The sequence below is a fragment of the Gossypium hirsutum genome, chromosome A01 (assembly GCF_007990345.1).
Source record: "Gossypium hirsutum isolate 1008001.06 chromosome A01, Gossypium_hirsutum_v2.1, whole genome shotgun sequence".
NCBI lineage: Eukaryota > Viridiplantae > Streptophyta > Magnoliopsida > Malvales > Malvaceae > Gossypium > Gossypium hirsutum.
The window spans coordinates 74,808,797-74,880,885 of record NC_053424.1 but is presented as its reverse complement, the minus strand read 5'-3'; the positions used below and the strand labels follow the sequence as shown (position 1 = coordinate 74,880,885).

Genomic DNA, 72,089 nt, shown 5'->3' with positions numbered 1-72,089 from the left:
TGCCAAGCCATGTGCCACACACGATCAAGACACACACCCGTGTGTCTACCGGTGTGGACAAAATAAAGTCATTTCCTAGTTTTATTTCTCCCCCAAATTTGCCAATAACCTACAGGAACACTTGCACATATATATATACCAACCAATTCGAAGCATGAAACCAAGTCAAGTCCAATATCTAACATGATATATTATCACATGCATTCATGTGTTTCTCCAAACTTACCTTTGTAATATTTATACTTTCCATATATAATTTAATTAAATCACACCAAGCACACATGTATTAACTATGTTATAACCTCATATATATATTTTCACTAAACATACTTTCATTAGCCATTCCAATAGCTAGATTACAGACAAACATTATATGCCAACATTGGCCTAATTAGCCTATACATGCCATTCTACTAAAGTAAGACTTCTATTTATACCAAAACGAGCTGGAGGATAGTGTGATAATACTCTGACCGGTCTCCAACTGTTACAAGCTTCCAAGCACTATAAAACAGAAGAAAATAAACTTAGTAAGCATTTAATACTTAATAAGTTCATATAATAGGAATTTAACTTACCATATATTTACATTTAAGATAAGCATACAAAAATGCATCCAAGCAATTTGGCTTATAGCCTAAAACAAAACTTCACCATTCATGTTAGTCAAGTAATTCACATAATATCAAGAACATGGATGAGCTCATCATTTAATGACTTTCATATACATTTTCTTTCCATATCATTTTTCTGTATTACATGTACATTTTAATGATAAATCATTTCAAGTTCAGTTTAGCCAAGTCAGAACTTTACCCGTTGAATTTATTTGAAATATTGATAGATACACTCATGTAGTACAATTTAGTGTACAAAACTAAAATCCATCAATTCATATCCAGGAGTACCCAATTAGGGCACATAATCAAGAAGCACACTCTCGAGCTTTGTAATGGGAAGCTCACACAAAGCCATTTCGGGAAACTTATCCGGGCTATATAACGGGAAGCTCATAAGAGCCATAATCAGGAAGTGCACAAAAAAACCATATTAGGAAGCTTACAAAGATCCATGTAATGGGAAGCTCCTGATAGCCAATATCAGAAAGTTCAAGAGAGCACTATCGGGAAGCTCACAAAGAGCCAATTTAATGGGAAACTCATGAGGAGCCTATAATCAGGATGCTCATAAGAGTTAAGGTGTGTCCACAATAAATGTAGGATCACAACCTATCGAGATGCTAGGAGGAACTATTATTGGGAAGCTTGCAAGAACCCTATATGGGAAGCTCGAGATGGCAATAATGGGACACTTGTAAGAGTTGTGGTGTGTCCGCAACATATGCTGGACAACAACCGATACGGGAAATCCTGTATCCATCGACTTTCATTTATTGAAACGAGATTTGACATTTATCGAGTATTATAGGATATTAAATCAATTTCATACACATAACAATTATACAATTCACATATACAACATTTAATTCAAACATATAAATGCACATAATTTAGTTACACGAACTTACCTTAATACTTGTTCGTATACAAAATCTACTAATCCGAAACTTTTTACTTTCCTTGATCCAACTCAGTATTTGGTCTTTCAGGATCTATATAAATGATTTTAATCATCAATTTTATATAATTCATAGTCAATTGGATTCAATTTACATCTTAGGTAAAATTACTATTTTGCCTCTATACTTTTCATAAAGGACGATTTCGTTCCTAGGCTTGGAAAATGAAATTCATGCAATTTAATCCTTATTCTAAACTTAACCAAAATTTTCATATAACACGTATAGTACATGTATTTCACAAAATTCAGATTTTTTTTATAACTTTTACATCTTTACAATTTAGTCCCTAAATCATAATTTCCTCAAAATTCACTTTGTAAAAGTTGTTTATCTATTAACAACCTTTTATTTTCTACCATAAATTTCAAAATTTTAGCATATTCATCCATGGAAAAATTTCTATAATATGATAACTTTTCAAATTAAACCCCAAAATAGATAGATTAAGCAATTCCGATCTCAAAAATATAAAAATTACTAAAAACAAGACAAGAATACTTACCCAATTAAGCCAAGAAAGCTTGTTTTCTCTTTCATAGGGTTTCCATGTATATTTGGGGAAGAAGATGATATAAAATGATAATGTTTCTATTTAATTATTTATCATCCATTAATTTTTTTCATTTTAAAATTTAGTCCTTACCTTTTTCTAATTTTCCATGGATGATTCATCAAAAATATCTACTAACTTTTCTTTAATGGTCTAATTACCATATAAGGACCTCAATTTTGAATTCCATAGCTATGTGGTACTTATAGCTACTAGAACTCAAAATTTTCATTTTATGCAATTTGGTCCTTTCCATAATTAAACACATAATCGGTAAAATTTTCTTATCAGAATTTTCATATGACATTCTTATCATAATGTACATCATGCATTAATATTAAAATAAATTTTATTTTCGACTCGAATTTGTGGTCCTGAAACCAATGTTCCGATTTCACTGAAAATGGGTTGTTACAATAACATCCCGTAAATATTTAATAAAAAATTTACGAGCTCGGTTTATAGAAATGAGGTCCCGATACCTCCTTTTCTAAATCCACTTGACTTTAGGGATATATACCACTTGAACCTAATTATTCATTCAAATAACATAAATTATCAAATAAAAATTTATTATAATACTATATTTGATTTGTAAACATTAAACAAAAATATTTACAGAGTCGCTCATCGGATTTGTGGTCCCGAAACTACTATTTTTAACATCACTAAAAAACAGGTTGTTACAATACTATTTTTTATTAATTTTTTTATAACCATGCATAAAGTAGTTCATAATTTGCTAACATTAATACTTAACATAAAAAAATTTGATTAAATACAACTATTAAAATGCACCATATCCTCAATTTACATTTCACTGACTTTTATACCTTTATTACCACTTACCTCAATATTCAATTGCCCAAATGTAGACACCATAGAACATGATAGGGTGTGAAAAATTGTCACTACTCACACTAGAGTGCCACTTATCTTCGCACAATCGTGCGAACATCATTAAGCATTGTAGTGCCACGTACGTGTTTAATTACTTTCCTAATGGCATGTCAGTTATATTCGACTAGTTCTCATTTTGTCTACTTGGGCACTTAATATAGAAAATTTCACTATAATTCGTACAACAATTAAAAATAAATCAAAATTTACTCTTTTTCCAATTTAGTCTTTTTTTCCATGTACAATCAACTATCATAAATTTTCTCTCCATATTTACTTCTTCATTATCAAGCTTCATGCTTAAATTTTACTATTCATTTCACTTATTTAAAATTTTCTCTTTATTTTATTTTACAATTTAATCATTATTTATTTAATATATCACACACAAATATTGTCCATTCACCACATAAATACACTTTACTTTGCATTTAATGTTTCAATTTCTAATGTACCCTATAGATATCACTAGATTAAGTTATCAAAATTTCATGTAGGATTTAAATTATTCTAAGAAAAATTCTTAATATAGTTATAACAAAATACTTGGATGAAAATTTCTTCTTCTTCCTTACTCCTTTGCAACTTTTTTGCCTTTATCCACCATTTTTTCTTCACCTTTCTTCTCTTTCTCTTCTATAACATAATACACACATAACATGTAATATCCAAACAACAATCTCATACTATTTTCCATGCATTAGAATGAAATAAATATGAAATATTTAAGAATCTCATCATCTTACCTTAAACTCTTACTCAAACCCTTAACTTTTCTTTTCTCTTCAAGATGTGCTCTTGCTAGTTTTACCAAAACTTAGCTTGCCATGAAGTTTCTCTAATAGTTTTGTTAAAATTTGTGAAGGAAATTTTGGGGTTTTAAAGCTTGTAAATAGTTGAAAATGGTGGAGGGACTAAAATGAAGGAAATGAAAACTTGGAGAAAATGGGGAGAGGGTGGCCTGGGAGAGAAGCCTTAAGGAGATGATGATTCAATGGTTTTCCTCAAGTTTTTTCATCTTTCTATGCTAATAACTATCTATTTAATTATCTATTTTATTTACAAAAATTTAACTCATCATCATTACCATATATCATTTGGAAAATCTATTCTTTTAACCCTCCTTGTAGCACTGTTCGCCCGATCCGATCGTCAGGTCTGAGCTACAGGATGTCACATCCATTGTTGAAGAAACTACCATCAAATATTCAACAAACAAATCATTCAAACGTCCAATTATAACATAAAAACATTTACATCATGATACACAATCTTTTCGAGTCTCAATCGAGCTTACGAAGGCTCTTTTGTTAGCTCAAGCATGAAATAGGATCAATTTGCAAAGTAAGCAAACAGCGAATCCATGGGTATTTGAACCCGAATATCCAGGAAAAAGCCGAATATTTGATGGAAGAACGGGAGGCAGAAAGCTAAAACGAGGAAAAGGGCATCTAGGAAAGAAATGCAAAGACGAAATCAAGAAGGAAACACCATGGAATTGGTGTGTGTTGGTGGTGAAGTAAAACAGGGTTTATTGCAGCAGCAGCAGCAGCAGAAACAGGAAGAGAAGACAAGTTTGAGGACTCTCTTGAGGACTTGGCCACGTAAAGGAATCCAACGAGGCGCTACGCCAGTTGCCACAGCAGCAGCACGTAGGGGATATCCAGGAAGCCCCGCAGTTGTAGGTCTGTAAGTGAACGCATCCATTGATTGGAAGTGGGCAGCGAGAATATGCCGGGGAGGATCATTGGCTTTTGGATTTTCAGTTTGGCACACAACCAATTATAAAAGCGTGAGCAAACCGAGTAAAGCAGCGTGTAAAGGCCCAAGGGGCCTAGTCCTCTCACTCTTACAATTCAATTCCTTTCCAATTTTCCAAGCTGCCAAATACACGCTTACTACACAGCTGGGTTGGTTCAATGTAAACCTATTAATATGTCATCTATATATTTCCAAACCGTTTCTTCTTAAAGCTCTTACCCTTCAAATTTTCCCTCTACAATCCCCAAGACATGGTCATTTCTTCCTTTTATATAGGCATAATAACTTTTTTTGTCCTCAAAATTTATAAAAACAATCATTTTAACCCCAATTAATTTTTCTGTCGCTTTTTATATCAATGATCTAATAGTACATTGTTAAGTATCAGAGTTTAAAGCCCCATTTATATCAATGGCACCTTCAATGCGTTAAATTTTCAAAGTGTAAAATTTTCCAACATAAACCTAGCCATATATTGGTGTGATTGGCACACCACCAATGAGATGACCACCAAATTTTGATAGGAGTTCCAAGGACCAATGGACAGATAGGAAGCTCCAAAATAAAGGTATCTTCTTATCCTCTCAATTCTTTACTTATTATTATTATTATTTATTTTTTTAAGTATAAATATAAATATATTTTTATTTAATATAAATAACATAATCCTAATATATTATTATCTAATATAATATAAATAATTTTTTAGTATAAATAAATTTTTATAATTTTTATTTATAATTTAACATAAAATATATTTTGTTATTTAATTTATAAAATATTTTAATATTTAATTATATATACATTTTAATTTAACGTCCTTAATACTAATTTTTTATTCTCATCTCATTGCAACTAAAGCCTCCTCCTTTTGTAATCATATGTAGTAGGCAATATTGTAACATCCCTTTACCCGTATCCAACACCGGGACAGGGTTCGAGGCATTACCAGACTTAAACATTCACAAACATGCAAAACCGGGCCACAAAATTTTGCCCAAAATTAAAAATTTTCAAATACATGTATATTGTCCCTTAAACGGACTTTCGAGGCCTAAAACATACATCGGAGTGGTTCGAGACTAAACCGAGAACTTTAGTAAGTTTTGGGAAACTTATAAAAATTTTCATGAAATAGGGTCACACGCCCGTTTGTCTCCAACACGCCTGTGTCCTCAGGCCATGTAACTCTCTGTTTATGACGTCAGCAAAAAAATTGAACCACTCGGTCAGATCACACGCTCGTATGCTAGGCCGTGTCCTCCACACGGTTGAAAACCTATGGCCGTGTCTTTACCCATGTGGCTAGCACTTAGGCTATTTTCGAAGCCTTTTTATTACCATTAATACCTCACATACTTAAATACATTATAGACACATATAATGTAGCATCAAGTAAATGATTAAACATCCTCCATTAAGACTCAATTGTAATATTTATATATCATCCTGTAACAAAGCATTACTCATGAGTATAACATACGTACCTGTACGTATCTGTAGCATATCGAATAACTTTACCTTCATTACCATGCCCATCTTGGGACTTTCATCGCATCATTCATTACAATACCCGTTGAACACTTGAAATACTATTGGATACTCAGAAACTTGCACATAAGTGCCACATAAACATACGTAGCCAAAGCTACCTTGTAACATGTAACACATCCATAATGAACTCGGACCTCTCAACGAGCTCGGATGTTACATGAATCGCATCCATTATTAACTTGGACCACTCAACGAGCTCGGATGCTCGCATCCATAATGAACTCAGACCTCTCAACGAGCTCGGATGCCACATATCTCACAAACCTGGACCACTCAACGAGTTCAGATTTCTTAATTCCTAGTGACATGTCACTTGCATCCTAAACTATTCCTAAGGTTCAAAAGGGATTTTCCTCATTGCACATAGCATCTTTATCGTACTTGTTCATATTGTCGTAGATAACCACCATAATATCATTCATGCTTACAAATTCACCATTCTCATATTCATGAAATAATCATGGCATTGTTCATAATAACATCTAGGTATTTGTCACATAATACAATCATCATACCAACTATATAAATATTCACCACATAGTGTTAACACATCAATTTAAGGTCAAGCATAAACAATAATATTATAGCATTATTATTGACATACGAACTTACCTAAAAGAGAGCACGGCTATTTATTCCAATTTAGTCCATAATCTCATTCATTTCCAATCTATGCCCGAATCTCATTTTCCTTGATCTATAATATCACATTTAGCTTACTAATTAGTCACATTATTCATATGGTCCAAAAATCATACTTTTATAAATTTTCATTTTGACCCCTAAACTTTTACATATTTACACTTTTGCCCCAATGCTCGTAAAATGATTCTCATTCAATTTCTTTGTACTTTAAGCCTAGTCGAACCATTTTCATAACTATAGAAGCCGCTAATTTCCACTCAATCACACTTTTATGATAAATTTTGTAACTTTTACAAAACAGTCCTTTTTTGATAATTTCACTGAAAATCACTTAGTAAAAGTCGTTTATTACACACCGAGCATTCATATTCTACCATTAAACATCAAAATGCATGCATGACATCCATGGGTAAATTTTTAAATACAAACCCTTGCTTAAAATAATGGTGGAAATAGTTAAATCGAGTTACCAGGACTTCAAAAATGTAAAGAACATTAAAAACAGGACTTGAGAGTACTTACTATTGAGCTTGGAAATGACAAAAATCCTAGCCATGGAGTCTCCAAGCGTATTCAGCCATGAGGAAGAAGGATGAGCAAATTTTTGTTTTGTTTTTCCTTTTTAATTCATTTAATTACTAAATGACTAAAATACCCTTAATGCCTTTCTTTGAAATTTTACCTAACCATGTCCATTTTTGTCCAAATTTTTAGAACTTGGACAAATTTCTCTTTAAGGACCTCTAATTAATAATTCAATTCAATTCATGCTTGAAGCTTCTAGAACTCAAGTTTTACAATTTATTCAATTTAGTCCTTAAAGTCCAATCGAGCACCTTAGACATAAAATTTCTTCATGAAATTTTTACACAATCATATAAACATGTCATAGGCCTTATAATAATCATAAAATAATTATTAATAATTAGATTTGTGGTCTCAAAACCACTGTTCCGACTAGGCCCTAATTCGGGATGTTACAAATATCCCATACGCAAACAGCTCCATGTATAACTTTCCACCTTAGGTACCACATTTCCCTGTCCTAATACGGCCTTGGTCGAACAATGAGAATTCCTCATCAATCTATCATGGGACTCTATCATACTAATGCAAAGAACAAATTCAGCACCCACTACTTAACTTATACTAATTGTAATAATACTCTTTCGTATATTCTCTTTATCTAATCCTTTATTAACATTCATCCATCCAACCCAACAACAAAGGAGTGCCTAAATACTTTTCATTCTCAATGTTCCATTTAACTCCAAGGCTATTCAAGAGTTCCCCTCTTGTTGTATATATCTGATATCTCCCATACTAGAGCTAAAGGAAATCCTCCATTTTGTTTTTACATCATCTACTATACACCTATTTTACAGGCCAAGCTACCCAACCAAATCTAAATATCCACCTCAAATTTAGTCCCGTTTAAAATATAGGACAAGTTCGGGCTCAAACATTCGAGGCCCAAGCTTGGATTTTCCCAATATTTTATGTTATTTTTATTTATTATGTAATTCATAACACATAAAAAATAAATTTATAGTAATATATAATACTATAATGTAAACATTAGAAAAATGTTAAGTTGTTTATATATAAAATTTTAATAAATAAAAAATATATAAAATTATTAAATAATATAAATATTTTTTTTAAATTTTAAAAAATAACATGGATGTGACTAAAATGGATTTGAGTTAACCATTTACAAATATGGATGGGCTTGAGCAAACTTTTTAGCCCATATTTTAGGCCAAGTAGAACTTGAGTAAATATAAAATATGTTAATATCATACTTAAATTGCATTCAGACTGGACTAGGCTTGCCCGGGAATACCTCTAGCCAAGTAAGGCAAGTGCTTTGATTTTAGTATTTTTTATAACATGCATGGTAGAGAAAAACCCTAAAGTCCTAACTTTTAGTCATGTACTGTGACTTTTTTTGGGAAACCAACCTCATATTTTAGATAGCTCTCATTCATAGGGTTCCAAAGAAACATGTTTCACTTAATTTGGTAATTGAGTGGATTTAAAGTTATGTTTATTCTTGCTTTATGGGTTTTATTGTTATGAACATCTTAACTCTAGTGGTATGAGCTGCACAAAAGAGTTTATGACTAAGGTATATTTTAATCTCTCTTGTTTATTAGAGGTTATTCGGTCCAACAACACTGGATCATTGCTTGAAAAGGACTTAAAACTCATCTTCACTAATCCTAGTTAAATTGTAATCACTCTAGTAAACTGTATTTTTATCAGGATAATTATTGTAAGTACTAAAGAATAAAGATGTTTAGAGTTTAAATCTCTTAGAACTCTCTTGTTGTAGATGAGAACTAATCTCAGCTATTGATGTAATTCAATCTGTATTGTTGGATTTGGGGAAGCTCAACTATAAATAGAGCCCTCTCATTTCATATGTAATCATTTCATTCTTTGAATTAAAAATACTTTTGAGAGCATTTACTTGGTGTGCTATTCTTTTATTGTGGTTTTCTGTTCATTCATGGCTTCTTTCTCTTTTCAAGTTGCTTTTGCTTTATTTTCAGTGCCTTAGAGAATTTTTGAAAGAACTCTCACTTTTTGAAAGTTTGGTTGATTTAGGCGGATTTAAAGTAAAGAAATTGTTGGAAAATATGTAAGTTTTGGAAACTTTGAGGCATATTCTCGATTGGTAAAGGTTGAGAGTTGAATCATAAAATTATGGTTTTATATTCTACTCCATAAGACATTTACAATGGTATATCATATGCTCAAAATGGTTAAGTGATGAATGAAAATTTATGCTCAAAGTAAGCCACTTATGAATATTTATTGAGGAAAAGAAAAGCTTAGATCTCACACTAGTTAAATAAGGTTCCTCATAAGAAAAGGGACAAGACACCATATAAGTTATGGAAAGGTAGAAAACCTTCCTACAACTACTTGAAAGTGTGGGGGTGTCTTGCAAAGGTAATGGCTCCGTTACCAAAGAAAACGAAAATAGGTCCTAAACGTAGATTGTATTTTTATTGGCTATGAAGATCATAGCAATGCATATAGGTTTCTTCTGTATGAATCAAAGAATCCTGACATTCACAAGAATACTATATTAGAATCAAGGAATGCTTCATTCTTTGAAAATATCTTCCTTTGTAAAGCTAGAGAAGTTGATTCAAGTTCAACGAAACGAACTTTAGAGACTATAAATGAAAATAGTTAAGACTAGTTAAAACTGAGATAGAGCCAATGAGGAGTAAATGAGAAAGGGTAGAAAAAACTTTTGGATCGGATTTTCTAACTTTTATTCTAGAGGCTAAACCTCAAATGTATAATGATGCTATACGGTCATCCGAAAGCACCTCATGCAAAGATGCTATTAAAAGTGAAATTGATTCCATCATGCAAAATCATACATGGGAATTAGTGGATCTTCTTACGGGAATTAAACCATTAAATTCTAAATGGATTTTCAAACGGAAAATGAAAGCTGATGGAACAATTGATAAGTACAAGGCCAGATTGGTTATAAAAGGTTATAGACAAAAGGAAGGCCTTGACTACTTTGATACTTTCTCTCCAGTATTCAACATAACTTCTATAAGGATGATACTTGCAATTATCGCCTTATGGAATCTAGAAGTACATCAAATGGATGTTAAAAAATCTTTCCTAAATGAAGATCTTGATGAAGAAATTTACATGGAACAACTAGAGGGTCATGTAGTTCCAGGACAAGAAAGGAAAGTTTGTAAATTTCTGAAGTCTTCATACGGACTTAATCAAGCACAAAAACAATGGCATGAAAAGTTCGATAATGTCATGATAACAAATGGCTTCAAGATTAATGAGTGTGAAAAATGAGTGTATGTTAAAACTACTAATATGGGACATATAATCCTATACTTATATGTTGATGACACACTCATTATTGGAAGTAACAATGAAATGGTAAAACGTACCAAAGACATGTTAAATTCAAGATTTGACATGAAAGATATTGGACGCTGATGTGATTTTGGGTATCCAAATTAAGAGGTATCTAAAGGTCTCATATTGACTCAGTCAAGCTATGTGGACAAGATTCTTGGGAAATTTAGCAAGGATGATCTTGGTATAGCCAAAACTCCAATAGATACGAGCCAACATCTGTCGTATAAAAATTTTGTAAAGAAATTTTACTGATTACATGTTTAATTTGATAAAGGACTAAATTGCACAAAGTGCAAAACTTGAGTTCTAATAGCTAAGGGGATTAAATAGCTATAGAAATTTAAAGTGGAGGTCTTTATATGGTAAATAGGCCATTTAAAAAGTGCTTAGTGGTTAAGGATGATGATTTATCCATGGAAAATAAAATAAAGAAAAAGATGAAATTGGAAATTGACAAAAATAAAAGATGATAATTAATTAAATAATGAAAATATCATCTTTTTCATCATCTTTCTCAAATTTATTTCCATGGAAACCCTAGCTAAGAAAAAGTGAGCTCAAGCAAGCTTATTTTGATCTATTAGGTATGTTTTCTTGTCCCATTTTTAATGATTTTTATATTTTTAAGATCGTAATAGCTTAATTTAGCTACCTTGAGGACTAACTTGTAAATTTATTAAAGTAATAGGGTTTTTCCATGGATAAGCATGTTGAAATTTTGAAATTTATTGTAGAAAAGGAAAGGTTGTTGATAAATAAACAACTTTTGTAAAGTGAATTTTGATGAAATTATGATTTTAGGACTAAATTGTAAAGTTGTAAAATTCATGGAAAATTCTAAATTTTTATGAAATACATAGGCTGTAAGTATATGAGAAATTTGGCTAGGCTTGGAATAATGATTAATTGCATGAATTTCATTTTTCAAGCCTAGGGACGAAATCATCATTAATTAAAAGTTTAAGGGCAAAATGGTAATTTTGCATAAGATGTGAATTGAATTGAAATGAGGATGAATTAATGTTAAATTCATTCATATAGATTTAGATAGACCAAATTTGGAGTTAGAATGAGAAAAAGAGAAAATGTCGGATTAGTAGATTTTACGTACACGAACATTTGTCGAGGTAAGTTCGTGTAACTAAATTGTGTATAATTATATGCTTGAATTGAATGTTGTGTATGTGAATTGTATAAATTCCAAATACATAAAATTGATTACATATATGACAGAGCACGATAAATGTTAAATCTCGTTTGAATAATGAAATTCGATGGATACAGGATTTCCTAAATTGGTTGTAGTCCTGCATATGTTGTGGACATACTACAGCTCCTACGAGCATTCCGTTATAAGCCCTCTCAAGCTTCCTATTACATGGTTCCTGCGACCATCCTGATCGGTAGTGATCCTGCATGTGTTGCAGACTACAGTAGCTCTTTGTGAGCATCCTGTTTTATGATCGGTTGTGATCCTATATATGTTGCAAACACAAACGCAGTTCTTTGTGAGCATTCTGATATGGCTCTCTTGAACTTCCTAACATATGGCTATCCGGAGCTCCCGTTACATGGCTTTTTATAAGCTTCTCGATAGGCTCTTCGTGAACTTCCTGATTAAAAGTTCTTTGTGAACTTCTTGATTATAGCTCTTATGAGCTTCCTATTATATAGCCCGGATAAGCTTCCTGATAGGCTCTTTGTGAGCTTCCTAATTAATGGCTCTTTGTGAGTTTCCTGTTATATGACTCGAGAGAGTGCTTCTTGTTATGTACTCTAACGAGTACCCTTGAATATGAATTAACGGATTATAGTTTGTACACTTTAAGTGTACTACATGTGTATCTATCGATATTTCAAATAAATTTAACGGGAAAAATCCGAACATGAGAAAATATAAGCATGAAATGAATTGTTATTTGTATCTGCCTGAAATACATGAAAATGATGATACATGATATATGGAAGTATAAGATGATGATATATGAACATGGAATTTGTTGGATGAATATGTTCATATATGATTGTAGATTTGTACACCTCGAGTGTACTTCCCAGGTTTCCATTGATATTTCAATTAATTTAATGAGCAAAAATCCTGATATGAAATAATCTAAACTTGAGACGAAATATTATAAAAATGTACTTGAAATACATGGGTATGATTTGTATATGTTATATGAATTCATGATGTGGAAAGTATATGTATATGGGAATTTGGTTATTATTGAATCCATATATGTTTCTTGATGTTTATATGAGATAGTATGACTTAGAAACGAACTATTACCCGTATGTACATGAAGTACATGGAAATGATATTACCTGATTAATGATGCATGAATTGGTTGTTACTGGAATGTGGAACTTGCTTGATGACTTTGTTCATTCATGATTAAGGACTATTATATGTGATTACTTGACTAACATGATGAGGATATGTGTTTAGGGCTTGTGACCAAATTGGTTGATAATGCATTGCATGTTTATTTTGAACATAAATATACGATAAGTTATTTACCATGTTATACAAACTTACCAAGCATTTCATGCTTAGTCTGTTTTATTTTTCCTGTGTCTTAGTAATTCAGAAGCTCGTTGGATTAGAAGCTAGGCGGAGATCACTCACACTATCCATTAGCCCATCTTGTTATATATGATAAATTAATTATAGTTATAATTGCATGTATAGGTTAATTAGTTAATGTTGGCATGTAAATGTTTGGGTTATAACTAGCCATTGGAATGGCTTGTGATGAACATGTTTTGAAATGTATAAATGAGCCTATAACATGTTTGGTGTGTGCTTAAATGGTTTAATAATAGAAATCATGTTGGCATATTTATGATTAATTCTAGCATATTTGGTAAAATATGCATATAGGTGAATTTGATAAGTTAAGTAAGTTTTGTATGTTTGGTTACATGATGGTAAAATGTTATTTGAGGTGCTTAAGAGCACATTGGTTGTATGTGATGTTATATCATGCATGAGACTCAGTTTTGACTTGAATTAATTGTTTTTAAAATGTCTTGTGAATATGTTAAAGTATTGGTGTAAGAGGAAGACAAATTGGTTGAGAAATGTGGCTTGGTAAATAGCCTCTTTTTGTCCACACGGGCAGAGACACGGGCGTGTGTCTCAGCCGTGTGTGACACACGGCCTAGCACATGGGCGTGTGATCTGGCCGTGTGTCCCCTACATCTTTACAATGTCAAAATAGAATGCTCAGAATTGATCACATGGCTTGACACATGAGCGTATGGCTTGGCCGTGTGACCCCTACGCCTACATACGGTCTAGCACATGGGCTTGTGACTTGACCGTGTGACCCAAGTCAGAGAGTTTCAAAGCTTGAGACACGGGTGTGTCATTGGCCATGTGAGCCATACGGCCTGCCACAGAGGCGTGTGACCCCTACACCTAAGAAAAGTTTTGAGATCTTACAAAAAATTCTCTAAGTACCCAGTTTAGTCCTAACTCATTTCTAATGCATGTTTTGGACCTCGAGGGTTCATATATAGGAATTTATATATTATTTCTGACCTGAATACTGTATAAAAGAAATATCTGTTTACTTAATCTGTATATTCTGGTAATGCTTCGTAACCCTGTTTCGGCGACAGATACGAGTTAGGGGTGTTACAATACCAAAGGCACAAGTGGATATGTTTTTACATTGGGAGGAGGAGTCGTGTCATGAAAATCTTCAAGACAAACGATTATAACTAGATCCACAATGGAATCTGAGTTTGTAGCTCTAAATAAATCTAGAGAAGAAGCAGAATTGCTTCAAAAATTCTTGGAGGATATTCCTAATTGGCGAAAGCTTATGCCTACAGTATGCATATATTGTGATAACCAAGCAACAATTGGTAGAGCACAGAATGCAATGTATAATGGTAAGTAGAGACATATGTGTCGTCTACACAATATTGCTAGACAACTAATCTCAAACGGAGTTATTTCTATTGATTTTGTAAAATCAAAAGATAACATTGTGGATCTGCTAACTAAAGGTTTAAATCGAGATCAGATTGATAAAACATCGAATGGAATGAGACTAAATGTAACACCCCTAACCCATATTCGTTACCGGAATAGGGTTACGAAGTGTTACCAGACTTTATAGATTTATTTATGAACATTTTATACTCTTTAATATACATATCATAACTTATTCATATAACACTCATATGGTCCCTTATATAGGCCCTCAAAGCCCAAAATAGGCGTTAGAAATAAACCGGGACTCAACAGGAGACTTCAAGAATTTTTCGCAAAATGTCAAAAATTTTCTTAGAAATAAGGGACACACGCCTGTGTGGCCAAACCGTGTGGCTCACACTACCAAGAGACACGCCTTTGCCTTAGGCCGTGTGAGCATTTGATGTGAGACACACGGTCGTGTCCCGACCCATGTTCTTACCTGTGTAACTCTCTGAATTGTGTCACACGAAAAACTACACGCTCGTGTGCAAAGTGCAAGGGTCACACGGCCAAGCCGCACGCCCGTGTGCAAAAACCTGAGCATTCTGTTTTGAAATTTCAAGGTGCAGAGGACACATGGCCAGACCACATGTCCATGTGCCAGACCATGTGTCACACACAGCTGCGACACACGCCCATGTCTCAACCCGTGTGGACGAAAATAGGTCATTTGAAGGCCACATTTCTCACCCTTTATGTTATCAGCCTGCATACAACACTCTCATATACCAATATATCCCAAATCAAGCAACCAATACAAGTTAACAATCATGGTTTAAACATAATATATCATCACAAAACTCATTTTCATAAACTTACCAAAACAACTTCATTCTTTGATTAACTAAAATCTACTACTAACTACAAGCATACAAATATATATATGTATCATTCACAATCATATTTCAAGTTTAACTCTTTTCTACTAAACCTATACATGCCATAGAAACCATATTATGTATAACAAAGTCTACCAGAGCAATCTGGATAGTGTGGCTCGATATGTTGATTCGATCCTTCAATATCACATTAATCTACAAGAAACATTAAACAACACGAGTAAACTTAATAAAGCTTAGTAAGTTCATTGGTTTTAAAGTTAAAATCTTACCGAACATACTATAACAAATCATAAAACATGCAATTCACTAACACTTCCTGCCAATCACAATTTCAAATGATAAATTCACTTGATTGAGCTCAATATAAATAACTACTTAAATTCTATCACTTTATTCCATATGACAGTTACCAATCATTGTCAAATTACAGAACATCTTATAAAATTGAGTACATCGTTTTCTTGATGCCATAGTCCAATTATGGTCTTACACATATATTGCCATGGCCTTGCCATAGTCTTACACTCGTAATGCCATAACCCAGTTATGGTCTTATCATTAGAATGCTATAGCCCAGCTATGGTCTTACACATATACATATACTGTCATGGTCCAACCATGGTCTTACGTTCACGGTGCCATAACCTAGTTATGGTTTTTCACTGAAATGTCATAGCCCAGCTATGGTCTTACATTTAAATATTTTCATGGTCCAACCATGGTTTTATCCGTCAATTCATCTTGTGTCACGAAAAGATCATACTCAATCCTGCGTTCCACTTAATTTGAACTTTCAATTCAATTTTCATATATTTACAATAATCATAATACAATAACAAAAATATGAAATAATACATTATATCATTCCTAAATTAACAATTAATCATGAAATTTCAACCATATAAATTTACCTAGGGTAGTTTGTAGAAGTTGTAGAAAATTCAGGGACTAATCTATTAATTTTTCTTTTCCAGGTTTATCTTTGGGTTCTTGATCTATAATATAAAATTTTTCATTCATCAAATTCAATTCTAAATCACTTAACAATTTATGCCCTTCAATTTTTGAAATTACACATTTTACCCCAACTTTTACAATTTTTACAATTTAGTCCCTGATCAATTAACCCACCAATTGAGCTAATTTTTCTCAATTAACAATTTATCTAATTATTTTAGGCTACAATACAGCATTTGATATTCATAATTTCAACACCAAACCCTAATTCTAAACTTTTTGACAATTAGGTCCTAAAATCAATTTCTATTGAAATTACTTGATAAAATCATCATACAATAAAATTAAAACTTCAAATCCATGTTAATTCATCATAAATTTCAAGCACTTATCCATATAACTTTCACAATCACTCATGAAATCAAAAACTAATGAAATAGACAATTTGACCTAATTGTAAAATTCTCAAAAACATAAAAATTACAAGAAACAATCAAGAATTAAACTTACATGAAGTAAAACTATGAAAAACCAGCTTCTTGGAGACCTCCTATGGTGTTTTTGGATGAAGAATTATGAAGAAATGTCTAGATTTCTTTTAAGTCACATTTTTATCTAATTAAATTTTATTTTATTTCCCATTTTGCCCCTTAATCATTCAATTTCTTTGTTTTTTTTTCTTACACCGTTTCAGTCATCCACTTTGGGCTAATTTGCCCTTTAAGTCCTTCTTTATTTATCACTTTAGCTATTTAATCATTTTAGCAAATTTTGTATATTTTTTCAATTTAGTCCTTTTTAAATAATTAACTATCAAAACGTTAAAATTTTCTAACGATATTTTAATACCAACTCAATGACACTTCGTAAATATTTATAAAAATATTTATGGCTCGATTTATAAAATCGAGTTCTCGATTCCTCGTTTTCAACCTAATTTACCTAATAATTTCTTTTAAATCACAAATGTACTAATTCAAAAGTTTCCTAAAGTCATACTTGACTCATAAATAATAATTAAATATTAAAATTTTTAAACTCACTCATCGGATTTAGTGGTCTCGAACCACTGTTTTCGATACCACTAAAAATTGGGTTGTTACACTAAAGCTTATGGAAATTAAATGCACTATGTGATGGAAAACCCAACCTAGTTGACTGGATATCCCAAGATCTAGGTTCAAAGGGACAACCTAATTGCATAGACCTTGTGAAGTCACTGTGGGGGTTCTTATCCCAAGTCTATTCCTATGATATAAACTGTGATTTAAAGTGAGATAGGTTAAGCAAAGCTTTTAATGACCATTGTGTGTTTTAGGGAGCTGAGCAACATAAGTTACCTATGTGAGGGTGAAGTGGGGCCGCTTCAAGGAAACTATTGGGCACTGCAGCAAAACTGGCTTTTAGCGGCGTTTTTTAAGGCCTTTAAGCACCGCTAAAACTATTTGCGGCGTTCTTACAAGCCTCGCAAAAACGCTACTATAGATAACACCGCTAAAGTTTGCGGCATTTATTTGAAAATATGCCGCTAAAGAACATGACCTTTAGCGGCGCTTTTCCCACAAACGCCGCTAAAGCTCATGAAATTTAAAAAAATAAAATATTATAAATGTCATGAAAAATATAAAAAAAAATCATTATCAAAATATTGAGAAGAATAATATCCATGATATAAATATAAAAATTTTCTATTAAAATTTTAACTTGTAAACTAAATACAAAAATTAATGAATTTAAATTTAGAATTTAAAATAATAAATTAATAACACAATTAAAATCCAAAAGTTAGAACTCAAGTTATCTTAAATATTAAAATAAAAATAAAAATTTAGAATCAAAACTAAAAAAAAATAAAAATTAGATTAAATATAAAGATATCAATAAAATAAGATATTATAATGAAGTTACTTAAATGAAATAAAGACTTAAACCATAACCATGTAAAATATAATATTTGAATATCCATTCCCATGTGAAATGTAACACCCTTAACCCGTATCCGTTACCGAATTAGGGTTATAAGGTATTACTAATTATACTATTATTCGTACAAACGTTTATTATAAAATTTCAATTAAAGGTTCAGATTACATATAAGCTTATAATTCATTTCATTAACAAATCTTAAAAGAAATTTAAGATATACAACACAACACAAATAATGTATAACCTAAAATGTATGTACAAATTAAACAATTATTAAGTACACAAATCATGGAACACATATTTGGCTTCTTTATTGATCATTAGACTTGTTATATATATATATATATATATCACGTATATGCACAAGTTTTGCACTAAATAAAACAAATGTCATTACCTTCCTTTTTATCTATTTAAGTGGCATTACTATTTAAATTATTATTATGTTCATAGATAATACATTAAAGCAATCTAATTCACTCTTTAAATATATACGAACATGAAAGTAGTTGTAACTGTACATAACCGAATAAACTACAAGGAAAATTATAATATCAATTTAATAAATCCTCATCACATAAGGGACGCAACATATATATTACAAAGCTCAAACACATGTTACCATTTAGAAAAAAAAAATCATTTATGCATCATTGATGCTATATGACATAGCCGTACCCACTATCAATACATATTCATATACGTGTAACTAAAGCTCATTTGTCCAAAATCTTAATGCCACACTTAACTTATGCTCACATGTCAAATAATTAACCAAAACAATTTTAAAATGTATTTAGCACTTGTTACCTTTCATCACCGAATGATAATATTTAATTCTAGTCTCACTAAGCATTATATCTATGCACATACGAGCCTAAGCCAAAGCATAAAAAGCAAGTTCACATATGTATATGTCATCTTACACAATCACATCCAATCCAACCTATCATGCTTATGATCGAAACTACTCTGTCACTTACTAAATCATAAACCAACCTTGATATACAATCACATAGCACCACTCATAACTCTTTATAGCATACGACATCATGACCCAACATCAATTTAAAACATAACTAAACTAAAACCAAATTCAAACAAAGTAGTTAAGCCATTTTCGCATGGCTTTTAATATATAACCAAAATTAAACATTTCAAAAGTAAACTCCAGCCTATACATGCCATAAATTCGAAAGTTCACTTCAATGATACCGAAGACTGTCAATAGTGTGATAAGCTCCTCTGACGATTCCCGAGCTCGTAACATGAATCCATAATCTATAAAACAAAACAAACATACACATACAGAGTAAGCTTTTATAACTTAATAAGTCATAAGAAAATAAACTATTCAATGACGTAATTCATACATTTAACTATACCAAATTATACTATCATAGTCAAATTAAGCTTCAATCTTACGATTTAACACTTATTTTATACTATCACATATACTTATTTATGGCCGAATACATATATATATATACAAAATATCTTTTTGGTACATATGGATTACCTTAGCCGAATAATCATATAGTTAAATTAATAAATTATCATTAAGATTTTCAAAGCCAAAAGGTTATTATATAGCCAAGTATATCTCTACTAATAAACACGAGCTCATAATCCAAGATATAACTTTATGTATGTACTCTAAATATATGGCCGAATACACAAGATTATAAATACACATGTTCAAGAATCATTTAACAACTATTATATTTCTTGTTCACAAAGCCGAATGCACATCTTTTGATCATATACAATCTTCATTTACATCACACACAATTCATAACACATATCAATAACTTACTTACCTTATTCCAGTAGATAATATGTTTTTTCATACTTGGTCAATCAGTTCGTTTTACATGTTCGTTCACAATTTGTCGTTGCCCAATGAACCACTTGGAATTGGATAGGATACTCGGATAATCACATAAATCGTACAATGCCAACGTCCCAGACGTGGTCTTACATGTAGTCACATATTGATGCCACTGTCCCAGACAGGGTCTTACTCGTAAACACATATCAGAATCACAAATCGATGCCATGGTCTTACTCGCATACATATATCGGAACCCTATGTCATGACATATGTATCCTAACTATTCCTAAGGTTCATACGGGGCTTTCAGACGTCGCAACTCAATCGAAACGAATTCAGAAACGTAGTAACCAACCGTTTTCATATTCGGCTATATCAAGTGTAAATGCTAACATTTCATAACAGCATATATATCTTAATACTTAACTACAATTAAACACGTCTATTTGCTTGTAAACTTACCTCGAACGTCGTAAAACGGGACGGGGCTGCTAGTCGACAACTTTCGTTTTTCCCCGATCCAAATCCGATTTCTTTAGTTCTTGATCTAAACATATTCAAATTAAGCTCATTCAAACATATTTTCATTCAATTTAATCCAAAAACACATTAATAGGAAAATTACCATTTTACCCCTGACATTTACCATTTTTACAATTTAGTCCCTATTACACAAAACACAAAATACACAAAATTTCCAAGTACTCATGTTTGGCCGAATCTTACCCACTACTATACAAGTCCATATATTTCATCAATTTCACATTTTAGTCCCTCAAATTATTATTTTTGCAATTAAGTTCTAATAACTCAAAATCATCAAAAATTCCAATACAAAATATATTAATCTAAAACATATCTTTCATTTTTCATCATCAAACAACAAAAATCACAAGTTATCAATAATGGCACTATTCAAAATATTCATCAAAATAAAAAATTAAAGCTTGGGTTTGTAGTACTCGAAGCAACGATCTCAAAAACGTAGAAATTATCGAAAACAGAGTAAAAACGAACCTTGAATCAACTTGGAAGATGGCCGAATCCTTGAGAACTTATTCTTTTCTTTTTGTTTTTCATATTCGGTGATGAGAACAAAATAAAACCTTGGCTTATTTTAATTATAACATATATTATATAAATTAAAGGTTGACTTCCTAAATTACCCTTTTAAAAATTAACAACTAAAGCTTATAAGCCAAGGACATATTCGTCCATGTCACATGCACATGGTTTCCAACTCATAACTTATATTATATACATATAATTGTATACATTTTATTATTATAACATATATATATTGTACATATTAAATAAGAAAATATATTCAACTTAGCTAATGCCGTCCACTAATATATATAGAAAAAAAATTGGACTTTTTGCATCATGAGTGCTTCCATTTAAGAAGTCATTACCAAAACAGTCCTTACAATTAAAACTAGCTAATTTTCAATTTAAGTGATTAAGTCCTTTTATTAAATCGGACACCCAACCGACAAAATTAAATCACGAAAATTTCACAGATATAAATTCGCACAAAATAAACACAGAAAATAATTTAAAGATATTTTTCAGACTTGGATTCGTGGTCCCAAAACTATCGTTCCGATTAGGGTCTAAATCAGGCTGTTACATGAAATATCAACATTGATTATTTAAATTGATTAACAAAGTCAAAATTGCAATTTGTTTTTTTCTTCTTTCAACTCAAATAAAAATAAAATATTGAAACAAAACAATTATATAAAAAATAGAATAATTAGTTGACACGAGATTATTATTAAGTATATGCAAATATGCAAGTAGACGATTACAAAACAGGGTGTAGTTTTTGATCAACTAATTAGTTGATCCTACTACAGGTTCTATCTATAATCTGCTTAACTAACATACAAACATAAGGCACTCTAATACTTTTTGCACATAAAATATCTAAAAGTCACATCTGAATTCGGATTCAGAGCACATACAGTGTCAACTGCATGTTGATCAATATCATCCTTATTCGCTGCTGCAATGCCTCCCACAAGCATTCTTAGAGGTAGGAGCTAGTCATTATGTGCCTTCTGCAAATTGTTCTTGGACCGCAATCTAGTATAGTTGGTTTTTCTTGTTCCATTTGCCACCAGTCAAAACATAAAAGAGCTATTGCTACACAAAAAGTAATCATCAAAACGATATCCAGAAAAACAATATATAGTTAAATTATGAGAATGTAGAGAATACAAAACGATAACATTACTTTCCCATCATAAGATGAAGAAAGTAAATGAAGAGGAGACGTATTGTGCCACTTGCAAGCAAAAATCCAATGACTATGTGAAGAGAACTGAAACACGGGTGCCGATGTTCCTTGAAAAGTAGAAAAAAAGTTTCAAGTGAGATGGAGTTTCAGTGGTTTCATGTGCCTGCACATGCAACAAGTAGGAGAAAATGAGGCGAAAAAAAAAATGAAAGCAACATAAGAAATAGTATCCTTTTACCTTTTTTTCTCGGATGAACAAAAATGGAACAGCCAAACATCAAATTAACAATAATGACTGACAAAAAGCTCATTCAACTAATTTGATATAATTTAATCAATTAATTCAATAGTCAATTAACAATATTAACTATTATGGTTAAAGTGCTAAAATTTATATTTTTAAAATATATAAATTCTAATAATAAAATTTAAATTAGCATTTTGATAGAGTCAACAATACTAACTGATTGAACTAACAGATAACAATTAAATTAAACTATGTCAAATCAAAGTATAAGGATTAAATATTAAATTTTAGCATGATAGAGGGAGAAAACTATAATTTGACCATTTTATTGGTTATTTCAATTTAATTTCAATTTATTCAAATAAATTGATTTCAATTTGATTCACTGTTTGCAAGTTAGAAAACTATAATCATCTGAACCAAACTAAATTCTATTTTTATTTATTTTATAACTAATTTATTTTACAAATATAAAAATAAAAAAATTTATTTAAATTAGTAAAAAAATTAAAATACTTTATAAAAATATATTTTAAAAACTAATTAATCAAATGTGTACAACGTTAACTAGTGCTAATAAGTGGTATTTACCTCACATATCAAAGATCTTTCAGTCTGCACCATATCATTAAAAATAAGTTCAAATTACAAATGATCAACACAAGCAGCATACTTCTTGATGCCATTTCTATCTACCTAATCCTCATTAATATATTTTATATATTTCTTATGCATCATGGTATTTCTTTGTTTTTTTCCATTACTTTATATTGTGTTTAATTACAATTTATGCTAATACGATATGCATGAGACTTAGTTTGCAACAAGAGGACAAGCATGGATGTAGCCAAATCATCTAGCAGATCATAAAATATGGGACTACAGTACAAATTCTATTTAATAGAATTATACTGAAGATGGATATTCTTGAAGAACAAAAAGGCTTCTTAACAATAAAGAAACTTACCCTGAGCAGTTCCAATCCCCTTTCTTCATTTGAACATCATCTGTAGCAACCCTCTTTGGACCCTCTGCTTTACACTTTAAGCACCTTGTATATCTAGAAAAGTTTATGAAACTGCACCTGTAACGTAAAAAGCAATGAATAGCCAAGGTAGAATAGAGATAGGACAGTTAAGTGTAAAGTCCAAAAGATAGATATAGCATTCATACATATAGGCATTCACACATAAAATGAAATTCTTAACCAACCTGCAATGTACAAGAAGTAACAGATAGCCATTTAATACTTAATAAGGCTGCTAACAAACTGATACAAAAATTATCAATGACACGAAAAGGAATCATAAGAAAAGAGCATGTGGATAAAATTAACATTACAATTTAAAAAAATGAAAAAAAAAGAAAATAAAAGATTAACTAACCTTCTGGTTATCTAGGCTTTCTGTGTATTTGAGTAGTATTCATAGTTTGTATTTGGTTTCTTAGATCTCGAGTGGTAACTGATAGAGTAGTTGAAAGAAAATAAAAGGGGAATGAACTTGATACAACATTACTGCTGATAAATATGATAAAATTGGAACTATACAAGATATATTTGGCAGCAATGAATTCTGTAACTCAAACATATTCAAGATCTAAAGACACATCTGCCTTTAGATTAAGTTGACCTCATTTCTTTGGCCAAAGGCTATATTTGACTTTGGCAGGATCATATATATATATGTTTTGAGTTACAGAATTGATCAATCAATGAATAAAAATAGCAGGATCATGATGTCTGCCAAGACAAAATATGTAATGCCATAATCTAAACCTGATAGAAAAAACTATGATCTACTAACACAACTTAAAGGAATTTGATTTAAGCAACTTGATAACCATTTCATGGAATATAAGAAGTCCTTCAAAGGAAGGCAAAGCCCTTATTAGTTTTATTATCAAAGGACAGTAAAGTGAAGGTCATGATTTTTGTAAAAGCCAACCCACTTCTTTAAATGATGAAAGGACAAACCAATACTAATGACACACCATTTCTTTAAATCAAATCATTATGATAAAAACATAAAAAAAAAATTAACTTAAAAAAATAATTAATGAGTAACAAAAATAACTTTTCATTTTATAAAGCTTTCAAAAATTTTGGTAGTCATGGACATGGAGATACAGGATAATGCAAGTCATATGATGTATAATGATGTCATTCAAATGATAAAGCTTAGAACTCAAAAATTAAGCTGAATATACTCAACAGTTTTAGGATTGGGATGAAGAAGCTTCTTTATTAATGACTTTGCTTCTGGAGAAAACCAAAATGGAGAAGAAAATTGACCAGCACTAATCTGCACGTTGAATAGAGAAATAGTTAGTTTCACAGCTAACACCACAACGATTAACATGGAAGAAAAGAGGAGATTCAAGTGTGGTCACTGGAAGATCTCCATTGGAACTCATAGTGAAGAAGGAAGATAGACAAAATTATAGTGCAATCTGTGTTTTCTGTGCTTTCGTTAGATGAACATGGTGCATGGGAAATAGCGAAAGGAAGCATAAAATGAGGGCATAAAGCATGAAATAGAAAAAATTGCTTAATCAGAGATAAAGGTGAATCGTTTTTTAATAGCAAGAATCTATACTTATTAGTCAATTAACATGACAGCATATTTAAAAACTGTTACAAGAATTTGACCAAGTATGAATCCCAATATTCCTTACTTTAAACCTTTTTAATCCCTTTTTCGGTTTTCATTCTTTTCACCTGAATGTCTAGAATCGTTCCACCGATACTGCTAAATAACAAGTTCTATTTCTACCCTATCACAACAAAACAAGCACAAATTCATTTTATGAAATGAAAGAAACAAGTATCGTGCAATAAAAAAGAACAACTAGGAAAAAGTAAATATTTTTGTTGGCTTTTCTAATTTAAAAATCTAAATACACAAAAACATAGTGGATTTGTTATTGCAAACAAACAAACAACAAATTGGAACAGTGCACGTAGACTTCTGCTGCTGCCTTAACTTACTTTAGACTAAATTAACAATAATCCCTGCAGGGTTTTTAAATTTTCTTTATATTATCTACATTCTCTTTAGTGTCTACTTGATATCAACTTAATTAAAAAAAATTCAGAATTTAATTACAATAAACTGATCAAAAAATGCAGTTAATAAATAGTTTTGTTTATGAATGTGTTTAAACTTTCTTCTTTTTCATCCGAATATGAAGTTGAAATTTTTTTTAGACTAACCTAACCCCACTCGGCTGAATGAACTCATTGGCCTAAAAAGTGAAAAACAAAGAGAAAATTAAGATTTGGGGGAGAAATAATATAGAGCAATACAATGAATTTCAGTTCAGGAGGAGTCAAATGGGAAGCGGAGTTGAATCAACACATACTAGAGACTGAAGCTTTAGAAATATTTTCAGACATTTTAAAAATAATGTGATTGAAATTCGTTTTTTTACAGACTTGAAATAAGCTACGGAGAGCGAAATTTATCGATTGGTTGCGGCAGCGGAGAGCAACGGCGATGGGACGTAGCAGAGACGACAAAGGACGACGAAGAGTAGGTTTTCGGGTCGACTGAGGAGCTTCAGATACCTAGGGATTTTGGGGGAAATTTAAGGATTAGGGGAAATGTAGAGTATTAGGAAATCTATTTTGGGGTTTTGCTGGAAATGGCTAAGTGTTTGAGGAAATTTGTTTTGGGGTTTTGGGGGAAATGGCTAAGTTTCGGGCATGACACAAAAAGATGAAATTTAAGAAAGGAAAACGAGGTCGTTTTTGTTAAACTATAGTGTTTTTTGCGGCGTCTTTTTAAAAAACGCCACTAATCTCTTGGTTTTCATATTTATTTTTATTTGTTATAATTTGGTAGCCATAATAATTAACTTATGATAGTCAATATTTAATAATATATATAAAGTTTATCTATTATCTCTTAAATAATTTAAACTATAATCATAATTTTAATATATTAAGATTAATATTATCTCTTTTACAATTATATAAGAAATCGTTTAATATATAAATTAAATAATACTAATTAATCTAAACCCTAAATCTCTAACCTCTAACCCCTACTCCCAAAATCCTAAATCTTAGACCCTAAACCTTAAACCCATAACCCATGTCCCCTTATCTCTTAAACCTTAAACCCTTAACCCTTAAACCATAAACCATAATCCATAAACACATAATTCATAAACTTTAAAATATTAACTCATAAACTATAAACCCCTAACTCCTATCCCCTATCCCCTTAACCTTTAACCCCTAACCACTAACCACTAACCCATAAACCCTAACCCTTAAACACTAAACTCATAATCACTAAACCTTAAAATATTAACTCATAAACCATTAACCTTAAACCATATACCCTAAACCATAATTATAATTAATTCAATATTTTAAAATTAATATTATCTCTTTTACGATTATATAAAAATTTATTTAATATATAAATTGCCAAACAATCAGTCATATACCCAAAAAGCTTTAAAATTATTTTAAATAATAGTATTTTAATTTTTTCATTTTTAACATATTTTTTTATATGTTTTTATTTTTAAATTTTTTCTACGTATCATTTTTTTTAGGAATTTAAATATTTAATTAAAAATAAATTGTATTTTAATTAATATAAATAAATCATTTAAATAATAAATAGACAGATAAAATGTTTTTTGCGGTGTTTTTAAAAAGCGCCGCTAATGCCACTAAGGCTCAACATAAAACAACGGTGTCTTGTTGAATTTTTGCGGTGTTTTCTAAAAACGCTGCTAATGCTTGACGTATAGCGGCGTTTTGGTAAAAGCATTGCTAATGCTTGATCTATAGCGGTATTTTTAGAAAAGCGCTACAAGTGCTCGATCTATAGTGGCGTTTTTTATTCAAACACCGCGAAAAACCTGTTTTGTTGTAGTGATAGTTCTCTCAAACTCTTGTAGAACCAGGAGATGTTCACTGCTATATGAACATACCCATAAGAACTAAAACCTTGCTAGTGAGGTAGTTGTGTGAGGTATATCATCGTTTGCACAAAAGGTAGAACAGTTCAAGGACATCGCATCTATTGGTCAGCTAGTAAAGTAAATATATTTTTACAAGGGAAGGTTTAAGAGTGGATGCCTACCTATCCTATGCAACTATCAATCGTAGATTTTATCACCATATCGAGTCAATGTTTTTCATTAAAACTATCAATTTTCATTCATGTGGGGGATTGTTGGAAAATATGTAATTTTTGGAAGCTGAGGCATATTCTCGATTGGTAAAGGTAGAGAGTTGAATCATAAAATTATGGTTTTATATACTACTCCATGAGACCTTTACAACGAGTATATCATATGCTTAAAATGGTTGAGTGATGAATGAGAAATTGATGTTCAAAATAAACCACTTGTAAATATTTGTTGAGGAAAAGAAAAGCTTAGATCCCACATTGGTTAAATACTAAGTGTGAGATATGTATATATATATGAGAACCCACTTGAAGGGTGATTGAATAACTAAGCTTAAAACCCTGCCTCACGTGCAAAGGGGTGCAGATCCACCCCTATCGGGGTTGGGGCGCACCCGCACGACGTGGGTGACGTGAAATGTTTGGACCAGTCAGGCCTAAGATGGGCCTGTGAATGTTTTAAACCTAACGAAATTTATTTTTCTCAGCAAATATTATACATAATCTATTTTAAAAGGACATATATCTTTATTTGATTTGATTCCAATCATTTTTTTTATTCAAAGTGATTTAAAGACTCATTTAATGCAGATTTGCATCTTTATTCATGGAAATTTCCAAAATTCCACCGTATTGAATGCCTATAAAAGGCTAAAGAATTCTATAGAATTTTTAATACACACACATTGAATTTATTTTGCTCTCGAAAATTCTTCTCTTTCTTTTCATATTTTCATACGTTTCTGTGATAGAGGAAGGCAAGGTCTATTCGTTGATCACTGTAATGGTGCTACTACTTCGATTATCTTGTTGTTGTATCTTGGGAGATAATTGACTAACGTTTCTCCAAGTATCATAGGAGCGGCCGAATCTATCTTAAGGAAATTGTGAAAATAGGCCTTAACATCTAATAAAACTCAATTCCTTTTATTCGATTTTTGGTTTTTCCAAAATCTTGTTTATTTCATTTATTTTATTTAAATATGGTATTTTTTGTTTAAATATAAATATTTTTTATATAAATATTTGTTTATATTAAGTTTTTTTATTTGTTTATTAATTATTTATATTTATATTTATTTGTTTATATAAATATTTATTTATATTAAGGTCACGTGGTTTGTCAAAGTTAAATTCTAACGGGTGAGGACTATAGAATGATGTTCAAATGTACAGTGTGAAGTGTGAACTTTAGTTGGTACCAATGGATCCAACTTTGGCCTTATGTGGTAACATAACCTAGACCCCCCAAATTGTGGCCTTCGAAAATTGCAAGCACAGTGTCCTAAGAGACTTCCATTTTGAAATATGATGTATGAGATTCATTTTAGTATAAAATATACCCGTAGAGCCTATGTAGAATGTGAGCTAGATGAGCTTGGAATTGAAATTTAGAAAAGGTTTAAACATTTATGATTTCAAGTAGTTCATTTTCTTTATTTATTTATTACAAAGTGTTGGGATTTTTATCATATATATTTTTAAAAAAGTCGATTTAAAACAACCATTGGTTTATAAATTCATCTAGTATTAGAAAAATTAGAAGCTAAAATTATTTAAGGATACGTGTAATTTTGATAAGTTGGAGTTATTTTGTTTAATTGGAAGAAACCATATTGAAGTATACATTGAATTGGGCGCATTCATGTGACTTGATATCTAGTTGTTTTATCAAAGTATGTGTGAAAAATAAATTTTTTATTTTATTTTATAATAAATTGTAAAAAAAAATAGGAGATTAATGCTATACACAAAGTTTTAGGTCTTTTACACTTCAAATATTTTAGTACTTATGCTAGGGGAAAAAAAAAACTATAATGAAACACAAAGTTAAATCCGAAGAAAGAAATAAAGAAAGGGCTATAATTTATACAAAACTTGAATGATTTTATTTTTATGTATTTTGTTTGTATATTTATTTTAGGTTTAAATATGTTAAAGTTCTGTCTATTTTTTTAAAATTTAAATTTTATTTTTTATATTTTTATTTTGAGATGTTAAGTGGCTGTTATAAAGAAGGTAAAGTAATTTTTTTAGCTCTCAACATTTATATATTTTGTTGATGTGATCCTTATCCTTTAAAAATAAGTACAAGTTTTAAAAATTATTTTCACCACATTTTAAATAAAAACATAAAAAAATATTTTTAAAAAATATAAAATTATGAAAAATAAAAAAATTTTAAAATTTTTAAAAATAAAAATTAATTTTTAATATATAAAAAATTTCAAATTTTAATATTGTCTAAATTGGACAAGATCGGGCAGTTGAACTGGTTGGACCAAGAATTGGCTAGGTATTGGTTTGGTGAGGTAAAAATCAATTGACCTGCGAATTGGTGTGAACTGATTGATTTGAGCTAAAAAATCAATTGAAGCAATTTTTATATTTATAAGTTTTTTTTAATAATTTATTTACTTTGAATTGGCCAGATTTTTGAACTATGAATTGATTGTTCTGACCAGCTTGAATATTAGTCCGGTTCCAAAAACATTGTGAAATTTTCAAAAAAAATGTTTTTTAATCAATAAACGGTAATAAGAAGTGTTCACGAGTTCGGTAACCCAATTAGGTCGATCGGCCCAACTCGTTTTGATATGGACTTAGGGGTATGTTTTTTAACCTTTAGCTAGCTCGATTTGGCTCATTTTGATGTTTAAAATAATAAAAAATATATTAATATTTAATTATTTAATACTATTTTATCATTTTAAACATTAAAACAGGTCAAGTCGAGCCATTACAAGGTTAAAAAAATATAAGCATAAGCCCGTTCTAAAACAAGTCAGCCTAATCGGGTTGGTTGTATTACACTGCTCATGAACACCTCTTATTGTAACGCCCCAATATTTTTAATCCAACTTTTGAATAAATTTGACACAAATGTGTATTTGCTTCAGTGGTTAAGTGTTCTGGGTATGGGTGAGAGGTCTCAAGTTCAAGCCTTATGTTTGGTAAATTTTGGTATTTTTCTGACTTAAGCGTTTTACTTACTCAGTGGGCTTATATTGAATTAATTGTGAAACCATATTAGAATGAGCCTACTGGTTTGAATGGTAAGGGGATTGTTATGCTGAAGGTCATGTGTTCGAATCCTTGCGCAAGCATGAAAGTTTATTTTTGCTTGTTTGATCGAGAGAGTTTTAGTCAAACAGGAATTCTGAGGAGGTTAAGTAGTGGGTTTGGGGATAATCTTGATTTATTCAACTTTTTTTCAATTTTTCAGTTTCCAGAAAAAAAACTGATGTTCTATTTCCCCACCACTCTGCCGATTTTTCCTTTGAATTTCCCCTCTCCCTTTTGCTTTCGTTTTTCTAATCCCTTTTTTTTCTTTTTGCTACGTGAATTGCACTCGTGTGGGTTCGGTGAGTTTTCTTTTCATTTTTTTCGTAATTATGTAACGAGTGAACAAGATTATGATTTTCTTTTTTCTGCAATTGTTAGTGTAGGAGAAGTCCTTGAACGGTGAATTTCGCTCCTTTTGTTTTAGTGGTGTTAAAGGAGGTCTTTTGTCAGTGGTAAGCCGAGTTTCTGTAAGTTCATTATTGTTGAAATTTGTTAATCGATTGCTAAATCAATGTTGGGTATTTTGGTTATAGGTTCTGGTGATCTTGGGATTGTGTTAGTTGTGAAAATGAACCAGGTGTGTACCCGAAACATAGAAAAATGAGATTTACCGAAAGCCAAAAAACCCCATTATGTGACGCCACACAACCGTGTGGTAGGCCATGTGCGACGACACGACCATGTAATTGACGAAGGCCAGGCCGTACGCAAGACATGGCTGTGTGAGGGTTGGAGTGTGGCCGTGTGATCCATACGGGCTAGGCCAAATTAGACGTGTGGGCCACACAGGCGTGTGGTATCTGGACTAGGCCGTGTGATCCACACAGCCAAGACCAATCTAGGTGTGTGGGCCACACGGGCATATGGGCCCATTATACTAAAATTTTTTATAGGGTCGCATGGGTCGTCCTAATCGACTGTGAGCCTACTGTAGGGTTGGTAAGGGCTAACTAGACCCTAAAATCTGATCTGTTAGACCAATATACTATTCTGAGCATGTTTGTGTTATGTATATCTACTATCTGTTCAGCAACCATGTATGCATGTTTTGTCTGGTAGCTTGGCTGCACATTATATCTGATACGTGCTTTAATGACACGACCTGGTGTGTAGGGCTATACGGGTGTTTTTAACCCTACATGGTGTAATGGGATGGTCGGAGATGGTGTGTAGAGGATAAGGGTAGGACTTTGCATAACTGTATATGCATCTGTATCTGATTCTGTAACTGTCTCTGAAAAGGGACATAAGTCCATATCTATATCTATTTTTGAGTTGTATTTGGGGATATATGATTGTATGCTTAATTCTATTGGGTTACACACTGAGTTTACGTAAAATCACCTCTATTTGTCTGATCTGTCAGCTAATCCACAGTCTTATGTGGGTCGGTACAACAGGGAATCAGTGGTGACCACTCTTCAGTAAAACTGTTTTGACTTGTTAATTTTTGGTTTATTTATTATTTTGGGTTATTTTCTAAGAGTTTGTAATTTTTGGGACTCTTTGGACTCTATGGTTTATAACGGTGGATTTAATTTTATTAACGATATGCATGTTGTGATAAATTGTTTTTAAAATTGATGGTTTCTACTTAAACAAAGGTTTTCCTAAAAATACAATACGAATTTCAAAAACATATCGATTTGTAAAGCTTCCGCTGTAAAACGAGTTTTGACAAATAAAAAAATTAAACAACGCTTTCAAAAATGGTATAAAGAACATGAGATTAAAAACTGAAATGATTTTACGTAATTTAAACCTATTCTTTGTGACATCTCCGAATTCAGCCATAACATCTAGGCTGGGTTTAGGTTGTTACATTTAGTTGTATCAGAGCTAGGTTACAAAACTCGACTATGGATATTGGGTTCCAAAATATTTTTTTAAAAGAGTTGGTTTTCAAATTTTTTTGAATAATTTGAAAGAGTATGTGGTTCATCGAGTCTCCGGTGCCGATCATATAAGTACTTCTGAAACTGAGATAGCTTATTCTGAATATACTGTAAATAGTATCTTCTGAGACTGTATTGAAATAGCTAGAGACTAAAACTTCTAAGAACATCTCTGAACTTCTGATAAATCATGCATAAAATACCTGCTAATAGATAACTGAAACTGATGCATAAAATTTCTAATGTAGATAAAACTTGAATTAGACAATTAGCGCATGTGGAACTTGTGGACGTGGTACTCATGGTCGTAGAAAGGGCCAAAGAGGGGCTCAAGCTGAGTCTTCCTTATTTGGTAGTATGCCACATCTGGATACTAGTAAGACGTCGGTTTCGTCTGCTATTAAAACTGGGTCTCAGAGTCGCTCTGCTAGGGACGACGCACTGTCCTAAGCCATGCTAAGTATTTTGGAAAGGGTAGTTGGACTCTATTCTGGAGCTGGGGGTCATGGGTTAGTAACTGAACGACTCCGGTCTAATGGGGCTGATTTGTTTAGGGCCCTAGTGTAGCCGAGTACTAGTTGGAGGCCATAAAGAGGATTATGAATAACTTAGACTGCACTCCCGAGCAGAAATTTAAGGGTGCAATCTCCTTGCTTCGCGAAGAGGCACATCAGGGGTGACTGACGGTTGAGGAGGGTACTTAGCCTGATCATTTGACCTGGGACTTCTTTAAGACCGCTTTCCACAGTAAGTATGTGGGATCGAGCTATGTGGATGCTCGTAGGCGTGAGTTCATGAATCTCACGCAAGGGGATATGATAGTGGTTGAGTATGAGGTCGAGTTTCTATGATTGAGCCACTAAGCTCGAGGTATAGTAGCATCAGAGTACGAGACGCGTGTCGGTTTTGAGGACGGTCTGAAGGACAGTTTGAGAGTACTGATTATGCAACAGCCCGATTTTGGGCCTAGTCAGAATAGTGGTTTCGGGACCACCAATCCAAAGTCAGAGAAAATATTTTATTAATATTTTAGACTTATAATAAGTTTATATTAGTGCATGAAAAATTTGGTGAAATAATTTTAGCGTTTGCTTGCTTAATTTCAAAAAAAGACTAAATCGCATAAAGTGCAAAGGTCTTAAATTGATAGCTGAGGGTGTTAAATTGTTATGAACCTTAATTTGGGGGTCTTTAAAGGTCAAAAAGACCCTTAAATCTTAGCTGGTCGGCCATAGGAGATAAAAATGTTGAAAAGTCAACATTAGGTAATTTGATGACATAATGTAAGATATAATAATGCCCTAAACCTAGCTATCATCTTTTTCTTTCATTCTTTCTTCACTTCCACTAATTTTTCAGCCATTGTTAGGGGTTTTGAGCTTTAAAAATTTCAGCAACTCATTCCTCCTGCAAGTAAGTGATTTTAATGGCTTTTCTTAAATATTATTGTACTTTTGAGACCCTTGAAGCATGAGCTTTCAAATAAGGGTACTATTTTGCAAAATGGTTAAGAGTTGAAGGTTTTGCCATGATTTGTAATGTTTTCTGAGTTTTTATGAAAGAAAATGAGTCTTGGGTGTGTTATAAACAACTTTTGTAAAAGGTGTTAGCATGAAAACACCTAAAAATACTATTTTGCATAAGTTGTAAAATAGATGACACATGTGTGAAATAGCGGGAATTTGGGGTTACTATAAGAGAAAAAGGAGTTCGGATAGGTTTAAGATATGAAGAAATTCGATAAAAATCGATTTTTGAGTCTAGAGCCAAAATGGTCATTTTACCGAAGTTGTGAATTTTCGATCTAAACAAATACATTTTGCTATTATAGATCAAGAAATACCAAATCCAAACCTAGATCGAGGGAAAGCCAAGCAAATCGACAAATCGACTAGTCGCCACATTTTGTAATCCGAGGTAAGTTGTATGTAAATAATACAACTACATTGCTAATGTGTGTATTGATTTGTATTTGAATTAATATAGCATGAATTGCTTGATTGTGGAATTGAGAAAGTATGATGATAATAGAGATAGTAGAGTTCCCGTTTGAACCTAGGAAATAAATTGGATATCCATGCCATGACATATGGGTTATTGTAGGCTAGTGTAAAACATGTCTGGGACATGCATCGGCCACATTATGAGAGCCTGTGTAAGACCATGTCTGGTACATGGCATCGGTATTGAGACCGGTGCTAGTGTAAGACATGTCCAAGACATGCATCTGCCTCGAGATGTAAGTCAGTGTAAGACATGTCTGGAACATGCATCGGCTACGATATGATAGTCAGTGTAAGACCATGTTTGGGATATGTGCATCGGCACCCTACCCTATGTTTGAGGCTTGTCAAATATCTGGTAAAGTTTCGAATGGTTTAACGGTGAGAGATGTAGTTTAAGCTAACGAGTAAGGTATAACTATGTTGTAAGTGGTACTGGTACTTATTTGACATGCATGAGATATAAGCTCGATATATGCTATGAGATTTATATGGATAGTGATGAATAAGTTATGTTTATGCCTATTTTTGTATGATAAGCATGATGATGAATGGTGAAATTGTTGTCGTATATTTATTTATGTGCAACTTATTAAGCTTTATGCTTACTCCCTCTCTTTTCCCATTTTCTTATAGTGAAGCTTAAATAGCTCGAGGATTGACGTTAGAGGCTACGATCATACTATCATCCGAAGCACTCGATATAGTTAGACTTCTTGTTTTTGAGTATGGCATGTATTTGGCTTAGACTTTATTGTTTTGTGTCCTTGAGAAATTAGCCAAATGTGTAGGTTGGGTTAAATCATTTCATTTTGTATAAGGCCATGGGTAATGATCAATATTCATTTTGATATTGTATAGTAGATGTTACTTTTTATGGATGAGTAAATTTGCACAATTGAAATGTTGTCTATTGTGGTTGATGTGACCATATGATATGCCATTGTATTGGTATAGAGTGATCTTATGCAGGTTATGTAAGTAAGGGTGGCAAAGAAGCTTGGTAATAGCCTTATTTTATCCACACAGGTAGGCACACGGGTGTGTGTCTAGGCCGTGTGTTACCTGCATGTAAAGTTCGCAAGTCAGTATGTATGATAGTAAATACATGGGCAGAGACACGGTCGTGTGTCTCAGCCGTGTGAAGGGCACGGCCTAGCACACGGATGTATGCATTAGCCGTGACCCTTAAGAATTGCTGACGTCAGAAATAGAATGTCCAGGTTTTTGCACACGAGCTAGGACACGGGCGTGTGCTAGACCGTGTGAAAATCCCTGTAGGTGTGAATTTAGAGTTAATTCCACACGGATGAGGGACATGACGTGTCCCTATATTGCTTAGGCCATGTGAGTCACATGAGCCAACAGCACGACTATGTCAATTTGGTCACAAGGGCGTATTGCCCTTCCCACGAGAGCGTGTGCCCCTATGTCAAGTGTCATTTTTCTAAAGTTGACTAAAGAATCTGAGTTGGTTACGAATGATTTTTTATGTGTGTTTTGGGCCTCGTAGGCCCATATTAAGGACGTGTTGATAAGCTTGAGAAAGTTTTAAATTTGTCCAAGTCTTGGAGACTTGAAATTGGTCGTAAGCACAAGTTTAAGTTAGGTAACGCCTCGTATTCCATCTCAGCGTAGGATACGAGTATAGGGTATTACAGATTGCTCTATAGAGGGAGCGTAAGTTTGCGGTATTATAGAAAAGGAAAAAATTGATGAGGATGTTAAGCGCGTGGAGCTCCAGAACAGAGATAGAGAGAGGGGTAAGAACAAGAAGGATTCAGAGCCCTCAAGTTCTGTGTAGAGGCTTAAAAAAAGGCCAGATTTGATGGGCCTGTTAGAGTAGGGATTCCTGTTGCTCCTACCAGGATTTAGCCGTGTAATGACTGTAGTAGGCGCCATCCGGGCAAGTGTTGGAGGAGGATAGGGGCTTGCTTGAGGTGTAAGTCATTGGAACATCATATCAGAGAGTGTCCACGGTAGGCAGATCAGATGCAAGCGTCAGCATTGGGTTCTGCGCAGCCTCAGAGGACAGCTCAGTAGCCACCTAAGGGTCGTTGAGCGGCTAGGGGTGGTAATGGATTCGGCAGTGGATAGAGAGTACCGGGCAAAGGTGCTAGTCAGACAGAGGCGAGGCAGCCCGCACTTGTTTATGCTGCTCGACGCCAAGAGGACAGAGATGCTCTAGATGTCATCACCAGTACGTTCTTAATTTCTGATGTACCTTATATTGCTTTGATAGATATAGGTTCTACACACTCATACGTAGCTAGTACTGTATCAGGAATCTTGGGGTTACCGTGGAGAGCACTACTAGTGAGGTTATTATACTAAGCCCGTTGGGGCAGTCTGTCCAAGTTAGTTAACTTTACAGGGATGTTCCATTGGAGGTGCAAGGTACTGTTTTTTTGGCAGACCTGAAGGAGCTTCCGTTTGAGGAGTTCGATTTAATTCTGGGTACGGATTGGTTGGTCAAGCACCGGATATGAGCTCGATATATGCTATGAGATTTATATGGATAGTGATGAGTAAGTTGTGCTTATGCCTATTTTTGATTGATAAACATGTTGATGAATAGTAAAATTATTGTCGTATATTTATTTATGTGCAAATTACTAAGATTTATGCTTATTCCCTCTCTTTTCCCATTTTCTTATAGTGGCGCTTAAATAGCTCAAGGATTCAACGGACGTCCGAGGCTACGATCACACTATCATCCGAAGCACTTGGTATAGTTAGACTTCTTGTTTTTGATATTGTATAGTAGATGTTACTTTTTGTGGATGAGTAAATTTGCACATTGAAATGTTGTCTATTGTGGTTGATTTGACCATATGATGTGCCATTGTATTGGTATAGAGTGATCTTATGCAGGTTATGTAAGTAAAGGTGGCAAAGAAGCTTGGTAAATAGCCTTATTTTATCCACACGGATAGGCACACGAGCGTGTGTCTAGGCCGTGTGTGACATACGGCCAGCCCCATGGGCGTGCTGTTCAGCCTTGTGTTTCCGGCACGTAAAGTTTGCAAATCAGTATGCATGATAGTAAACACAAGGGCAGAGACACGACCGTGTGTCTCAGTCGTGTGAAGGGCACGACCTAGTACACGGGCGTATGCCTTAGCCGTGTGACCCTTAAGAATTACTGACGTCAGAAATAGAATGTCCAGGTTTTTGCACACGGGCTAAGACACAAGCTTGTCATGGCCGTGTGAAGGACACGGGCCAGGGACACGGGCGTGTGCCAAGCCGTATGAAATCCCCTGTAGGTGTGAATTTAGAATTAATTCCACACGGGTGAGGGACATGGCGTGTCCCTATATTGCTTAGGCCATGTGAGTCACAAGAGCCAACAGTACGACCATGTCGATTTGGTCACACGGGCATGTTGTCCTTTCCACACGAGCAGTGTGCCCCTGTGTCAAGTGTTATTTTTCCAAAGTTGACTAAAAAACCCGAGTTGGTTGCGAATGATTTTTTATGTGTGTTTTGGGCCTCGTAGGCCCATATGAAGGACTTGTTGGTAAGCTTGTGAAATTTTTAAATTTGTCCAAGTCTTGGACACTCGAAATTGGTCGTAAGCACGAGTTTAAGTTAGGTAATGCCTCGTATTCCATCCAGGCGTAGGATACGGGTATGGGGTGTTATAGATTACTCTACAGAGGGAACGTGAGTTTGCGGTATTGTAAAAAAGGCAAAGATTGCTGAGGATGTTAAGCACGTGGACTGCCAGAATAGGGATAGAGAGAGGGGTAAGAACAAGAAGGATTCAGGGCCCTCAAGTTCTGTGCAGAGGCTGAAGAAAAAGGGCAGATTTGATGGGTCAGTTAGAGTGGGGATTCCTGTTGCCCCTACCAGGATTTAGCCGTGTAATAACTGTAGTAGGCACCAACCAAGTGAGTGTTGGAGGAGGATAGGGGCTTGCTTGAGGTGTAATTCATTGGAATATCGTATCAGAGAGTGTCTACGGCAGTCAAATCAAATGCAAGCGTCAGCATTGGGTTCTACGCAGCCTCAGAGGGTAGTTCAGCAGCCACCTAGGGGTCATGGAGTGGCTAAGGGTAGTAAGGGATTTAGTAGTGGATAGAGAGTACCGGGCAGAGGTGCTAGTTAGACAGAGGCGAGGCAGCCTGCACTTGTTTATGCTGCTTGACACCGAGAGGACAGAGATGCTCTAGATGTCATCACCTGTACGTTTTTAATTTCTGGTGTACCTTATATTGCTCTGATAGATATAGGTTCCACACACTTATACATAGCTAGTACTGTATCAGAAATCTTGGGGTTACCGTGGAGAGCACTACTAGTGAAGTTATTATACTAAGCCCGTTGGGGCAATCTGTCTGAGTTAGTAAACTTTTTAAGGATGTTCCATTAGAGGTGCAAGGTACTGTTTTTCTGGCAGACCTGATGGAGCTTCTGTTTGGGGAGTTCGATTTAATTCTGGGTATGGATTGGTTGGTCAGGCACTGGGCTAGTTTGGCCTACGTAACTAAGAGAGTCTTTTTGAGGACTGAGGACGATAAGGAGGTGGTTGTGATTGACGAGCATAGAGACTACTTATCTAATGTGATCTCCGCACTTGTGGCTGAGAAATTAATTTGAAAAGGGTGTGAGGCGTACTTGACTTACATCAGTGTTTCTAATTCTGGGAACTCTTCTGTTGGGGACATTAGAACTGTGAGAGATTTTCCAGATGTCTTTCCTAAAGATTTACCAGGTTTATCTCCGAATTGAAAGGTTGAGTTTGGGATTGAACTTCTTCCGAGTATGGCTCCGGTGTCCATCGCTTCCTACCGAATGGCACCGAATGAGCTAACAGAGCTTAAGGCTCAACTTCAAGAATTTCTAGATCAAGATTTCATCCGTCCTAGCGTGTCTCCGTGGGGAGTACCAATTCTATTTATTAAGAAGAAGGGTAGGAGCTTGAGGATGTGCATTGATTATCGACAGCTAAATAAGTTGACCGTGAGGAATAAGTATATGCTTCCGAGGATCGACGACCTGTTTGATCAGTTTCGAGGGGCTTCTGTATTCTCCAAGATTGATCTTCGATTTGGGTATCATCAGTTGAGGGTTAAGGAAGCTGATGTTGGTAAGACTGCATTTAGGACTCATTATGAACACTACGAGTTCCTAGTTATGCCTTTTGGTCTAATGAATGCTCCAGCTGCATTCATGGATCTGATGAATCGAGTATTCCAGCCCTATCTGGATTAGTTCATCGTGGTATTCATCGATAATATTCTGGTTTACTCTAAGACAAAGGATGAGCATGATGAGCATCTTAGAGTAGTGCTTCAAATTCTGCGTGAGAAGTAGCTTTACGCTAAGTTAAGCAAGTGTGAGTTTTGGCTGTGTGAAGTAACTTTTCTAGGAAATGTGGTTTTTGTTGAGGGGATTCGAGTTGAACCTCAGAAGATCGAGGCTGTGCTAGATTGGAAACAGCCCAAGAATGTGTCTGAGATTCACAGTTTTTTTGGGTTTGGCAGGTTATTATCAGCATTTTGTGGAAGGGTTTTTTTTTTAATTCAGCTCCTCTTTCTAAACTTCTAAGGAAGGGTGTCCCTTTTGTCTGGATTGATACACAGGAAGAAATTTTTGAGAAACTCAAGCTTGTTCTGACTCAGGCTCCTATTCTAATACAGCCTAAATTTGGTAAGTAGTTTGTGGTATACAGTGATGCGTCGCATTTCTGCTTGGGTTGCGTTTTGATGCAGAAGGGTAAGGTTATGGCTTATGCGTCCTGTCAGCTTAAGACACATGAAGAGAATTATCTGTATGGTGAGAGATGTATCATCTATACCGATCACAAAAGCCTCAAATACCTCCTTACTCAAAAGGAGTTGAATCTTAGACAGCGTTAATGGATTAAGCTGCTTAAAGACTATAACTGCACGATAGAGTATCATCCTAGTAAGGCTAATGTGGTAGCCAATGCTCTAAGTCATAGAGCGATGTCTGATTTGAGGGTGATGTTTGTTTGCCTTAGTCTGTTTGATAATGGGAGTTTACTAGCCGAGTTGCAAGTTAATCTGACTTGGATTGAGCAGATTCGAGATAGACAGTTAAGGGATGAGACTCTGGGTTTACGGTTCCGTCAGATTGGGAGTGGTACTATTGCTGATTTTGGGTTAAACAGTGATGGTATGTTATGTTTTCGAAGATGGATTTCTATGCCAAATGATTTTAATTTGAGGCAGCCTATTCTAAGGGAGGCGCATAGTAGCCCTTCTGCTATGCATCCTGGCGGTATTAAGATGTATCGCGATCTTCGTGAGTTATACTGGTAGTTGGGCTTGAAGCGAGAGGTTACAAATTTTGTGGCTCGATGTTTGACGTGTATGCAGGTTAAGGCTAAACACCAATTACCTTCGGGTTTGTTACAACCAGTCAAGATTCCCATATGGAAATGGGAGCGAGTGTCGATGGACTTCGTTAGTGGATTGCCCTTAATACTCACTAAGAAAGATTTTGTTTGGGTCATTGTAGATCAATTGACCAAGTCTACTCATTTCATTCCAGTTCGGATGGACTTTTCTCTTTAGAAGTTGGTGAAACTGTACATCTCCAAGATAGTTAGACTGTACAAGGTTCCAGTGTCAATTATTTCTAACAGAGATCCTCGTTTTACATATCGGTTCTAGAAGAAGTTACATAAGGCTCTGGGTCAAGATTGGACTTTAATACTGCGTTTTATCCTTAGACCGATGGTCAATCTGAGAGGGTGATTCAAATACTGGAGGATATGCTTCAGAGTTGTTTGATGGATTTCCAAGGTAGTTGGGAGGATTATCTACTGTTAGCTGAGTTCGCCTACAATAACAGTTTCCAATCTAGAATCCAGATGGCACCTTACGAGGCTCTGTATGGTCGTAAGTGTCATACTCCGTTATGTTGGACTGAGTTGGGTGAACGACGAGTTTTGGGTCCTAAGTTCGTTTCTGAAATTGAGAAAAAGGTTCGACTGATTCGGGATCATTTGAAAGCGGCTTCTGATAGACAAAAGTCTTATGCAGATCTAAAGAGACATGAGATCGAGTACTCTGTGAGGGACTTTGTGTTTATTAAGGTCTCTCCGTGGAAGAAAGTTTTGAGGTTCGGTCAGAAGAGTAAGCTGAGTTATAGGTTTATTGGACTATACTGGGTTTTGAAGCGTGTGGGACTAGTTGCTTATCAGTTGGAGCTACCCCCTGAGCTAGACCGTTTTCAAGATGTATTTCACATCTCGACGTTAAGGTGGTACCATTCTGATCCTTCCCATGTTGTCTCGGTTGAGGAGATTGAGGTTAGGCTGAACTTGACTTTTGAGGAGGAGTCGGTTCAAATTATGGATTGCAATGTTAAGGATCTGCGGAAAAAATTCATTCCTTTAGTGAAGGTGCTATGGCAGAATCATAACACTGAGGAGGCCATGTGGGAACCTTAGGACTCGATGAGTCAGCAGTATCCTCAACTATTCTAATCAGGTAAATTTCGAAGTCAAAATTTCTTTTAGGGGGTAGAGTTGTAACGCCCCAATATTTCTAATCTTGTTTTTGGATAAATATGACACAAATGTGTATTTGCTTCAGTGGTTAAGTGTTCTAGGTATGGGTGAGAGGTCCCAAGTTCAAGTCTTATGTTTGGTGAATTTTGGTATTTTTCTGACCAAGCATCTTTCTTACTCAATGGGCTTATATTGAATTAATTGTGAAACCATATTAGAATGGGTCTGCTGGTTCGAGTAGTAAGGGGATTGTTATGCTGAAGGTATTGTGTTAGAATCCCTGTGCAAGCGTGGGAGTCTATTTTTGCTCATTTGATCAAGAGAGTTTCGGTCAAACAGGAATTTTGAGGAGGTTGAGTAGTGGGTTAGTGGGAGTAAATTGGGGGATTTGGGGATAATCTTGATTTATTCAACTTTTTTTCAATTTTCCAGTTTTTAGGAAAAAAACTGACGTTCTGTTTCCCCACCACTCTACCGATTTTTCCTTTGAATTTCCCCTATCCCTTTTGTTTTCATTTTCCTAATACCTTTTTTTCTTTTTGCTACATGAATTACACTCGTGCAGGTTCAATGAGTTTTCTTTTCATTTTCGTCGTAATCATGTAATGAGTGAACATGATTATGATTTTCATTTTTCTGCAATTGTTGGTGTAGGAGAAGGCCTTGAACGTGAATTTCAATCCTTTTGTTTTAGTGGTGTTAAATGAGGTCTTTCGTCGGTGGTAAGTCGAGTTCCTGTAAGTTCGTTATTGTCAAAATTCGTTAATCAATTGCTAAACCAATATTGGGTATTCTGGTTATAGGTTCTGGTGATCTTGGGATTGTGTTAGCTGCGAAAGCGAACCAAGTGTGTACCCGAAATACAGAAAAATTAGATTTAGCGAAAGCTAAAAAACCCCACTGTCGATGCCACACGGCCGTGTGGTAGGTCGTGTGGTAGGCCATGTGCGACGACACGGCCGTGTGATCGATGAAGGCCAGGCCGAACGCAAGACACGACTGTGTAAGGGTCGAAGTGTGGCCGTGTGAGCCACACAGGCTAGGCCAAATTGGACGTGTGGGCCACACGGGCGTGTGGTATCTGGGCCAGGCCATGTGATCCATACGACCAAGGCCAATCTAGGTGTGTGGGCCACACTGGCATGTAAGCCCATTATACTGAAATTTTTCGTAAGGTCGTACGGATCGTCCTAATCAACTGTGAGCCTACTATAGGGTCGGTAAAGGTAAATAGACCCTAAAATGTGATCCGTTAGACCGATATACTATTCTGAGCATGTTTATGTTATGTATATATGCTATCTGTTCAACAAGCATGTAAGCATGTTTTCTCTGTTAATTCTGTTTTTATGCTCTGTATATGTTTTAGGGTGGGATCTGTTATGAGGAGGAAGTATTCTGATCAGTGTTAAACGCAAATATTCTGGCAGCTTGGCTGCACATTATATCTGATACGTGCCTTAATGACATGATGTGGTGTGTAGGGCTATGTGGGTGTTTTTAACCCCACATGGTGTGATGGGATCGTCGGAGATGGTATGTAGAGGATGGGGGTAGGACTTTGCATAACTGTATCTACATCTGTATTTGATTCTGTAACTGTATTTGAAAAAGGGACATAAGTATGTATCTATATCTATTTTTGAGTTGTATTTGGAGATATATGATGGTATGCTTAATTCTATTGGGTTGCACACCGAGTTTACGTAAACTCACCTATATTTGTCTGATCTATCAGGTAATCCACAGTCTTAGGCAGGTCGGTACAGCAGGGAATCAATGGTGACCACTCTTCAGTAAAACTGTTTGGACTTGTTAATTTTTGGTGTATTTATTATTTGAGGTTATTTTTTGAGAATTTGTAATTTTTGGTACTCTTTGGACTCTAAGGTTTATAACGATGGATTTAAGTTTATTAACGATATGCATGTTGTGATAAATTGTTTTTAAAATTGATGGTTTCTACTTAAACAAAGGTTTTCCTAAAAACACAAGACGGATTTAAAAATCGTATCGATTTGTAAAGCTACCGCTGTAAAACGAGTTTTGACAAATAACAAAATTAAACAACGCTTTCGGAAATGGTATAAGGAACATGAGATCAAAGACTGAAATGATTTTATGTAATTAAACCCATTCTCTGTGACATCTCCGAATTTGGCCATAACGTTTAGGCCAGGTTGGGCTGTTACACTTATTATCATTCAAGGAGTAAATAACTTTTTTTTTTGAATTTTTTACAATGTTTTTGGAACCAAACCAATGGTCAAACTAATTAGCCAATCGATTCTTAGTTCGAACAGTCCGACTAGTTCAAAGTAGAGGTGCTCATGGGCTGGGCTGGGACGAACCAAAAACTTAGGCTTATCTGCTAAATCCAAACCTTAGGCTTGTTTGTTAGGCCCAAACCCAGATCGGCCCAAAAATGGGCCTAAAATTTTGCCCAAGCCCAATTAAGATAAAAATGCTAAAACCTCGGCCCGACACAGCTCGCCCATATTAACTTTTTTATATTATTTTTATATAATTTTTAAATATATATAATACATTAAAAATACTAAAAATATTAAAATAAATATTTTCCAACAAATTGAAAATAAATTTTAAAATAAACTTAACAAATAAATGTCTCTACAATAAAAATAAAATTAACAATAAAACAAGTGTTATACAATATCTAAACAATAACAACAAAATAGTAGTAACATAATAGTGAAATGGTAGCAAAATAGGGAGAAAACAACAAGAAATAGCATTAAAACAATAAAAAATAACAAATTTTTTCTGTTCTTCTGTGAATTGGGCCAGATTGGGCCCAGCTAAAAGTGCCTTACCTAAGGCCCAGTTCATTTTTTAAACGGGCTTTATTTTTTTGCTTAAGCCCATTTTTCGGGCTATATTTTTGCCCAAACCCTTCCACTTTTCGGATAGGCCTTTGGGTCGGGTGGCCTGGCCCATGAGTAGGTCTAGTTCAAAGTAAATAAATTATTAAAAAATTATAAAAATTGGTTCAACTACTTGTTTAATCAGTTTTTTAGCTTGATTCAATTAGACAGCACTGATTTGCAGGTAAATTGATTTTTTACCTCTCACTGGACAGATCTTAATAGATTCTCGATCCAACCAATCTGATTCAATTTAGAAAACATTGAATCTTGAAATTTTTATATATTTAAAAAGATTTATGTTTTATAATTTTTTATTTTAAAGGAGTTTTATTATTTTTTTCATAATTTTATATTTTTCTAATTTTTTTTTTACTTTTATGTTTTATTCAAAATATCAAAAATTTTACTTTTTACTTTTTTTATTTACTTTCCAAAGATAATGACGGATAAAAAAATTGATATTGAAAGCTAAAATAATTATTTTATTCTATTTATAAAAATATTAAGGACAAAATTACTTGAAGGACAAAGAATTTTAAATAAAAATAATAAAAAGATTGAATGTTTGAAAAAATATAAGGACTAAATAAAAAAAAGTATAAATGCATTTAGCGTATTTAAGGGTGAAGGTATATTTGGTTAAAATATAAAAAAAGGTCATTTTTTTAAAAAAAAATAACGAAAATGGGTCAATTTTGTAAAAATTGATGGAAATGGGCCAATTTTACAAAAATGCACCCAGCTGGTGCCGTTTTCAGGGGAAAGTCAGAAAAACACGTCCGACTTAGTGCTTTTTTCCCCCCTGACCAATAAAATGCGTCCAATCAGCGCTCTAAAGAAAAACGCATCCAAGTCAGCGCGTTCCCCCCCTCAACGGTCACTTCCAACAGCTATTTTAAATAGTCGTTGGCCCCCAATGGTAAAAAAAGAAAAAGAAAAAGTATAAACCCTCCACACCTTCTTCTTACTCACATTTCTCACAATTCTCTCTTAAATCTCTCAAATTTCTCAATCAATTGTAAAAAATATCTCAAATTCTCTCTTAAATTTTTTTACTAAATTCTATTTTTATTTAAATTCTATTTTTATTTTTTATTAATATTTTCAAGAATTTGTTTTTAAAAAAATTGTTTGTGTTCAATATAATTTAGCAATGGCCGGGTCTCTAATCCGTCTTGATAACAAGCACATTTCCGTCAACCAATTGCAAATGGTAAGAATAAATTTTAATATTGTTTAAATTTTTTATTTCATTGTTATATTTTAACTTAATATTTTTTATAATTTTTATGTAAATAGGCAAAAGATCAAATTTTACAATGTCATATTTGTAATCTACCCTGTCATCCATCACTGTTGATCGAAACATACTTAAGGGAAGTCGGTATTTGGCACGTGGCCCTTGTAAGCCGGAGGTGTAAGTTACACCCGAAACTCATAAGAGCTTTGGTGGAGAGGTGGATACCCGAGACGCATACATTCCATCTTCCATGTGACGAGTGTACTATCCCTCTGGAGGATGTGCATTTATAGTTGGGGTTACCCGTGGACAGGTCAGTAGTCACTGATTCTGTTCAGTCCGCTGATTGGGGAGTCGTATGTTTAGATCTTTTAAGTGTGGTTCCAGAGATGATTTATGGAGGTTGGATCGAAATGACTTGGATACTAAAAAATTTCGAGGAGTTGGTTGGGGATTCGATTGAATTCCAAAGAGAATGATACACTCGGGTGTACATCCTTCATATCATTGGGGGTATCCTGATGCTCAATAAGTCATGAAATCTCGTCTATCTAATGTGGCTGCTGAAACTCGTTCATTTTAAAGGAGCAAGCAAACTCAATTGAGGGTCTGCCGTGTTGGCGACATTGTGCCGGAGATGAGTCGAGCGATGCAACCAGAGAAAATCAAAATTGGTGGTTGCCTTTTACTACTACACTCATGGGCCTGGTTCAGATTTCTATTTTTACCTCTTCGAACAAACTACCCGTATACATTCCCACTCGTAACAAGGTAAAATTCAATAGATATCTCCATGATTAAATTGATTTAAATTTAAATTATTATGATAATAATTTATTTAAATAGATGGAACCATATACCGAGTCACATGGGATTACCTACTGATCTTCAAGATATAAGGTTTCTATTAGACCAACGATCGGAAGTGGAGGTATGTATTTATTTAATTTTGAGCTATATACAAATAACGTAATTGATTTCATATTTAATAGTATATATACAACTAATGTTTATCACATTAATATAGTTTGAATGGACACCATTCGAGGATCTGACAATTCGAGTAGTAATACCCGATGAATTCTTTGTGAATATCAACATCTGGCACGTTAATGTCCTATTGGTAGTGTATGCTACCATTGAGATACACAAGACCGATAGAATGTCGCAGCAGTTCAAATTCTAATAGCCAATTCCTGTGGCACCTTAAGAGCTTGATGATCTACATGGTATCGACTTACGGAAACTGGATGAGAATTGGCCTGTATTCCACTCGCAATATATCAACATGTGAAATATTTGGTATGATTTTTTACCTACTCATGAACCTTTTATCATTCCAGAGTTAGCATGTGATACAGAGTACATGCCATGATTTAGGACCCATGGCAAGCCATATTTGTACAAGGAATAGGCAAGGCGTCGGCATCCCCATACAAGTAGGCCACGACGAGACCTTTTAAATCCAAGAGATAGCGATGCGGGCCGATCATCAGCTTTCACACAAGAATTGGCCCCGACGGCCTCAGCACGATGCCCACACCACCCCCGTTCAGTATGTCTAGTACGTATCCTAACCATTATTTTTTCACACAAGCACAATATGTTGTACTACATATTCCTGCTTCTATTCCTATGTTAGGTTGGATTGTTCATCATCCATCCCCGATATGGTACACGCCGGGCCCATCTTATTTCCTGATGATATGGACACTTACAGTGACGTATATGTTATCTATGCATGAGGCATTGACAGAGAATCTACTCGTTATCTAATCAATTTATGGGGCTCAACATAATTACTTTCACTCACAGTTGGTGTAACACCCCTAACCCATATCTGTTGCCGGAATAAGGTTTCAGAGCATTATTGATGTTTATCGATCAAACAGACATAAATTTCAAACATTTCCTATCATATAAAATTCAGATCTGAAACCAATTAAATTCATACACAATGTCCCTTATTTGAGCCCTCAGACCCAAAATATGTGTTAGAAACAAATCGGGACTAATTTGAAAACTCAGAATTTTTTTAAAAAATATTACAAATTTCAAAGCTGCAGGGTTCACACGGCCGTGTCTCAGTGTGACACCCCTAAAGTGACCCTAGTCGGAAAGCGGTTTCGGGACCGCTAAACCGAGTCACCAAATTATTTGAATGTGATATTTATTGTCTAAAATATGTGAATATGAATGTGCGAAAATTTTAAGCTTCGATTTAGTTAATTGCATGTGAATGTAGTACATAGGACTTGTGTGACACTTTTGAAATGTGATAGGCTAATCTATAAGGATCTAATAGTGCATGTAATCAAAAGGGAGGACTTGCATGTCAATTTTCCCCCCTAATTAGTAGTGGCCGGCCATGACAAATAGGGTGGACAAAGTGTGATGGGCAAAACATGTCATAACATGTTATGTTGGTGTTTCATGGGAGGAATGATAAAATAAGGAGCATGGTAATAAAATAATGGAAGGGAAAATGATGAAAACAAAAAAAAAGGCTTCATCCTCTTTGTTCTTCTTGACCGAAAAAAAAATGAAAGAAAGAAGAAATATGTGTTGAGGATTTCGGCAAGATAGCAAGCTAAAAATTTGAGGTATGTGCATTCGGTCATAGAGAAAATTGAATCAAAAGTTGGTTGATCCTTGTCCTCCATTGCCGTAGCCTAAAGGGAGGGAGAAGAAAGTTGGGTTGCCTTGATTTTTGGCTTAGAAGATGGCTAGAATGAGTAATGTATTGAATGATTCTTGAAAATCTATGCATGTTTGAGATGATTAGTTCAAACTCTACTTATCCCATAGATTAAACTTAGAATTTTGAGGTTTGGAAGAGGTAAGTACCTTGAAATTCTTGGAAAATTATGTATAAAGAAGGTGGTTAGTTCAAGTTCTAATCATTCAATGGCTTGTTTATTTTGTTAAGTTCGGTTTCAAGGTTTGATCAAATTATGGTTATATTTGACATGGTTGGTTTATTTTGTTATGCTTGTTACATGATAGGTATGATTTGTGTTTGGGTGATGTGTATGTGATATTGATTATATGATTCGAAAATGAGATATGTTAATGATGAAATATAATCGGCCATGGAAGTAGCTCATTTTGGAAGTATGATTTGTGGTATATTTTTTTGTGGTTGATTATAAAATTTGGCTTAAGTGAGGTAATTGGTAAAGGATGTGTTTATGATATAATACATATGCTTTCATAAGCTAAGTTATGTATATGTGATATCTTGCATATTGGTTGTTAAAGTAAGGTTTGAGATGTTAACGTATGAATATGTTTTGTATACTATTTGATGTTCATTTAGGTACGATTATAAATGATGCAATTAGTTTTGATTTAAATTATGAATTTGGTAAATGATAGATTGATATTTTGGATATTTTATTAGTCAAGTGATATTGTAACTATGGTATGATTTGATTCGGCACTTATGTGTAAAATTGGTAGTTATTATTTTGGTAAAATGTGCAAAATTTGGTAAGACCAAATTTTATACTTAAGCTTAAGTGAAGTTGTTAATGCTGTATATATATATACATTAACGATTAATAAATCATGTGGTTTGGCTTGACTTAGTAAATAGTGAAGAAATGCATATTTATACATAGTGTTTATGAAAGGTAGTTTTATAAATGTGATATGAGTATTTTGTTTGTAAATGAGTAGTAAATATGTTAAGAATGGTTCTAAAATGTATATGGATGCCGTGTGATTGTGTTTGATTGGGAAGTAAATTGTTTGATTTAGCTCAAGAGCTTAGAGGATCAAAGTCGGATAAGGGAAAAGAGAAAGTAAACGAATAGCCGTGGATATCTAGTCGTCGACCACTTTCGAGGTAAGTTTTAAGTGATTAAACGTTGAGTAAATTCAATCATAATAGGACATAATGAGTTGATTTAATAAGATATGATGGGGCCGTGATATGTTTTAAACTCAAATGGTAAGTTCATAAGTGTTTGGACTTGGAAATTTAAGAGCAAATTGTAATAATTTGCTTAGGCAGCAGCAGTAACGTGATTTTAGAAAATCACCATAAATTGTTGGTGTGGAATTATAGGCTGAATAAAATATTTAATCAAAGCTTAATTAGTCTAGTTTCTTATAAAAGAGACCGTGTGAGCAAAGAAATTTCCTATAAAGAGATATTTAAAGTTGTGTGAGACGGTGTCAGAATGACTCCGAAATCCCCTGTTCTGTTTTTAGAAAATCATTATAATTTGTAAAAAAATGGTTATAAGATAAAATTTATATGCTTAGGCTCCTTAATGAGTCTAGTTTCAAATGAAATCAAATACAACACATTTTGAATTCTGTAAAATGAGAAATTTGATTCGTTGTGAAGAGTGGTCAGATTAGTCAAACAGTGAAACAGGGGAAACTTTAAGAAAAATCTGGTATTGAATGGCAAAACCAAAAATTCTGAAAATTTTATGGATGGAAGATATATGAGTCTATATACAGAGAAAATTAACGGCAATTGATTTGGAGTTTTGTAGCTCCAGTTATAAATAATTCAGTGACTATTGCTCAGGAAAAATAGCTTGTGCTGAATTTGAGATTATGTTGTAAACCTTGACAAAACTTGTATTAGTTGCTCATAAGCTATTGATTAAACCCATACGTGAATTCTAAATTGTGATATTGTAAAATGATATATGGGTGATAGATGGATCTTTGATATTAAAATTTGTGAAATTGTAAGTTCATAAGTATTTGAATATGAAATGATAGTATGGCATGAAATTGAATTATTCATTGGAAAATGATAGATGTAGATTCAGCCAAGACAAAGTGTATACGTGAAAGTATATGTGGTATGTGAAGTATATTTGGATAATTGTGATGTGAATACATGAAAATTTATATTTTGATTTAGGATTTTAATGTGATGAATGTGAATATGCGTATGTGTGATAAGGCCGAATGGCCAATGTGATGAATGTGAACATGCGTATGTGCGATAAGGCCGAATGGCCAATGCGATGAATGTGAACATGCATATATGAGATAAGGCCGAAGGGCCGATGTGATGAATGTGAACATGTATATATGTGGTAAGGCCGAATGGCTAATGCGAAATGTGTATGAGATAGATATGAGATAAAGCCGAATGGCTAATGCGAAACGTGTATGAGATGGATATGTGGTAAAGCCAAATGGCTAATGTGAGATATGTATGAGATGTGTATATATATATTGTGGCCAAATGACAAACGGCGGAAGGTGTGTTTTATTAGATATTTGATGAGGTAAATAAATTACAAATATGATAGTCGATGTGAATGCTGTAACATGTGAATAAATATGCATGAAACTCTGTGATGTAAATCCGGGATTTAAGGCCCGATGACTATATGTGGTGACTATGTCCGGGTTAAGACCCGCTGACTTCGTGTGGAGATTTCATCTGAGCTAAAGGTCCCGCCGATAATCCGAGGAGAGTTTAAAGCTATAAGACTTCGTAATAAGAATTACTTATAAATTTACTCAATGCGAAAGGTTAAACAGGTATGTACTCCAAGTTTATATGTGAGCTTGATTCGAACTAAATCATAAGGTAGTTATGTGATGCATACGAGAGCAATCTATGAGACTATTCCTATGATTATGTGACATCGGATCAGTGTGAGAGGTTATGTGAAATCATACAATATATCTATGTCACATGAGCTCACTTTTATGTGAAAGTTTATCTGCCTATTGTATATGATGAGATGTGCATATTCGGTAAAGGGATGGTATGCCCGAAGGAAGAGTGAAATAAAAATACGAACAACTATGTTATAATTTGATTGTTATCTGTTGACACTACTTAAAACTTACTAAGCATTGTAATGCTTACTCCGTTTTCTTTGTTTTCACTGTTTTATAGATCTCATTGCGAAGCTACAGGCTCGAGGATCGTCAGCAACTAGTCACACTATCACTATCCACTGCTTGTTACTGTTATGTTTAGAATTATTTTATGGCATGTATAGAATAGACTAGTGGCGGAAGAATATTTTTGGTTAATGTATATAAGCCATGCGAAAATGGCATCTTTTGAATGTTTACTTAGAGAAGTTTAAATTTTATCCCTGGCTGTGCTTAGTACTTATTTAAATGAATGATCTTTATTTCAAGAAAAAGTTCAAAATTTTACTGTTCTGACATGAGTTACAAGTCCGGTAATGCCCCTTACCTATTCCGGCGACGGTTACGGGATAGGGGTGTTACACTCAGCATGTGTTTATACCCGTATAAATCTCTGATTTGGGTCGCACAGCCAAGCCACACGCCCGTGTGCCAGACCATGTGCCCTTTCGAAATGGCCTCGCACGCCCTTGTGCTAGTCGTATGTCTCACTCGGCCCAATTACACACCGGTGTGTCTGGTCGTGTGGATTCAAAATGTACCTTAAACAACAAGTTTACCAATCCCTACAAGCTTGGACATTAAGCAATTCAAAAATCATTCGTTTAACTATTTCAAATCACAATCAAACACATTCAAAACATGTCAAAACAATTATCCTAAGTGCCTAACCAATGTGCCCTCATTGGTACCACAATTATATCATCAAAACAAATCATCAAATTATCAATTTAATCCAAATTATAAACATACCAATTTCAATCCATTTTCGCCTAAATCATGAACACTTAAACATCAATTTAACATACCATAATAATGCTTCAAATACAAACACATACTTATAGATATATGTCAACCAATATTAAACTTATAATCTCATTTACAATCAACCCATAAAATAATTATTATTTAGACACCCTAGGTACATGTTGACACATTTCAAAAGCATAAACATACCCACGTTTGAGTTCGGGATCGTTGTCAGATGTTGAATCAGTGATCAAAATTAAGTACCTAACCTGTGCAAGGAAAACAGAACTGTACGCTGAGTAAAACTCAATGGTATTTCTATAATCCAAATATTTAAAGATAAGAAATTACAAATATACAATTAAAATATAAACACATATTAATATTTAAACATTACAACAACCATATCATATTTCATTTGTTTCACAAATATCTCAATTCTCATACTTGCTATATAAATAGCTTTTCACAATTTATTTCACATTTCATTATTCAATTGCATTATCCATTCCATATTCATTTTATGAGTATATAACTCATATATTCCATATATTTGCAACATATTTCACATTCTATTTTTAATTCACTATTTCACTTCCATTTCTCAAACCATGCCATTTCAATATCAATTATAAAACTTTATTATTCATTTACCACTATTAACACGACTCAGACTCAGATGGACACACAGATCCAACCAAAACACACCAGTTTGGCACCCAGTGCCTCATTGGATAATTTGAAGTAATAATTTGACACCTAATGTCTTATCGGCTAAATCGAAGTAAACTGGCACCCAATGTCTCATCGAATAAATCCGAAGTAATAAATTGACACCCAATGTCTCATCAACTCAAAGTCGAAGAAATCCCTGAACTTTCCAATCCTATGGCATGCTATCTATATCCAACTCAGCCCGATACAATTAATAGGGTTCCAATTCACTTTTCAAATACAACCAATATTCATTTCAATTCAAATAATCAATATATTCAATATATATACCAATTCATTCCATTCAATCAACTTAAATTCAATTCAATTACAAAGTGTCATATACTCACCTCAACACTTACCATATGCATTAAATAAAAAATACAACAATTAATAACTAAGTTCGAATTATAGAAATACAAACCGAAAATTCTGAGTTATTCCTCGTCGACTTTATCTTTTCCCTTTTTAGTCGAGGATTCCAGTATAACTTTAGCTATGGAATTAAAATAATTAAAATTCATCAATACAACACAATTAAATTTTATATTGAATATTTCAATTTTTACTCAATGTGCTAAATTCCAATTAGCCCCTAAACTGATACTAACTTTTATTTTTCATATTTAAATCTTTATTTTCATGCAAATTCCACTTTAGACTAAATTTAACTCTCTATTTTCACTTAAATCCCTAAATTTTTAATTTTTACAATTCAGTCCCTATTACTCAAAATTTACAATTTATTCTACAATTTAATCCTTTTTCATTTCTAGCTTAAAAATCTATCAATTTAATCCCTAATTCTAAAATTATTCAACATAGACAACACTTAGAAACTCAATAATTTCTAAAATTTTGACATGGGTCAGGTAGTATTTAACATCGGGATTCCAATAACATAAAAATTACAAGAAAAATGGACTAAATTGATTAACCAATTGAATTTGGAAACTTTGAAACCCCTAGCCCTGTCTTTCTCCTTTCTTTCTTTCCTTTTTTCTTTTTCTTTCTTTCCTTTTTTCTTTTTCTTTCTTTCTTCTTTCTGTTTCGTTTCTATCTTTCTTTTTATTACTTATATTATTATTATAATATAATATATATACTTAATAATTAAGATTTAATATTATAATATTATAATATATATTTGAACTTTAAAATTTTATAATAATATATACCTTATGCCACCTCATTTTAAGACAATAACATAATTGCTTCTTTAATCCCTTTAATTTTTCTTTAATCTATAATTTAACTTTCACACTTTATGCACTTTAGTTCTTTTACCTAATTACTCTTAATTCATGCAAATTCACTTAACCAAAACCTAATTAACTACACAACTAACTTTGTAAATATTTCCAATAAATATTTACGAGTCTGATTTACGAAAATGGAGTCCTAAAAATGTACTTTTCGACACCCGTAACTATTGGGTCGTTACAGTTGGTGACACAAACACCTCGGGACTCTTTGTTCTATCAATGTGGGTCATCTTCCCAACCACCTATTTATAAACCGGAGGATGCACAATAGGAACCGAGAATGCGAGGATCGCACCTGACACCATTGCCATACCTCATTGTATGACGCGTCCCACCCAATGTGCATATTCCCCAAGGCCTTCTATTTTGTTATCCACGCTTTGCGATATGAAGGCGTGTAGTTGAATTGGCTATGAGTATTTGCAATTAAAACTGATACAGTAGTCTTCGAATCTGCTTTCACCATTGGTAATATTATACCTGCAATCATATCTGAATCCAACTTCAGATGATCCTGTGAAACATTTGCAACACACGAGTATGTAAAACCCTAATTAATAAAACCCTAAAACCCCGTGACACTTTACTAGATGCAACACACCTATACGGACCAGTGAACTTTTTTATCGTCCATAATCTCGTCCCCTTCTTAACAGAAGCCATGATTTTCCATGTGTATCTACTGTCTCGTATTGCACACTTGGCTTCAAACCTTTTAGATTTGGATTTAACCACGTAGAAGTTAACCCCATTCTTGATGTCGTATCACTTCAATTCAGCGAGAAAACCATATTTATTGGAAAATTCCTTACCCACTTCCAAATCACCCGAATCCAACGAAGGATTTGCATGGCCAGGCCTTATGTGTGGTAGTTCTGCAAACTCTAACTCATCATCTATCGACAGATCGACATTATGCATGTGGGCTGGAAGTGAGTATGTTGTGAATCGTAGATTTTCTTATTCATCTTCACCCCTTTTACCGTCTTCCTGTTCAGTTGGAATAGGTTCTGGTTCAGAAAATAAAACAACTTCTGAACCGTCGACACTGGGTTCTCGAGGTGGATCCACATAAAATCCATTACCATATTCATTTTTTGACTCACGAACATCTGCCATGTTGGAGGTCCTCTCACCGGTGGATGTCACAGGGAGTACATAATCCCTTCTCGTGTACGTGTCAAAACGTCCAAAATCATATGTCTATTGTCAACCACTGAAAGTTGTTGCCATTCCCTAGTAAGTATTCCCTGCATTCAACATCGACCCACTAAGGTTCATGTCCCATCCACTAACTGAGTGTCATGCAGGGGTCGTATATTCTGTTCTACCACCAAAACCCGATACTTCGGTGTTCTATTTCCCACGATTAAAATTTAAGGTCGAGACGGATGAATGTTTTCCCATTGATGATTCTGAGATATCATAATGGGAACTTTCTAACAAAGTGGTTGGACTATCGACATTTTAAAGCATTCTCGCCTCTCGAACAGGAAGAGATGTTGAAGTCGCAAGTCCTTCATCTGGCATTGAAAATTCTACATATAACTCAAGAAACAATGATCCACTGTCGTTGTGTGTCTACACCATCGCCTCCAAGCCCGAGCACTTTTGATATCGAATGCCTCATATTTCAAAGGATTGATCGAAGCACAAAATCGATACTTAACAGACGATACTCTCATTACCGTATATCCAACAATTTTCGCCTAATTCTTTTTCGAAGTTCTGGCAACTCTATGTTCTGGTTAAAATCCAGTCGCTTTGTGTTATTCGATAAAAAAATCATGCTATTCTCTGTGTCCCAGACTTCACCGTCATAATAAATAATAACACTAATTTGTCCACTCATTTTTGACCAAATTATTTGTTGAGAGAAGTTCGAAACAAAAACATTATGCAAAAAATATAATGCTTCAAATAAATATTAACACAAAAAATTAATGCTTATGCTTACTTTTTTTTACAAACAGTATTGTTGCTCCAACTTATACCTTTCGTACAAACTTCTAATCTTCTGAACTTCTTCAAATTCTATTGCTCCAACTTATGCCACCAGAGGCTGAAATATGAGTCATTTATAGCCCAAGGAATAACATCCCACTCGATTATATAAAAATGCCCTGGATAGTGAGAGTTGAAATTTGTAGAGAAAAAATGCTCCAAGTAGGACGCACTATCAGCAACAATATTGAAAAGGGCGTCTAGTTTGAAGTACTTTCAATGCTTTTGCTGACAGTGCATTTCTGATTGGAGTGTTTTGTAGAAATGTTTCAGATATCCTAAGATTCCCGAGATATTTTCTCAGAACTCATCTCGTCAAAATTATTTTTTCAAAACCCATCTAGTCAAAATTATTTTTTCAGAACCCTTGAACACTAAAAACCTTAACAATAAAACCCAAAACCCTAAAACAGACCAATAACCCTAATAATAAAATCATTTTTTCCCAAAACCTTAATTAATAAACACTAAACCCTAATTGAAACCATAAACACTAATTTATTAAACCTTAAACCCTAATTAAAATGCTAAACCCTAATATGATAAACTATAAACCCTAATTAAATAATTAAAACCCTAAAAAAAGGGAAAAACGCGCTAACTTGGACGCGTTTTCCCTAACGCGTTGACCTAGATGCATTTTACTGGTCAGGGGGAAAAAGTGCTGAGCTAGACGCACTATATTGGTTACAGAAAAAAAAACGCTGATCTGGACGCACTTTACTGATTTTTCCCCTAAAAAAGGCACTAGCTGGACACGTTTTTGTATAATTAACCCATTTCCATAAATTTGAACAAAATTAGCCCATTTCTATTATTATTTTATAAAACTGGACTTTAAACCTTATATATTTATATTTATCTATATAGTTTTTGAGAATTTTTTAAATAATCTAAAATTTTAAAACTTAATTTGTTTTAATGTTAATATTAAATTAATTAGAAAAAAATAATTTTTATAATTATAAATATTAAAATTTATAATAAATTATGTAAAAACAAAAATCACAACATTGGCAATCCCTATAAACGCGACAACTTATGGACAATGTTACCGCCACGCAACTCTCCCCTGTGAACAAGAAGTGTAAAGGAGGTAACTCCACGAACCCTGATCACGACATTCGTATACCTGTCCATATACACCTCACCCGCCAATGAGCCCTTGCCGTGGCCCTGTGTTTTCTAAATATTGACTGTACTTACAGTTTCTGGTCTTAATACAACAAAACAGGTTGTACATCGGTATGGATTTACAGTCAGGGGCGGCTGTCGCTCTACCTGAGCTTCTCATTGATTCCGCTTCTGACACTAGTCATCACTTGGACTGTCTTCACTTCCCTCTCCACAATACCACCGATTCGGTAATGCTTCAATCCTCCGACAACAAGGTAGTTTTTCTTACCACTGCTCATGTCTGTTACACGTTTATGCTATGTTCTTTCATGAGGGATTTCACTTGTTTCCAACTTTTGAGATTCTGGGTTTATACTTATGCTTTCATTTCACTTTGTTCTATCTTTCTCTATCGGTTTTGCTTTTTGTAGACTATATATTGTTTTGCTTCCTTTTGTTTTAGATGTTTCAACCTGATTTCTTGTGAGTGTCTTTCATTTACAAATTCAGACAGTTCTATTTTGAATTCTTTTGTAATATAGTTTTGATCTTTGGGTTTTGAAATCTAGTCGATTTGGAACCGGATTTATATATATTGACTTGATTCTTTTGAAATCCGGAGACTGGTAGATGGAGCAATCTGTTACTTGCATATAAGACACTAGGAGTTGTATTTGGAGGGCTTGTGACATCCCCATTATATGTATATCCATCAATGCATTTAAATTCTCCAACGGAAGAGGACTACTTGGGAATCTATAGCATCATGTTTTGGACTCTTACTCTCATTGGGGTTGTCAAGTATGCCTGTATAGCTCTTAAGGCTGATGATCAGGGTGAAGGTATGTACCACTGTTGTGTAGTTAACTTTTAGAATCTCTGTGATAGTGAGTTAGCCTCCACGGTTTATTTCTGTATGATTCCCTTTCCAAGATGCTTTTTCTCTTTTAAGCAAGATAATGTCAGTGCTTTAATTGAGTTATTGTTTTATGATTCTATGTTCTCATTTCGCTTTGGGGGGGGGGTGTTAAGTGCTTATGCTTATTGAATCATAATTTTCGTAAGATATTACTCAATTTGCATTGATGGAAGAGGGACATGAATATTTTTCACTTGGCCAAAAATCTGATTGGATGCAGGTGGAACATTTGCCTTGTATTCCTTACTCTGTAGAAATATGAATATTGGAATCCTTTCTTCAAAAAGTTCAGACGTAAACTCCAGTCAATCACGTTGTGTACTTAATGAGGACAACAGACAGAAAAGCAGACTTGGCAAAGTTTTTGAAACAAGTATGGTTGCCAGAAGGGCGTCGCTTTTCATTGCTATGTTAGGTACATGTATGCTAATCGGTGATGGTATTCTTACTCCTGCAATCTCAGGTTTGTTTCCAGAATTATTTCTTTATTCCTGTTTTCTTCATCAGTATTCGAGTCTGTCATACATGACGTGCAAATATTTTGACAGTGTTGTCTGCAATGGATGGACTAAGAGCACCATTCCCTTCTATCTCCAAATGTAAGTATATGAAGCTTTCAAACTCAGGAGTGTTAATGTCTTCTGTTTTCAAATAAATTCTTCCTGTGCTAGTGCGTTTACTCATGACTAGATAGTTTTATGATTTTCTTATTAATTTATATGTGAGCAATCATCCTCCTTTAGCTTTACAAGTTGCTGATCTGTGAATTGCAGCTTTAGTAGAAGCTCTTTCTGCAGTGGTTCTTTTTATTCTGTTCCTGCTGCAGAAATTTGGAACTTCTCGAGTGAGTTTTTTGTTTTCCCCTATCATGGGTGCATGGACCTTGAGCACTCCACTTGTTGGAATTTATAGCATTATACATCACTACCCCAGCATATTCAAGGCTTTATCACCATACTACATTTTCCATTTCTTTTGGAGAAATGGAAAAGAAGGCTGGTTGATGCTTGGCGGTACCATCCTCTGTATCACAGGTAATTTTTTTTTATACTTAAGTTCTATATCATCATTGGTAAATAAGTTACAGGATTGTTTCTACCACATATGTTAACTTGAACAAGACTTACCAATATTCGAGCAACGCAAACACAAACCACTATCTGCACATTGGTATATTACGTTTATAAACCTTTAATATATATTTTCAAGAAAATTCAACAAGACAATAAGGAGAAAATATAGCTAGGGAGACAGCAACTAGATATCAATGCTGATTTGATGTGCTGGGCTTTCTTGTAATAACATGTAAAGGCTTTTGGTTGTCCAGAAGGTGTCCCAGGGATGCTTAGGATAATAGGTGTATGTATACATGAGAAGAAACTAAAGTTTGATGGTAGGAAATGCATTGCCTTAGTTACATAGATTAGTTCTTCAGTTGCAATAGCAACAGCTTTAATCTTCGACTGAAAGTTTGTTGGATCCTGAAGTGCGTACATTTTTTGCATCTTTTAAGATAATTTTCTTTGTACAGCTTAAAACTGATTTCAATACCCTTATCTGTTTTAAAATATCATACAGGTTCTGAAGCATTGTTTGCTGACCTGGGTCATTTTAACAGAAGTTCCATTCAGGTAAATTATGTGTATAACTTGTATCACCTCTTAGGCTTCCTTTTCTGCATCTGAACTGGCTTTCTCACTCCTTTCCCACAGATAGCTTTCTTATTTACAATCTACCCGTCATTAATTTTAACGTATGCGGGACAAACAGCGTATTTGATCAAGAATCCAAATGATCATATGGATGGATTTTACAAGTTCATACCAAAAACAATTTACTGGCCAATCTTTATCATAGCCACGTTGGCTGCAGTTGTGGCAAGCCAATCACTTATATCAGCTACCTTCTCTGTCATCAAGCAATCTGTTGTACTGGATTACTTTCCTAGGGTCAAAGTAGTGCACACGTCTTCCAACAAAGAGGGAGAAGTATACTCCCCAGAAGTCAATTACATCCTTATGGTTTTCTGTATTGCAGTTATACTTATATTCGGAGATGGACAAGATATCGGCAATGCTTTTGGTATGGTAAAATTCAGCATTTTGCACTCAGCGTCTATTATTATTGCTTAATATTTTAACAAATCTCATGATGTTTTCTGGTACCTTATAGCATCTCATCTCAGCAGTACCATATAATGTTGAAAATTAGAGGGTAATGACTAATTAAATGGAAGCATTGTTGTTATTTTCTCCAGAAATGGTGTTTCTAACATCATCTTGATATTATTAGCTTTTAACCTAAGAAGCATCAAAACCACATAAAAACTGAAAAATGGAAGAAAACCGGTCTCGCTTATTCTTGTTCTATTATGAATGCATCTTTTCATTTTATTTTTTTCTGGTTAAGCAAACTATTAAATGTTTTCTTACAGTCCTGCTAATTTATAAAATCTTGCTTTCAGGTGTTGTTGTTAGTCTCGTCATGCTCATAACAACTATATTGTTGACACTGGTCATGATCATTATATGGAGAACACCGTCATTGTTAGTTGCATTGTACTTCATCATCTTTTTTATGATGGAAGGTGTATACGTTAGTGCAGTTCTGACCAAAATTCCTGAAGGTGGATGGATTCCATTTGCCATATCTTTTATACTTGCCTTCATTATGTTCGGTTGGTACTACGGGAGACAGAGGAAGATACAGTATGAACTAACTCACAAGATTGACTTGGGAAGACTTGGAATGCTGTTATCTGACCCGAGTGTGCAAAGGGTTCCCGGATTGTGCTTCTTTTACACTAAAATACAAAACGGATTGACTCCCATCCTAGGACATTATACTAAAAACATGAGATCGCTTCACAAGGTTACTATTTTTACAACACTTAGATATCTACTGGTTCCTAAAGTTTCTCCACATGAGAGGATTGTGGTGAAAAAGTTGGGCCTTAGAGGAGTTTATGCATGTGTGATTCAATATGGTTATGCTGATTCCCTAAACCTTGAAGGAGACAACTTTGTTAGTCAAGTTTTGGATAGCTTGCAAGAGCATATAGAAAACTGCTCCAGTTTACCGTCTGATCATATGCCAGTTCAAGAGGAGATTTCAGAACTGAGCGAGGCAAAAACAGCAGGTGTAATTCATGTTCGAGGAAAAGCAAGGTTTCACATAGGCAAGAGCACCAGCTTCTTTGACAGATTCATGCTTGCCTTCTACGAAGTGTTGCACAAAAACTGTAGGCCTGCACTGCCTGTTCTTGGGGTGCCGCTGCCGCAGTGTCTGGAGGTTGGGATGTTTTATGAAGCTTGAATAGATGATTGTAACAGGCACATCAAGTACCAAGTTCACTTCCACGGGAAAAGAAGAAAAAAAATTAAAGTATATGTTGAAGCTTTACAACCAAGCCATATCAGATTGTGAGTTGATTCATCCCATTTTTAGCGACTTGTTCCATGGTTAAATTTTGTTGTTAGTCCTTGGACTATGCATATATAGTCATTGTGCTTTAATTTAGTTGATTTTAGTTCCTATTTCAAATTTTGAAAATTTAGTTTAGACTAAACAGTAACTGTTAAATTCAATAGCAGCCTCCATATGAAGTACTCCTTGTTTGTGACGACCTCCATGGTGTTAGTATGCTAAGAATGGTTATTGTATAACTGTTTGTAGTCTCGTCTTTTCTTGTAAAAAAAAAAAATCATTACATAGCCATTATTTTATACAGTCAGGTGGTTGACTCCACCACTACGTACTGTTTCTCCAAACCAAAGAGGCAAAACTGCCTTAGGTGATGGGCTTTACACGGATTTTAATAGGTTAAATTATGTTAATTGTTTTTGTATTGTGATAAAATTTGAAATTTAATTACTATACTTTAAAAGTTACAAATTAAGTCCCACTTTTTTAATTTAAAAATTTCAGTTTCATCATTAAAATTATAAGTATTTTTGGTTAAAAGTTGTTAATTTGGCATATTAATTAAGTTTTCTTAATGTAATGCGACATATAATTGATGGAAAATAAACATGTTGTATCGATAAATTTTAACTGAAATTTCTAATGAAGATAATGACTAAACTAGAATTTATAAATTGAAAAAGTGAAAAGGATTGAATTTTTAACTTTTTAAGTAAAAGTATAGACACTAACATTACACTTTAACCATTTTAATATCATCTAATTTTTTCTACTGTAAATATTATCTAATTTTGCTTATCTAGATTCAATTCAAATTATTAACAACTTTTTTTTATTATAATAAATAATCTAATATTATTTACAAAGAAAAAAAGAAAATGCTATATATCTCCGTATATGATATGTGATGTGATATACCCAGTTTTTGTTTCTCTCTCTCTTTTTTTCTCATCATATATATATATTGCATTGCAGAATTTCACAAATCCTTTCACACATCTTCCTTTTTCTCTCATTATTATCCTACCCAAATGAGAAACTTTGGCAACTCTCCGGCCTTTGTAATCCTCGGAGTTTTTATCCTCTCTTGTGTTTCCCATGTTAGATCCGACGCCTCCGACCACCGTTACAAAGAAGGTGACCCTGTCCCTCTCTACGCCAACAAGGTCGGCCCTTTCCACAACCCCAGGTGGTAACCCTTTTATTTCCTTCCTTCATTACTAGATCTGATTGTTGCTCGTCTTTACAATTCAATGCCTTCATTCCATACCCACCTTTGGAACATTCAAGTTCCAATCTCATTATATTTACAACTTTTTATTTTTTTGGATTGGGGGTTTATTCTTCAAATTATTTATTTGTTTGTTTGTTTCCAGTGAAACCTATCGCTACTTTGATCTGCCCTTCTGTTCTCCAGGTTCTTTTTTTTCTCTTGTTTTTATTTTTAAATTAGATCTTAAGCAATTCAATTTAGATTTAATAAATGGTGTTGGTTTTTGGAATGGAATTTAGATCATGTAAAGGAGAAGAAAGAAGCATTAGGTGAGGTATTGAATGGAGATCGACTCGTCAGTGCTCCTTATAAACTGAATTTTAAAGAGGAAAAAGATTCTTCCGTTGTTTGTAAGAAGAAACTTTCAAAGGATGAGGTTGTCTTTTTCCGAAAGGCGGTCGAAAAAGATTATTATTTCCAAATGTACTATGATGATTTGCCTATCTGGGGTTTTATTGGCAAAGTTGATAAGGAAGGAAAAGCTGATCCCAGTGAGTACAAGTATTACCTTTACAAGCATATCCAGTTTGATGTACTTTATAACAAGGATCGTGTTATTGAGATCAGCGCAAGGATGGATCCACATTTGCTCGTGGACTTGACTGAGGATAAGGAAGTTGATGCTGAGTTTATGTACACTGTGAAATGGAAGGAAACTGATACTCCTTTTGAGAAGAGGATGGAGAGATATTCCATGTCTTCTTCTTTGCCGCATCATTTAGAGATTCATTGGTTTTCAATTATCAACTCTTGTGTGACGGTTCTCCTTTTGACTGGTTTCCTTGCAACAATTCTCATGCGGGTCTTGAAGAATGATTTCATTAAGTGAGATCTGTTATATCTTTCCTTATTTGGATATAATTCTCTTACTTTTATTTCTTTCATTTTGTTGCTATAAATATTTGATTTGTTATAACAGGTACGGTCAAGATGAAGAAGCAGCTGATGATCAAGAAGAGACTGGATGGAAGTATATTCATGGAGACGTATTCCGTTTCCCAAAGTACAAATCTCTCTTTGCTGCTGCTCTCGGATCTGGAACACAGCTGTTCACTTTGTAAGGATTCCACGTGTTTTGTATTTTTGTTTCTTTCAGAATTGTGAAGTGACTTTTAATGCATTCCTAAATCTATGTCAATAGTTGATGTCCCTCTGTAATTTCTTTGAAACTTTGTATGCCTATCAGAACGGTCTTCATTTTTATGCTTGCACTGGTTGGTGTCTTTTATCCATACAACAGAGGAGCTCTATTTACTGCCCTGGTGGTAATATATGCCCTTACGTCAGGGATTGCAGGCTACGTAGCAACTTCTTTCTACTGTCAGCTTGAAGGGACAAACTGGGTATGTCTAGATGGTTTTTTAGTATGAAATGTTAATGTGGTGTTTCTAAAATTTATGGTTCTAAGTGGTCTAATTTATTTACATGATTTCTCTGATAAACAGGTTAGGAATCTGTTATTGACTGGCTGCCTTTTCTGTGGGCCCTTGTTTCTTACATTCTGCTTCCTTAACACAGTTGCCATTGCATACAGTGCAACTGCAGCACTGCCTTTTGGAACTATTGTAGTAATAGTCCTCATATGGACACTCGTGACATCTCCATTGCTTGTTCTGGGTGGTATTGCTGGCAAAAATAGCAGGGCTGAGTTCCAAGCTCCTTGCCGCACCACGAAGTATCCTCGAGAAATTCCACCATTGCCTTGGTACAGGAGTGCCATTCCTCAGATGGCAATGGCTGGATTTCTTCCATTTAGTGCTATTTACATTGAACTTTACTACATATTCGCCAGTGTCTGGGGCCACAGGATCTATACTATATACAGCATCTTGTTTATTGTATTCATAATCCTTCTGATTGTCACAGCTTTTATAACTGTGGCTTTGACATATTTCCAACTTGCTGCTGAAGATCATGAATGGTGGTGGAGGTACATAAACTTTATTTTTGTATTCATCTCTCCGATGCTTTTTGCTTTGCTATTTTGAAATATTATAAAAAGTGCAATTTCATATTATATCTTATCTCTCTTCTACTGCTCCCCCTGTTTGTGATTCATGACAAGTAGTTTGCACGCCAATTAGCAATTTCCTGAGACTTTCTCAGCTTCTTTCATTTAGCATGGATAAAAAGTTGAAGAGAAGCAAAGCACCAAGTCCCTTTATGCTTTGTTACGGAAAATTTGTTAACCAAATGGTTAAGTTCATAATTACTTTCCTACTTTGTAGCTCAACCTTTAGATTAATGAATCTTCCATCCTCACTTGTGTCCTTAATACCTAGCAGAGCCTGAATTCTGTTATAGTTTTTTATGGCACTGGTTTATCTGCAGGTAGATAGTATGTATTTCTGCTAGATTTAAAGAGTATTTTACCTTGTTTTTCAATTATCAGTAACTAAAGTTAGCATGAATTGTTCATCAGCCTAGTTGTATCATGGTTTTGGTTGATCGGTTCTTTTCGTTTGTTTGACCTGTTGGATTACAAAGTTTTCTGTTTTAGTTGAAAATTTAGTGGAAGCTGTCTATTTTTATCTGCTTGATTTAATGATACCCTGCTCTTAATTTGTAACAGGTCTTTCCTCTGTGGTGGATCAACTGGTCTCTTTATCTATGCCTACTGCTTGTATTATTACTATGCACGATCAGATATGTCTGGTTTTATGCAAACCTCGTTCTTCTTTGGTTACATGGCGTGCATCTGCTACGGATTCTTCCTCATGCTGGGGACAGTGGGTTTCCGTGCCTCGCTATTCTTTGTGCGTCACATATACAGGTCTATCAAGTGCGAGTAGAGGTTTTAGTTGTCCCTTGCCATTTCCCAGCAATTCTGTCAGAGAAAAAAATCTATGGTAATGTCAATTAACAAATGAGGCATGCTTTGACTATGCTTAATGGAGATCTACGAAATCATTGTGTTTATTAATATTTTGACTGTACGTAAAGATGTTGACAGATTTGTGTAGGTTGCTGTTACTTTAATACCTCTTTGGCTCTTTTCAACCAACCAAAGATCTTTCCTGTCCCTTTACTTGATGCAGAAATCCAGTTTTCTTTAACAATCTAGTTTATTATTATTATTATTATTTGGGATCAATAAATAGGTTAATTATTCTGTTCACTTTCAATGGACTAAAAAAAGCTCTATAAGCAGATTTAAGATGATGTTAAATGTCTTTTTTAATTAATATTTTATTATACTTTAAAAATAAATGGCATCAATTTATTCTGCTAGTGGAGTGTTACAGTGGTAAAGGTTGTGAAAATAGTGATTTCTTAATTTTAATAAAGTGTAGTTAAAATGTTCCGTTTATACATGTTAGAATTAAAAAATAATAATTTAAATGATATTTAAATAAATACATAAAATATAAATTTTAAATAGTTTTAGAAATTGTTTATGAAATCTAAGTTATATATTTAAAAGCATATAAAATATTCAAATTATAAACAAATATAATTTTTTTTAGTTTTAAATATATACTATTATATTAAAAATTCTATCACACGTGTAGAAACTACATATTTAGAGGATAGAAATGTATTCGAAAATAATATATGATAGAAGTAATAAAGTGTGCATAATAAAATAAAAAATGTATAAAAATATCTAAATAAATTTTTAGCTAAGTGGTAAATTAAAAATTTTACTAATATAATTGGTTTAGGTTTAAATTTTACTATATTTTTATTAGATTTTTTAAAATAAAAATATTAAAGTACACTCGAATAATATAACTTATTTTAATTACGGAATGTCATTTTCGTAATTTCCCTAATTGAATTGGTGACTCTGTTGAGAGTAGCACCAACTCAGTTAAGAGTTTAAATAATAATATCAATTTGTAACTTCAAATATATAATATTATATAATATTAGATATATAAAATAATTGCATATTTGTTTAATTATAAATTTCATCTCTTTATCTATAATTTATAATATATATAAAAGCACAAGTTTAGAAAAAAAAATTTAAACTGACAAAGATATCTTTTATTGTTAACTATATATAACATTAAAAAAATTATTGATATTATTATGTGATAATAATAAAAGTAATACTTATTAATATGAAATTAATTAATTTGGTCATATCCTTTACTTCACATAAAAAATAACATAAAATATTATTAATTAATAAAATTATCAATCTATAAAATCATTGAATACAATTAGATAAATTGAAAATAATAAAAATACAAAATATTAATTGAATAAATATGCTTTTTATATGTAAATATGATTTTTAAAAAAATTGATAATAATTAGTCAGGTTAGAATAAATTTTTTTTATAAATAATAAAAATTAAATCTATAAATATGATTTTATTTTGAATATGATAATATTTATTTTATTAATAATGTTTCTATTAAATCTTAAATATAAAACTAATAGATAAGTTGTTTGTTGATAACAAATTATTAATAATTACAAATATTTTATTAATGTTACAAAATAAAGAGAGATGGAGAGAATAAAGAACAAAAAAAAATGTGAAAGTCATAGAGAATGTACTTTATTGATCAAAAGGGATGATTACAATGCTTCACCAGAATCTCTATTTATAGGCATAATAAATATAAAAGAACTAGAGATCTAATTCTAATAACTATTATAATTTAAAGTACATTGAAACTTTATCTTGATCATGATGGACATCCATTTAATAAGATATTCATAACACTCCCCCTTGGATGTCCATTGGTAGATAATGTGCCTTATTAAAACCTTATTAGGAAAAATCATATGGAATAAAAAACCAATGAAGGAAAAAGAGTACACAAACTATAATATGTATAATATGTTGCCTCATTAAAAACCTTACCAAGAAAACCCAATGGGACAAAACCTCGGTTTAAGGGAAAAAGAGTGCAACGCATATTTTACGTATTCAATCTTGAATACTAGTTTTTCAAATGACTATTTGAATGTATTTGCTAAGCATTTTCTTTTAAAAGTCATGAGTGAGGGAAATTTGGGGAAATATTGTAACAGCCCGATTTTAGGGCTAGTCAGAACAGTGGTTTCTAGACCACAAATCTGAGGTCATAAAATTTATTTTAGTACTATTTTGAGGTCACAGCATGATAATATGATTGTGTAAAAATTTTGTAAAGAAATTTTATCGTTTGAATGCTCAATTTGTGAAAAACGACTAAATTACGTAAAGTGCTAAAGTTGTGTTCTGTTAGCTAAATGTGTTAAATAGCTATAGAACATAAAAGTTGAGGTCCTTATTGAGTAATTAGACTATTATATGTGTGACTGGATGTACATGGAGTGTAATAAATGAAAAGTCAAGGTAGGTGGGGTTTGGTAGTTTGATGACTTAAGATAGATTAAATAAAAGAAAATAAAAATGGTCACCTTTTTCATTTCCTTCATGCACCGAAAATTTAAACAAGAATAGCCATTTGGGAGCTTGAAATTTTGACAAAGAGAAACCCTCTACATGTAAGTCATTTTGGTGTTAGTTTTTGTTGATTTTTATGTTTTTGGAACCCTTGAAGCTTAAACTAGCTAAATAAGGGACTAATTTGCAATATGGTTGGAAATATAGAGTTTTTCCATGAGAGAATATTTGATTTTTTTGAAGTTTAATGGAAGAAAATGAAACCTTGTTGTGTGTTGAACAATTTTTGTTAAGGGACTTTTGATGAAAATGTGAAATAGGGACTAGTTTGTGAAATGTGAAATTTATGAGTTAAATGTGTGAAAGTTTGAAATGTGTGAACTGATATAAGCATGAAAATGATTCAGCTATGCATGGGTAGCAAAGAAATTAAACACATTTCATTTTACGACCCTAGGGGCAAAATTATAAATATGTCAAACTTTAGGGGCAAAAACGTAATTTTTTCATAATATGATTTTTGGATCATATTGAATAATGTGACTAATAAATAGGCTAAATGTGATATTATAGAGCAAAGAAAACGAGATTCGGGCCTAGAACGGGGAAAAACGTGAAATTGACGGTTAGGTCCCTTTTTGCCATTTTGGTATCGAGGTAAGTTCACGTGTAAATAATACAACCTTATGTTATGTATTTACTATTTAGATATTGCATGAACCGTATACATTTGTTTTTATGAAATTGATTAATGACGATATTGACGAAGTTTCGAGAAATGAGAAATCTCGATTTAACGTCAAGGGTAGAATACAAATGTCATGATATTAGGACTATCGAGATTCTGTATAAGACCATATCTAGGATATGGAATCGGTATATGATTTCGTATAAGACCATGTCAAGGACATGGCGTCGATATGATATTTCATGTAAAACCATATCCGGGATATGGCATTGACACGGTACTAAGAGTATGAGATCCCCGAGCATCCTTAGTATTCCAATGTGTTCAACGGGTAAATCAAAGATGAGGATGAGAATGAAATTACTATGAGTAAAGAGGAATGTACGTAAGCCTATAATTGTAAATTCATGATTATTGTGGAAATAATTGTTTATTACCCATTGTGGTTGATAGTGCACATACTTGTGATGTTGGATATATGATAAATATAAATGATGATTAAGTGTTAGGCTGTTGGGCCGAATTGAGATGTGATCTAATTTGTTTATATGCTTGAATTGTATTTCAAAGGTTATGTTGAGAATGAGAAAGTATGTGACTATATTACGATGGTACAGATATGCACACAGAACTCATATGAGGTGGATTTGGTATATGATGAATTCTTGGTGAGAATGTACATGAACAAATTACTTGTGAAATAATGATAACCTTGTGACAGATGATCTACATTTATGATGAATGGATGCATGTTAAGATTTGATAATGATCATGCTATAGGCTTAGGAACCTAATTGATTTGTGATATTTTACGGTTCATTTATTTAAACTGTGTTTCATTGGATATGAGGAAAAGAAAAACAGGCATAATTGCCGAATAAAGTTATTATGAGAGCATAGTAAGATACGAGCTTAGACAAGTGAAAGGTGGTTGAACTATATGTTAAAATTATGATTACTTATAAATGATGTGCATCTGATTAGGAGGATGAGAATAACTTGTTAAATAATGTGATAAGTTATATTGGAGAGACTATGGTGGTTAGGCTAATGCCAAGGCATGTAAATGGTATTTATAAGATAAAAGAGTAGGCATTATGAACGAGTAAGTGGTAATCATGAGAATTAATACAATTTGTATTAATAATGTTCTTATGGATGGGTAAATTAAATGGATGTTAATAATTTTTTATTATTTGCATATGAACTTACTAAGCTCTAAAGCATACTCCCCTTACTTTCCCATCTCTTATAGGTTAATTTAGCTAGTTCGGGTTGGAGATCGCTGGAGAGATCATCACACTATCAAGCTATTACTACTGGTATTGATGAATTCAAGTAGTTTGAGTATATGGCATGTATAAGGACTTTTTCTTTTGAGTAATTAGGTCATTGTAAATGTGACCAAATGAGTTGGCCTAGAATGGCTTGTGGTCGAATTAGTATAAGGCCAGGAGATGTGGCTCATATTAATTATTGGGTTGTAAACCTAATTGTTTATGCATACATGTGTCTATGTAATTGTAATGTGGTTGATTGTTGTGTGTATGTGATGAAATTGTGAATGAAATGCATGATGAAAATTAAGACTTGATTATGTCAAATAGGAGTAATCTACCACTCTTAGTGCTTGCAAAATTATAAATTTGGTTTGACAAAGTATGAAGTCTTATGCATGTGTAAGTAGAGATGAAATGATCATGATCATGATCATGTCTTGTTTGTGTATGTTTAAGTGCTCAATTATGCCCTGCTAAGTGCCATTGAAGTCATGTTTGTGTATGTGCAATTAAGGTGTCAATTGGCCTGGAAAATAACCTCAATAATTGTCCACACGGGTAGACACAAGGGCATGTGTCTAGGCCATGTGTGACACACGGCTGCCCCATGGGTGTGTGGTCCGGCCGTGTGTCTCCTGCTCTCTAATTAATGCAAAATAGAATGCCCAGTAGTAAACACACAGGTAAAGACACAGCCATGTGTCTCGGCCGTGTGAGGGACACGGCCTCAGGACATAGGCGTATGC

The 72,089-nt window shown here is 33.6% G+C and overlaps 3 protein-coding genes and 2 long non-coding RNA genes across 12 annotated transcripts; 3 read left to right on the top strand and 2 right to left on the bottom strand.

Annotated features, from left to right (window-relative positions):
- Positions 1–19,519: 19,519 nt before the first annotated feature.
- Positions 19,520–21,581, bottom strand: LOC107937132 (uncharacterized). The gene is made up of 3 exons (XR_001694576.2): positions 21,481–21,581; positions 20,926–21,010; positions 19,520–19,910 (listed from the first exon to the last, which is right to left on the bottom strand). It is a non-coding gene; the product is annotated as an uncharacterized lncRNA (long non-coding RNA).
- Positions 21,582–22,214: 633 nt separating this feature from the next.
- On the bottom strand, positions 22,215–26,690 carry LOC107937138 (uncharacterized). 7 transcript variants are annotated; one of them, XR_005926417.1, is made up of 3 exons: positions 24,129–26,664; positions 23,923–24,039; positions 22,215–22,871 (listed from the first exon to the last, which is right to left on the bottom strand). It is a non-coding gene; the product is annotated as an uncharacterized lncRNA (long non-coding RNA). The 7 variants fall into 7 exon arrangements; XR_001694578.2 differs by having other exon boundaries at positions 23,923–25,258; positions 26,170–26,663; XR_001694582.2 differs by having other exon boundaries at positions 23,923–25,258; positions 26,392–26,663.
- Positions 26,691–38,673: 11,983 nt separating this feature from the next.
- On the top strand, positions 38,674–43,374 carry LOC121214799 (uncharacterized). Its single transcript, XM_041089058.1, has 10 exons — positions 38,674–38,706; positions 38,767–38,894; positions 39,030–39,133; positions 39,451–39,641; positions 39,813–40,103; positions 40,565–40,730; positions 40,977–41,219; positions 42,092–42,360; positions 43,216–43,283; positions 43,365–43,374. Exons 1-10 carry the CDS (start codon positions 38,674–38,676, stop codon positions 43,372–43,374), a joined length of 1,503 nt encoding a protein of 500 aa, XP_040944992.1.
- Positions 43,375–58,332: 14,958 nt separating this feature from the next.
- On the top strand, positions 58,333–62,988 carry LOC121228956 (probable potassium transporter 17). 2 transcript variants are annotated; one of them, XM_041112002.1, is made up of 9 exons: positions 58,333–58,386; positions 58,525–58,681; positions 59,029–59,248; positions 59,546–59,788; positions 59,874–59,924; positions 60,099–60,359; positions 60,904–60,956; positions 61,038–61,407; positions 61,790–62,988. In XM_041112002.1, exons 2-9 carry the CDS (start codon positions 58,538–58,540, stop codon positions 62,638–62,640), a joined length of 2,193 nt encoding a protein of 730 aa, XP_040967936.1. In that variant the 5' UTR covers positions 58,333–58,386; positions 58,525–58,537; the 3' UTR covers positions 62,641–62,988. The 2 variants fall into 2 exon arrangements, with proteins under 2 accessions (XP_040967936.1, XP_040967938.1); XM_041112004.1 differs by lacking the exons at positions 58,333–58,386; positions 59,029–59,248 and having other exon boundaries at positions 58,424–58,681.
- A 701-nt stretch (positions 62,989–63,689) lies between these two features.
- LOC107906317 (transmembrane 9 superfamily member 2) lies at positions 63,690–67,025 on the top strand. The gene is made up of 7 exons (XM_016833318.2): positions 63,690–63,937; positions 64,125–64,165; positions 64,261–64,846; positions 64,941–65,078; positions 65,208–65,364; positions 65,467–65,951; positions 66,594–67,025. Exons 1-7 carry the CDS (start codon positions 63,780–63,782, stop codon positions 66,811–66,813), a joined length of 1,785 nt encoding a protein of 594 aa, XP_016688807.2. The 5' UTR covers positions 63,690–63,779; the 3' UTR covers positions 66,814–67,025.
- The last annotated feature ends 5,064 nt before the right edge of the window (positions 67,026–72,089 follow it).

Excerpts from the sequence above, each read along its gene's own strand:
- LOC121214799 (XM_041089058.1), top strand. The coding sequence starts at position 38,674 with ATGCCTCGTATTCCATCCAGGCGTAGGATACGG. Across the intron at positions 40,731-40,976 it reads TCTAATACAGCCTAAATTTG|AGTATCATCCTAGTAAGGCT; the intron begins GTAAGTAGTTTG and ends ACTGCACGATAG. Across the intron at positions 42,361-43,215 it reads TCTCGGTTGAGGAGATTGAG|GAGAAGGCCTTGAACGTGAA; the intron begins GTTAGGCTGAAC and ends TTGTTGGTGTAG.
- LOC107906317 (XM_016833318.2), top strand. The coding sequence starts at position 63,780 with ATGAGAAACTTTGGCAACTCTCCGGCCTTTGTAATCCTCGGAGTTTTT. Across the intron at positions 63,938-64,124 it reads GGCCCTTTCCACAACCCCAG|TGAAACCTATCGCTACTTTG; the intron begins GTGGTAACCCTT and ends GTTTGTTTCCAG. Across the intron at positions 65,365-65,466 it reads AGCTTGAAGGGACAAACTGG|GTTAGGAATCTGTTATTGAC; the intron begins GTATGTCTAGAT and ends TCTGATAAACAG.
- LOC121228956 (XM_041112002.1), top strand. The coding sequence starts at position 58,538 with ATGGATTTACAGTCAGGGGCGGCTGTCGCTCTACCTGAGCTTCTCATT. Across the intron at positions 58,682-59,028 it reads TTCAATCCTCCGACAACAAG|ACTGGTAGATGGAGCAATCT; the intron begins GTAGTTTTTCTT and ends TGAAATCCGGAG. Across the intron at positions 59,249-59,545 it reads GGCTGATGATCAGGGTGAAG|GTGGAACATTTGCCTTGTAT; the intron begins GTATGTACCACT and ends GATTGGATGCAG.